Source organism: Haematobia irritans, chromosome 3, assembly GCF_050003625.1.
Source record: "Haematobia irritans isolate KBUSLIRL chromosome 3, ASM5000362v1, whole genome shotgun sequence".
NCBI classification, from domain to species: domain Eukaryota; kingdom Metazoa; phylum Arthropoda; class Insecta; order Diptera; family Muscidae; genus Haematobia; species Haematobia irritans.
The window spans coordinates 223,936,642-224,008,730 of NC_134399.1; the positions used below are offsets into that span (position 1 = coordinate 223,936,642).

Consider the following 72,089-nt stretch of genomic DNA (forward strand, 5'->3'; position numbering starts at 1 on the left):
CTAGTAGCAGTTTTTCATCCACGGTTGCCACTCGTGCCAAAAATAATCTACCAAAATTAAAAAAAAAAAAATTACCACAATCTACCAAATCCACAATCTCCACCATGGATTGCATAGAAACTTGTACTAAAGACTGTTATCCACAATCGAATTACTTGGGTTGCGGTAACACTTGCCCATAGCAAGGTATCTTAAAACTTCTTAACACCGACTTCTCAATTGTAAGTTAGTCCATACGGTGTATATATTAAACAAAACAAGTATATACGGCCGTCAGTTCGCCCAGGCCGAATCTTATGTACCCTCCACCATGGATTGCGTAGAAACTTCTACGAAAGACTGTCATCGAAAATCGAATTACTTGGGTTGTGGTATCTTAAAACTTCTTAACATCGTTTTGTAAATTGTGAGTTAGTCCATACGTGGTATGTATTGGACATAGTTAGGCATGGTTGTTAACGGCTATATACTAACACAATGTACCAAATTTCAACTGACTCCTATGAAATTTGCTTCTCCAAGAGGCTCCAAAACCAAATCTCGGGATCGGTTTATATGGGGGCTATATATGATTATGGACTGATATGGACCACTTTTGGCATAGGTTTTAAATATCATATACTACCACCATGTACCAAATTTCAACCAGATCGGATGAATTTTGCTTCTCCAAGAGGCACCGGAGGTCAAATCTAGGGATCGGTTTATATGGGGGCTATATATAATTATGGACTGATATGAACCAATTCCTGCATTGTTGTTGGATGCCATATACTAACTTCAGGTACCATACTTCAACCGAGTCGGGTGAATTTTGCTCTTCCAAGAGGCTCCGGAGGTCAAATGTGGGGATCGGTTTATATGGGGGCTATATATAATTATGGACCGATGTGGACCAATTTTTGTATGGTCATTAGAGACCATATATTAACACCATGTACCAAATTTCAGCCGGATCGGATGAAATTTGCTTCACTTTGAGTCTCCGCAAGCCAATTCTGGGGATCGGCTTATATGGGGGCTATATATAATTATGAACCGATGTGGACCAATTTTTGCATGGTTGTTAGATATCATATACCAACACCATGTATCAAATTTCAGCCGGATCGGATGAAATATGCTTCTGTTAGAGGCTCCGCAAGCCAAATCTGAGGGTCCGTTTATATGGGGGCTATACGTAAAAGTAGACCAATATGGTCCATTTGCAATACCATCCGACCTACATCAATAACAACTACTTGTGCAAAGTTTCAAGTCGATAGCTTGTTTCGTTCGGAAGTTAGCGTGATTTCAACAGACGGACGGACGGACATGCTCAGATCGACTCAGAATTTCAACACGACCCAGAATATATATACGTTATGGGGTCTTAGAGCAATAATTCGATGTATTACAAACGGAATGACAAAGTTAATATACCCCCCATCCTATGGTGGAGGGTATAAAAAGGCCGATTAAATACGTAAATAAATCAGTGTGACAAAATTATGCATAGAAATAAAATTTTGACAAAATTTTCTATAGAAATAAAATTTATTATAAAAATAAAACGTTGACAAAATTTTCTATAGAAATAAAATTTTGGTAGATTATTTTTGAGGATCGGCTATATATAACTTTAAACCGATATGGACCAATTTTCGCATGGTGTGGTTAGGTTAGGTGACAGCCCGATGTGTCAGGCTCACTTAGACTATTCAGTCCATTGTGATACCACATTGGTGAACTTCTCTCTTATCACTGAGAGCTGCCCGATTCCATGTTAAGCTCAATGAGAAGGGACCTCCTTTTTATAGCCGAGTCCGAACGGCGTTCCACATTGCAGTAAAATCACTTCGAGAAGCTTTGAAACCCTCAGAAATGTGACCAGCATTACTGAGGTGGGATAATCCACCGCTGAAAAATTTTTGGTGTTCGGTCGAAGCAGGAATCAAACCCACGACCTTGTATATGCACGGCGGGCATGCTAACCATTGCACCACGGTGGCTCCCCATGGTTGGCATGGTTGTTAGCGGCCATATACTAGCGCAATGTACCAAATTTTACCACATACCAAATTTCAACCGGATCGGAAGTAATTTGCTCCTCCAAGAGCTCCGGAGGTCTAATGTGGGGATCGGGTTAAATGGGGGTTACATATAATTAAGACCGGTATAGCCCAATTTTTGCATGGTTGTTAGATACCATATATTAACACCACGTACAAAATTTCATCCGGATCGTGTGAACCTTGCTCTTCCAAGGGGCTCCGGAAGTCAAATCTGGGGATCGGTTTATATGGGGGCTACATATAATTATGGACCGATATAGACCAATACCTGCATGGTTGTTAGAGATCATATACTAACACCATGTACAAAATTTCAACCGAATCGGATGAAATTTGCTCCTCTTAGAGGTTCCGCAAGCCAAATCTGGAGATCGGTTTATATGGAGGCTATAGATAATTATTGACCGATATGGACCAATTTTTTCATGGTTATTAGATACCATAACTAACACCACGAACCAAATTTCAGCAGGATCGGATGAAATTTGTTTCTCTTAGAAGCTCCGGAATCTAAATCTGGGGATCGATTTATGTAGGGGCTATATATAATTATGGACCGACGTGGACCAATTTTTGCATGGTTTTTAGAGACCATGTACTAACACCATATACCAAATTTCAACCGGATCGGATGAATTTTGCTCTTTCTAGAGGCTCCGCAAGCCAAATCTGAGCGTCGGTTTATATGGGGGCTATACGTAAAAGTGGTCCGATATAGCCCATTTGCAATACCACCCGACCTACATCAATAACAACTACTTGTGACAAGTTTGAAGTCGATAGCTTATTTAGTTCGGAAGTTACCGTGATTTCAACAGACAGACGGACGGACATGCTTAGATCGACTCAGGATTTTACCACGACCCAGAATATATATGCTTTATGGGGTCTTAGAGCAATATTTCGTTGTGTTACAAACGGATTCACAAAGTTAATATACCCCCCATCCTATTGTGGAGGGTATAACAATGTCAACATTTTATTTCTATAGAAAAAATTGTCAACATTTCATTTGTATAGAAAATTTTTTAAATTTTTATTTTTATAGAAAATTTGTGAAGTAACTGAAAAATTCTACCAATCTAAAAAATCTACCTATATTGGTAAACCCCACCAACTGTGGAAACAGTGGTTGCATCGCGTCCAAATAGTGGTCGAAAACAACCCCATAAATGATCCAAATGATCCCATAAATGATCCAAAAATGAAGGCCATATTATATGGAAATCAACGTCGAAGTGGTAGAAAACGCTGAACATATCTCGAGAACGGATGCAACCCATATGGAGCCACTGTGGTGCAATGGTTAGCATACCCGCCTTGCATACACAAGGTCGTTGGTTCGATCCCTACTTCGACCGTTCACCAATGTGGTATCACAATAGACTGAATAGTCTAAGTGAGCCTGATACATCGGGCTACCACCTAACCTAACCTAACCTACTTCGACCGAACACCAAAACATTTTTCAGTGGTGGTGACATTTCTGAGTGTTTCAAAGCTTCTCTAAGTGGTTTCACTATAATGTGGAACGCCGTTCGGACTCGGCTGTAAAAAGGAGGTCCCTTATCATTGAGCTTCACATGGTATCGGGCAGCACTCAGTAATAAGAGAGAAGCTCACCACTGTGGTATCACAATAGACTGAATAGTCTAAGTGAGCCTGATACATCGGGCTGCCACCTAATCTAACCCATATGGGAAAAATGGGCTTGGACTAAAGTAGTTGAAGCAATGAGCAAGATCTCACCTTAGCCTGGAAAGATACAAGGATTTGCTTCGCTTGCACAAAAGGGGTTTGGTTTTCTCCAATAAAAAAAGTAAAGACCCCTTTTAAAAAGGGGTCAGTTTAAAATGTATACCATTGATTGGACACCAGAATTCAAGTGCCGCCGTAACATCCGATGGTCGCTCGTCGTTTATCGATTGTGATGTCGACAATGCGAATTTTATCGGAAAAATATCCTAAAGATGTTATTGAAGCCTTGGACATATAAACATTTCGGCTGCAGATTATGGTCAAGCCAACAGGACTCAGCACCAACGCACTCAGTACGTGTCTAGCAAGAATCTCTTAAAAAGGAGGTTCCTCCCTTTATTTCTTCCGGCCACCAATGGCCGTCAAAATGTCCGGATCTCAATCCGTTGGACTTTTGCGCCTGGGACATTGTAGGGAGTATGGTCTGCAATAAAAAAGACTAAAGAGGCGATCATCTCCACACGGGTATGGACCGCAGATCCACTTTTGTGCAGCATGTGATAACTTTATCAGCTATCTGAAGACCATAAACTGCTATAAAAACTTCATTATATTAACCCTTTAACAACCGATGCCAACTTAGGAGGACATTCGAAAACAACACCAATCACCTCACCCAGCCAGATCTTACTAGAGACTATGGAAATGTGGATTAGCCAACACTGAAACATATGTATAGTCAGGCTTGTAAGATGGGTATCTGGCATTTTCTTTTCAATAGCATAATAATACCAATTCCTTAATCTCCATGTCCAGTTACCTCGCATTTAAAATTGTAATTAATGTAACACTAAACTCTTTGTTATTTCCCCACATAGTTTCGATTTATTTCTCGATGTTATTTTAAAGTATAGACATTAATCTTCCATATTGGTAAGCACTAATATGCATTTTTATAAACTTCTTTAACAATAAATGAAAAATATGAAATTTTGAGATCATTTTTCTAGTGTATGTCTCTAATAAATGGAACAATAATTATAGGTATATTTTTTCGGATTCCTTTTTGTATTTTTTCTTACACTTTGATATATATTATAGGCCAAAAAGCGCTTATTTTCGTAAGGTCATTTGGTCACTGTTTATACAGAAAACCTACATTCTACAATCAAGTTTTAATTTCCCCCAAAACACATAGAAATTCCCAAACACCAAATATTTGTCAAACGGATTTCGATTCATTGTTATCGATACCGCCCTTTATCGAATTATGTCATTATTACGACTTCCGCAAATAGTGACTCGTGTTGTGTCTCTTTCGCTATCATCCGTCGTACTGGTAAGACTCCAACTCTATCCAACGAAATAAATTCAGAGTTATTCAAACAATCCTAATTTGTTTGTTTTCCTTATCTGGATTTTCTTTACATTTCTCTCTATGGAATAAATCTCCATACGTTCTTTCGGAGAGTAAGAGTAAATCGACATTCTTGGATTTATATTGAGACGACCCCCTTTACACCTCCATTTTCATCGTTTACCTCACTAAGCTCCAGTCAGAGATTAGGGTGACTTGGATTCCTATCCACATCAACATTTGGTCCAATTCGAACCAGATTCGACCGCTTACAATTTGGGAGAGCCGCTCTCGAAGATTTCCATTCCGCTGTTCCATCTACGCCTGGCGACAACAAAACAGGTTGGTTGAAATTATTTCTAAGCATTCCTAGTCAGTCGTAGTTTAAGTGCTATCGAATGAGTTTGGTGTCAAATTGAATTGCGGAAGATTTTGCGAACAGAAGCATAATTTGCACGTGTACAGTGTACGTAAAGCGCATACAATTTCTAAAACCCTAGATATATTTGTTTCATTGGGAAAAAATATATCCGTCTATCAAACAATTTCCGTGAAATCATCAGTGGGATGTACCTTGGATGTAATTGTGACGAATTCCCGACATATACATAATTAATTCCTTGCGCACGAGTACCCGTCAAATTGGTTTACAAAGGCAATTTAAATTGGTGAGTCTTTTGAGATGAGAATCGTGATTACTTTGAATATGGTAAAAATTACCCTTGCCTAGTGGTATCATGCATCGTGTATGGTAAAGTCTTCAGCTGAATGAAATATTCCATTCTGTAGTTTACAGTGTAATGCTATGTGACAGAAGCCTCTGTTTTAAATGTTTAACAGTGAGCTCTGTGATGCTATGTTATGATAATTGCATACCTTTAATTTCAGCCCGTTCCTACTAACATTATGTTTCTCCTATGCTAGTTTCATTTCCATAGTAAAATAACTCTTTCCCCTTTACGATATTCGCCGCCCTTGCCTGCAGTCCCAATTAATCCAATTGTTTACACATTTCTCACCAATACCACTAACTCCTAGTTTGGTGAGGCTCAGTTATTTTTTATTCTCCCAGGTGATTTGTCACTCAAGAGTAGGCCTATATTGTAATTCGCCTTCATCATCCCAGTGTTGAAACTTGTAATGCCACTGTACAATTCTGGGTACAAATAATTTTTATAATATAGGACAATTTTCCATATTCCTATTTACTTTTATTATATTTTATTTACCAATTTAATGTCATATATTCTGTTTTCCCCATCCGATAGACGGGGCCCAGATTCGAGAATTAGTTTCTTGTTATAGTTTTTATTCCAACTAAAGTGCAGTTTTTTTTTCCTCTGACAGCTCCTCATTTCTATTAAGGCCGGCATTAAGTTTTGTTATTTTGTTGATCACAGTAACATCATTTAAGATTACTGCTGGAAAGATTAGTACATTTGGGAGGTGTTGTAGTACCCCCATTTTAAGTTCCATCACTGATTATTCTCAATTGAAACGCTGTGATCTAGTCTCTTTTTCTCTGGAGTGATCTTCACCCACACATGTACACTCGCAGCGACCGCTCTGCCCGCATACTGTTTTGAAACTAGGTCAATGAACTTTAGTAGACATTTTTGAGGAACAGCTGATTTGTGACGTCACTGTCTGTAAGTCGAAGTGAAAGATTTTGTATCTTTCACATAGGTTCTTTTTATACTTTTGCACAGTGGGGTACAATAGTAACATAATTTCTGTATTTATAGAAATACAAATTTTCGAATGTACTTTAGAAATTTTCCGATTTGCTGATTCCTTCGATAATTATATTGAAATTATATCCAAATAATTTTGTACAGCTGGCAGATTTTCTCTGTCCTTGCTGAATACAATTTTTCCATTACGATCTTTTTGATATTCAAGGGGCCATTTCAATTTTTTGTGATATATTCAGTTTTTCGCTATTTTAATACGTTTTATTTGGCTATTTTTTGGATATTGGTATTTTCATATTTTCTATGATTCCCCTGTACTGAGGTCCTCGACTATCTGTAATTATTTCGTTATGTCTTTGGATAACTTCATTCGCCTAACCAATAGGTTGGTTGACTTTGAGGCCAATCTTACGGACAAGAAGAAACCCATAACTTCAAAATTTGTGGTTGATACGAACAAGGAGGAAGTAAGGGATATTTGGGGACGTCTAAGAGCTGCCTACGAGGAATGTCTCTTAGACATAGAACAGGATGATCCTGAGGGAGAAGGTGACAAAGAGGATGACGATAAGGCGACGGTAATAGCGACGGTTAAATCGAAATTTAATAGTTCTTTCGCGACATATTGCCGCTGTAATCAGCATCTGGGCGAGGTACTCCAGGATTTATCCCCGCAAGTCCAAGTTTCTAACCCAAATCCTCCTAATGGTTTTAAGCTCCCGGCTTGTGAAATTCCACTTTTCAATGGTGATTTTCGTGCATGGCCGACCTTCAGGGACATTTTTTCAGCCATATGTATTAATAATTCTCGCCTTAGTTCCGTAGAGAAGTTATTTCATTTAAGTCAGAGGACAAAGGGTGAAGCCAATGATATCGTGGGTAGATTTGCTCTTACAGGCGAAAACTTTTCCTTAGCTTGGAAGAGCCTCTGTTCGAGATACGAGAACAAAAGGGTGTTAATTAATCATCAATTAAAGTCCCTATTCAACCTTTCGACTATTCATACTGAATCAAGTCAATCCCTGAAAACGCTACAAAGGGATATGAACGCTTGCATCGCAATGATAAAGCTTTATGAAATCGACGTGGAAAGTTGGGACCCCATTTTCATTTTTATTTGCTGCAACTGTTTGCCAAACATTACCCTCACATTATGGGAACAGACACTAGAAGACAAATCAGTGATTCCCAAATGGTCTGCTTTGGACAATTTTCTGACGAATCGCCACCGAACTTTAGAGTCTGTTTCGGAGATTCGGAGTAGTGATCCGTCATTTTCAGTCTCAAAATCCAACACTTCAGAGAAATCCTATACTAAATCCAAATTAAAGCATGTGAAAACGTTCCAGAACAAAGTATCAGAGCCTAAATGTCGGTTATGCACAAATGAAGCTCATGTTCTCCGAAAATGTCCAAAATTTGAACAGATGAGCTGCAATCAAAGATTGTCGGAAGTCAAAAAGGCCAATTTATGTCTCAATTGTTTTTCAAGGTTGCATTCGTCAAAAAATTGCACAAGTAAATTTTCATGTTTCAAGTGCAACAAGCGACACAACACTTTGCTTCATCGGGAGAATGTCCAAGGTCCCCAATCTCTGGTCCCGAACTTGACTGCCATTTCGAAGCCCGTTTCAGCCCCTGCATCTTTTCCTTCAACTTCTATACAGTCCACGAAATCGGGAGATGGGGTTATACAGTCTTGTTTTGCTGCCCATTCCAAGGGTGTTCTATTGGGGACAGCCATGGTGAAACTATGTAATAGTGGTTTAACGTATGTTGCACGGGCGTTGGTGGATTCTGGGTCCGAGGGGACATTCATATCCGAAAAACTATTTAACAATCTCAGACCCCCATATAGGCGGACAAGCGCCAACATTTCGGGCTTAAATAATTCCATTTCTGCTTCGGCTCAAAAGGAGTGTTCATTCCTTTTGGCTTCGAATATTGACGATCATTTCCAAATTTCCGTTTCGGCCCTTGTAGTCCCACATTTATCTGGGGAGCTTCCATCTCGCTCTATCGATTCGAAATGTTTATCCGAAATTCCCAATATTCCATTGGCAGATCCTCGTTTCTATGAGGGATCAAAAATCGACCTACTTATAGGGGCAGACTTGTTCCCTCACATTATGAAATCGGGTATTCAGCGACAAGTCTGTGGATCCTTACTGGCGCAGGAAACTGTGTTCGGTTGGATCCTTACGGGCCCAATTGGCATCGACGAAAAACCCAGTGCACCACAAATTGTGTCTTACTTTTGTGAGGTGTCCCTTGATACGAGCATTTCTCGCTTTTGGGAGGTGGAGGACCTTCCCAGGAAGACGTTTATGTCACCATCCGATAAATTTTGCGAAGACTTATACTGCTCCACTACAACTAGGAATGAATATGGTAGATATGTAGTGTCACTTCCATTTAAGGAGGAATTTCTTCGGAATATGGATATTGGTCAGTCCAGAAGTGGTGCCTTGGCCCAGTTTCTAAGAAACGAATCTCGTCTGCTTAGAACTCCTCATTTTAAGACACAGTATGATGATGTTCTAGCTGAGTATGAATCCTTGAATCATATGTCCAAAGTTTCACCCCCAATTGGTCCAGGGGTTCCCAAACATTATTATTTACCACATCATGCTGTCGTGAAACCCGACAGTACAACCACAAGGGTTAGGGTGGTATTTAATGCGTCCTCTCGGACAACTAATGGGCTAAGCCTGAATGATGTTTTGCATCCAGGTCCTGTACTTCAACAAGATCTTGTTGTTCTTGTCCTAAGGTGGAGATTCTTCCGTTATGTCTTCAATGGAGACATAACTAAAATGTACAGACAAATCCTGGTAAATCCTGAGCATAGGACCTTCCAACGTGTCCTCTTTCGTATGAATCCCAATGAACCAGTTCAAGATTACCAACTTGACACTGTTACTTTCGGAGTAAATTGTGCTCCTTTCCTCGCTATCCGGACACTTTTACAATTGGCCGATGATATCCGAGAAACTTTTCCTTTAGCATCTAACATACTTCGAAATGCGATGTATGTGGATGATGCTCTCGTTGGAGCACATTCCATTCCTGAGGCTATAGAATCAAAAAAACAGCTGGTTAGCGCCCTGAATTCTGCCGGCTTTTCAATGAGAAAATGGACATCAAATTCTAAACAAATTCTCTCTGATGTCCCTGAAGATCAGTTGCTTTTCAAGGATTTTTTAGAATTTGATGATCGAAGTTCTACCAAGACACTGGGAATCCGCTGGAATGCGACATCCGATTCCTTTTTCTTTAAAACTACTCATTTCTCAGAGGATTGTCGATATACGAAAAGGGAAGTTTTGTCCCAAATTGCAAAACTATTTGATCCCGTTGGATGGCTAGCGCCCTGTGTAGTTATTGCCAAGATAATTATGCAGAGAATCTGGACTGAAGGTACCGAATGGGACGATCAGATTTCATCGCAATCGTTAGCCGATTGGAAATATTTTCAATCCTGTTATCCGTCTATAGATTCCATTAAAGTTCCGAGGTGGTTCAATTATACACCAAAATGTGATGTCCAATTTCACGGGTTTTCCGATGCGTCGGAAAAGGCGTATGCAGCTGCACTTTACGTCCGGATAAGGGAGGAAGAGTCCGTTTCAGTACACCTGGTCTCCTGCAAAACGAAAGTAGCACCGCTTAAGACATTGTCCATACCGCGACTAGAGCTGTGTGGGGCAACTTTGCTAGCAGAAATGATAGATCGCCTTGTTCCCCAGCTAGAAATTCGGAACTTTTCTATTTTCTGTTGGACTGATTCTACTATTGTCCTTTCGTGGTTGGCCAAGCCTCCCTGCTATTGGTCAACTTTTGTGGCGAACAGGGTTTCTAAAATAATCCAAGCTATAGATCCACCTCGTTGGCATCACGTGAAGTCTGAGGAAAATCCAGCAGATCTAGCTAGTCGTGGTGTCTATCCACAAGATCTATTAGGTAACGACTTATGGTGGCATGGACCTACATGGTTAAGGGACTGTTATGAAAATTGGCCTAGATTCGAATACTCGCCACAAGATCTGACGGAAACTGAAAGAAAAAGTGTAAGAGTTAATTTTTCTTTCTTTACCGATCACGAAGACATCCTCGAAAGATTTTCTTCTCTCTCAAGAGCGCTTCGGGTAATAGCTTACATATATAGATTCTTCTACGCCACTCATCCAAGATTTAAATCCAATTTCCAAAGGACCACATTTAATATTTCTACTTCAGAAATAATAATGGTTCAAGATCGTCTAGTGTCCATGACGCAAAGAGCACATTTTCCCAACGAATACCTAGCATTATCTTCCAAGAAACAGGTAGCCTCTGCTAGTCCGATCTTAAACTTAAATCCCTTTCTTGACTCTGAAGGCATTATGAGAGTATGTGGCCGACTTGTATCCTCTCCAGGGTTATCTTATAATGAGAGACATCCTATTATTCTGCCTTACAATTGCCAGCTTTCCCGATTGTTAGTCCAGTTTATTCATACTATTTCGATCCATGGAGGTAACCAACTAGTTTTAAGATTAATCCGGACACAATTCTGGATTATAAGGGTCAAGAATTTAATTAAGACCACTATAAACCGTTGCAAAACATGCATTTTGTACAAACATAGGTGTCAAAAGCAACTAATGTCGTCGCTTCCCCCTGAAAGATCAGAATATTCAAGACCATTTACTCACACAGGACTAGATTTCGCTGGTCCTTTTGATATTAAAAGCTTTTCCGGTCGGGCATGCCGAATAACCAAGGGATATTCGTGTGTCTTTGTCTGCTTCGCAACTAAGGCGATCCACCTTGAAGCCGTGTCTGATTTATCCACAAATAAATTCCTAGCCGCTTTTAGCCGATTCGTCTCACGGAGAGGATGTCCATTACACCTTTATTCCGATAATGGCACCAACTTTGTGGGCGCCTCCAAAATCCTTGCTAAGGATTTCCTCCAGTCTAGCAAACAGTATGTTGAATCCAACTATGCCCTTCAACGATTGACATGGCACTTTAATCCTCCTGGTGCTCCCCATATGGGTGGGCTCTGGGAGGCAGGAGTAAAAAGCTTCAAAACTCATTTTCGTAAGGCAGCTGGTAACTGCAAACATACTTTTGAAGAATTCCAGACTTTACTCTCTAGAATAGAAGCTTGCTTAAATTCTCGTCCATTATGTTCCGCATCCACAGAAGCGTCTGACCTTTCCGCGCTAACCCCGGGTCATTTCTTGATTGGTAGCCCAATCCTAACTCCTCTTGATCCAAAAATTTCCGAATCTCCGAAATCATTGGTCAACCGTTGGCAACGACTAAAGGTGATGCACCAACATTTTTGCCTTCGTTGGAAGGAAGAATATTTGAAAGAACTCCATAAACGGCATAAATGGAAAACATCTTCGGAAAATGTCAAAGAAAGTGATTTGGTTGTCATCAAAGAAGAAAACTTGCCACCAAACTGTTGGCGCCTGGGTAGAATATCCAAAGTACATCCTGGGTCTGATGGTAAAGTACGTGTTGTCGATATTGTAACAGAGAAGGGTAATATCACGCGACCGATTACAAAAATCGTTATACTTCCCAGTGATTCCACGAATTAGTTCACATTTTGAGTATCTGAGACTCTTTCAATATATAAAAAAAAACTAAAATGATATCATTCGTAGCAAAACATGCGTGGCTCTAAGAATCAACCCAAATGGCGAAATAATTCATACATCTGCCGGCTTTGTCGATGGACCCATCCACTACGTAAATGTAAGAAATTCCTTGAGATGACCGTTGCGAAAAGAACACAGGTGGTGAAAACGTACGGATACTGTAGGAATTGCTTGGCACATTCCCATTCGCAAAATACATGCTTCACTACCACTGGCTGTCGTTATTGCAGCTTACATCACCATAGCCTGCTCCACGTATCTGATCGAGGTCAACCCGGCAATATCAAACGTCCATCAAAAAGCACAACTAGATCTCGAAACAAAACACCAGAGGCAAAATTTCAACCAAGTACTTATCCACGTTCTATGCAGGACTCTAGCATGACCAAATCCACAGCTAGATCCTCTTCCAATTCAACCACAAAATCAACTGCGCCTACTCTATCAGCTATTTTGAAACAAAATATTACAACCCTACTTCCTACCGTTGTAGTCGAAATAAAAGGCAACACCAAGGTCCGATGCCTTTTAGACTCTGGGTCTAAACATAGCTGCATTTCGTCCAAATTAGTAAGGCGCTTGCGACCCACTACTTATACCTTAAATGAAGAGACTATCTGTCCCATAACTTTAACGTCAGTTTACGACTCCAAAATCAAAATTGAATCAACATTGAGAGTAAACAACCGCATGTCTATCCATACACCATCAGAATCCTTACCAAAGGACTATGCGACAAGATTCGACAATATGCTACTAGCTGACGCTGGTTTCTTCAAATCGGACTCTGTGGATATAATCTTGGGTGCCGATATATACTCTCGAGTAATAAAGGAGGGCATATTGAGCCAATTTGGGCTGCCTACGGCCCAAAATACCATCTTTGGCTGGACAATTTATGGAAATTGTCCGGTTTAGTAGCATATCATTATCCTCCGAATAATTAACTCCCATTTATGAAGAACATTCATATACTTACATTTTACTGCTATAACTGAATTATGAATATCAATTTGATAGCACGAACTAGGATACTTAGAAAGATTTGAACCACACCAACTAACATTAAATTTATTACATAAGTAACTCTATTATTATCAATACAGAAATATGAATTATTTCCTTAATTTGAAATTTTATTCCTGAATTCTCTAAAAAAAAAAAAATTGTATTCATGTTTATATACTTTTGATTTTGATTTATATATTTTTTTCATTAACTTTAAGCTGGAACCGGAAGTAATAATAATGACATAAATGTGCGCGTTCATTGCAGTAATACAGCAAGGGGGCCGGAAATGTTTATACAGAAAACCTACATTCTACAATCAAGTTTTAATTTCCCCCAAAACACATAGAAATTCCCAAACACCAAATATTTGTCAAACGGATTTCGATTCATTGTTATCGATACCGCCCTTTATCGAATTATGTCATTATTACGACTTCCGCAAATAGTGACTCGTGTTGTGTCTCTTTCGCTATCATCCGTCGTACTGGTAAGACTCCAACTCTATCCAACGAAATAAATTCAGAGTTATTCAAACAATCCTAATTTGTTTGTTTTCCTTATCTGGATTTTCTTTACATTTCTCTCTATGGAATAAATCTCCATACGTTCTTTCGGAGAGTAAGAGTAAATCGACATTCTTGGATTTATATTGGCTTTGAGACGACCCCCTTTACACCTCCATTTTCATCGTTTACCTCACTAAGCTCCAGTCAGAGATTAGGGTGACTTGGATTCCTATCCACATCAACAGTCACAATTCAAGAATCAAATTAAACACCTGTTTTCCAAAATGTTTTTTTTTTTTTTTAACTTTGTAGCCTAAGTATTTATGAAACTACCCTCGTATGTTTAGTCATTTCCAAAAGCCTTTATGGTTATTATTATTTACAGGGAAATCACTTGTCCGACGGAAATAATCGAGGGCAGAATAAAATGGACGCAATGTAAAAACTACTCCCAAAACTAACAAAATGGAGTAAAATCCATTTGTGTTTATTTGCGAATGTGTGTGTGAAGAATATATGACTATGAGTTTATGTGCCGACTGAGGTATATGCAAGTACATTTGGAGATATGTTTGTGTGCGGATATTTTGTATTAACTTCCGGTATTTGGGTGTTGTGCTCTTATGAAGTAGTTTTAGTTTTGCTCCTGCTATTTCTCACCACTTGGCATTACTCGCATATTATTTGTATACAGTTGGGTAATGATTGGATTCACCGCTATCGGATCCCTTGACTGTTGCTGTTGTCTGGACTCGTGCTGCTCCTTTAGTGGTGGTTTGTATGTTTCTTCTTTCCACTCGTATTATGATTATTGTCTTTCAAGTGCAATTTCCTGTTGTTTTGGTTTTATTACCATTTTCGGTTGTTGATATTATTATTACTGTTTTTGTTGTTGTTTTGGGTGGTGATGATGATGGTGGTGGTAGTGGCAGTTGAGGTCCTTTTTATTTATTTTTGTTGTGTTTCCTTCGACTCTTGTACTCATATACTTTCTTGGGTAATGATGACGAGAGACTTTGTTGCTTTGCTTAGAAAAATGAAGTGGGAAACAGAGTTCCTGGAAGAAATCCTCATTTATGCATATTCATTTTGGTAATACGAGCAATCCTCATATTATTACAATATTTTTCAAACTCTACCACTTACTCACCCTCCCCCTCTTTCTCTCACTATCTTTCGTCTACTTGAGTTTGGGGTGTCAATGACTGGAACACTTTCGAAAAATTTCCCACTTCATTCATTCGCATCATAAAATGGTGAACACTTATTTTGTTTCATTAAAAACTTTTGACTTTGTTTTCTTCAACTTTTTGCTCTTCCACATGAAATGGGCTTTTTAATAAGATCCATTTAAAACCGCAAAAGAAACCATAGAATTTTTGCCATATCTCGGGGTTTTATTTTGACTAAATGGTTATTGTATGTTGAACATTTCTTTGGTCAAGTTGATTTGGGTTTGATATGTTTCGCGCAAAGTTGAGCACCTTAGAGTGTGCCGAAATTAATTTGCTATAGGATGGTGGTGTGGAAAGAGCATGAGATTTTTATACCCTCCACCATAGGATGGGGGTATATTAACTTTGTCATTCCATTTGTAACCCATCGAAATATTGCTCTAAGACCCCATGAAGTATATATATTCTGGGTCGTGGTGAAATTCTGAGTCGATCTGAGCATGTCCGTCAATCCGTCTGTTGAAATCACGCTAACTTCCGAACGAAACAAGCTATCGACTTGAAACTTGACACAAATAGTTGTTATTGATGTAGGTCGGATGGTATTGCAAATGGGCCACATCGGTCCACTTTTACGTATAGCCACCATATAAACGGACCCCCAAATTTGGCTTGCGATTGCTCTAAGAGAAGCAAATTTCATCCGATCCGGCTGAAATTTGAAACATGGTGTTAGTATATGGTCTCTAACAAATTGGTCCACATCGGTCCAAAATTATATATAGCCCTCATAAAAACCGATCCCCAGATTTGGCTTGCGGAGCCTCTAAGAGAAGAAAATTCCATCCGATCCGGCTGAAATTTGGTACGTGGTGTTAGTATATGGTCTTTAACAATCATGCCAAAATAGGTCCATATCGGTCCATAATTATATATAGCCCCCATATAAACCGATCCCCAGATTTGACCTCCCGAGCCTCTTGCAGGAGCAAAATTTGTCAGATCCGGTTGAAATTTGATACGTGGTGTTAGTATATGGTCTCTAACAACCATGCAAGAATTGGTCCATATCGGTCCATAATTATATATAGCCCCCATAGAAACCGTTCTCCAGAGTTGATCTCCGGAGTCTCTTGGAGAAGTAAAATTCATCCGATCCGGTTGAAATTTGCAACGTGGTGTTAATATGTCGCCGCTAATATCCATGCCAAATTTGGTCCATATCGGTCTATAGTTATATATAGCCGATACCCAATCACACAAAAATTGGTCCATATCGGTTCATAATCATGGTTGCCATGGTTTTATTTCTATAGAAAATTTTTTCAAAATGTTATTCTTATAGAAAATTTTGTCAAACTTTATTTCTATAGAAAATTTTGACAAAATTTCATTTCTAAACCAGTAAGGAAAGACTAAAGTCGGGCGGGGCCGACTATATTATACCCTGCACCACTTTGTAGATCTACATTTTCGATACCATATCACATCCGTCAAATGTGTTGGGGGCTATATATAAAGGTTTGTCCCAAATACATACATTTAAATATCACTCGATCTGGAAGAATTTGATAGACTTCTACAAAATCTATAGACTCAAAATTTAAGTCATCTAATGCACTAGGGTGGAACACAATTTTAGTAAAAAACAAGTAAGGAAAGTCTAAAGTCGGCCGGGGCCGACTATATCATACCCTGCACCACTTTGTAGATCTAAATTTTCGATACCATATCACATCCGTCAAATGTGTTGGGGGCTAGGTTAGGTTAGGTTAGGTTATGTGGCAGCCCGATGTATCAGGCTCACTTAGACTATTCAGTCCATTGTGATACCACAGTGGTGAACTTCTCTCTTATCACTGAGTGCTGCCCGATTCCATGTTAAGCTCAATGACAAGGGACCTCCTTTTTATAGCCGAGTCCGAACGGCGTTCCACATTGCAGTGAAACCACTTAGAGAAGCTTTGTAACCCTCAGAAATGTCACCAGCATTACTGAGGTGGGATAATCCACCGCTGAAAAACTTTTTGGTGTTCGGTCGTAGCAGGAATCGAACCCACGACCTTGTGTATGCAAGGCGGGCATGCTAACCATTGCACCACGGTGGCTCCCGTGGTGCAATGGTTTGGGACAATGGTTTGGGACAAACCTTTATATATATGGGGGCTATATATAAAGGTTTGTCCCAAATACATACATTTAAGTATCACTCGATCTGGAAGAATTTGATAGACTTCTACAAAATCTATAGACTCAATATTTAAGTCGGCTAATGCACTAGGGTGGAACACAATGTTAGTAAAAAAATATGGGAAACATTTAAATCTGAAGCAATTTTAAGGAAACTTCGCAAAAGTTTATTTATGATTTATCGCCCGATATATATGTATTAGAAGTTTAGGAAAATTAGAGTCATTTTTACAACTTTTCGACTAAGCAGTGGCGATTTTACAAGGAAAATGTTGGTATTTTGACCATTTTTGTCGAAATCAGAAAAACATATATATGGGATCTATATCTAAATCTGAACCGATTTCAACCAAATTTGGCACGCATAGTTACAATGCTAATTCTACTCCCTGTGAAAAATTTCAAATAAATCGGAGTTAAAAATTGGCCTCTGTGGTCATATGAGTGTAAATCGGGCGAAAGCTATATATGGGAGATATATCCAAATCCGAACCGATTTCAACCAAATTTGGCACCCATAGTTACAATGCTAATTCTACTCCCTGTGCAAAATTTCAACTAAATCGGAGTTAAAAATTGGCCTCTGTGGGCAAATGAGTCTAAATCGGACGAAAGCTATATATGGGATCTATATCTAAATCTGAACCGATTTCAACCAAATTTGGCACGCATAGCTACAATGCTAATTTTACTCCCTGTGCAAAATTTCAACTAAATCGGAGTTAAAAATTGGCCTCTGTGGTCATATGAGTGTAAATCGGGCGAAAGCTATATATGGGAGATATATCCAAATCTGAACCGATTTCACCCAAATTTGGCACGCATAGTTACAATGCTAATTCTACTCTCTGTGCAAAATTTCAACGAAATCGGAGTTAAAAATTTGCCTCTGTGGTCATATGAGTGTAAATCGGGCGAAAGCTATATATGGGAGATATATCCAAATCTGAACCGATTTCAACCAAATTTGGCACGCATAGCAACAATGCTAATTCTACTCCCTGTGAAAAATTTAAACTAAATCGGAGTTAAAAATTGGCCTCTGTGGTCATATGAGTGTAAATCGGGCGAAAGCTATATATGGGAGATATATCCAAATCTGAACCGATTTCAACCAAATTTGGCACCCATAGTTACAATGCTAATTCTACTCCCTGTGCAAAATTTCAACTAAATCGGAGTTAAAAATTGGCCACTGTGGGCAAATGAGTCTAAATCGGACGAAAGCTATATATGGGAGCTATATCTAAATCTGAACCGATTTGGCTGATATTTTGCAAGTTTTTCGAGACCCATAAAATATTCGGATGTACTGAATTTGAGGAAGATATAAATATAAACCGACCTCCCGATTTGGGGTCTTGGGCTTATAGAAATCGTAGTTTTTATCCAATTTGCTTGAAATTAGAAATGTAGAGGTATTTTATGACCATAAAGGGGTGTGCCAAAAATGGTGAGTATCGGTCCATGTTTTGGTATAGCCCCCATATAGACCGATCTCCCGATTTTACTTCTTGGGCTTATAGAAACCGCAGTTTTTATTCAATTTACCTGAAATTGGAAATCTAGAGGTATTGTAAGACCACAAATACGTGTGCCAAAAATTGTGAGTATCGGTCCATGTTTTGGTATGGTCCCCATATAAAAGGACCTCCCGATTTGGGGTCTTGGGCTTATAGAAACCGTAGTTTTTATCCAATTTGTCTGAAATTGGAAATCTAGTGGTATTTTAGGATCATAAAGAGGTGTGCCGAAAATGGTAAGTATCGGTCCATATTTGGTATAGCCCCCATATAGACCGATTTCCCGATTTTAATTCTTGGGCTTCTAGAATCCGAAGTTTTTATCCTATTTGCCTGAAATTGGAAATCTAGTGGTATTTTAGGACCATAAAGAAGTGTGCCGAAAATGGTGAGTATCGGTCCATATTTTGGTATAGCCCCCATATAGACCGATCTCCCGATTTTACTTCTTGGGCTTATAGAAACCGCAGTTTTTATTCAATTTACCTGAAATTGGAAATCTAGAGGTATTGTAGGACCACAAATACGTGTGCCAAAAATTGTGAGTATCGGTCCATGTTTTGGTGTGGTCCCTATATAAAACGACCTCCCGATTTGGGGTCTTGGGCTTATAGAATCCGTAGTTTAAATACAATTTGTCTGAAATTGGAAATTTATAGGTATTTGAGGACCATAAAGGAGTGTGCCAAAAATGGTGAGTATCGGTCCATGTTTTGGTGTAGCCCCCATATAGACCGATATCCCGATTTTACTTCTTGGGTTTCTAGAATCCGTAGTTTTTATGCGATTTGCCTGAAATTGTAAATATTATTTTAGGCTCCCAAAAACGTGTATCGGATTAAGTTTTTATCGGTCCTTTTGGTAATGCCTCCATATAGACCGACTTCATTTCATGAGGGTATAGAAGGCGCACTGATCATGAAAATTGCTTGAAACTCAATGTAAAATTTTCAGATTTCAGATACTTCTCGGGTGAAAATCAAAGCAAGACGTTATTTTATAATTTTCGTGCACACTTACAAGAGATGTTAATGATTCCTCTAAAACTCAAACAAAAATGGTTCTTATAAATCCACAATCTGATATAGTCATCATAGGTGAAATCTTTAAATTTATCTTCGGGAAGTGTCCTCAAGTCCTCAATCCCTCCTGAAATTTCAAAGGAAACCCTAATATTTGGTTCATGGTGGTGGGTATTTAAGATTCGGCCCGGCCGAACTTAGTGCTGTATATACTTGTTTAGTTTAATATATACTACGTATGGACTACCTTGCGATTTAGAAGACGGTGTTAGGAAGTTTTAAGATACCTTGCCATGGGCAAGTGTTACCTCAACCCAAGTAATTCGATTGTGGATGACAGTTTTCAGTAGAAGTTTATACGCAATCCATGGTGGAGGGTACATAAGCTTCGGCCTGGCCGAACTTACGGCCGTATATACTTGTTTTTATTATACCCTTTACCACTACTGTGGTACAGGGTATAATAAGTTTGTGCATTTGTATGTAACGCCAAGAAGGAGTAATCATAGACCAACCTTTTAGTATACGGATCGGCTTAGATTTAAATTCTGAGTCGATTTAGCGATGTCCGTCTGTATGTCTGTCTGTCTGTCCGTTTGTCTGTCTGTTGATGTATTTTTGTGTGCAAAGTAGAGCTCGCAGTTTTAGTCCGATTGTTTCGGCTCAATGACGATCTCCATTGATTTTGGAAAAAATCGGTTCAGATTTAGATATAGCTGCCATATATATATTTCACCGATCTGGTCATAATTGGCGTGTGTATCTACCGATCTTCCTCAAATTCCGTACATCCGAATATTTTATGGGTCTCAAAAAACTTGCAAAATATCAGCCAAATCGGTTCAGATTTAGATATATCTCCCATATATAGCTTTCGCCCGATTTACACTCATTTGCCCATAGAGGCCAATTTTTAACTCCGATTTAGTTGAAATTTTGCACAGGGAGTAGAATTAGCATTGTAACTATGCGTGCCAAATTTGGTTGAAATCGGTTCAGATTTGGATATATCTCCCATATATAGCTTTCGCCCGATTTACACTCATATGACCACAGAGGCCAATTTTTAAATCCGATTTAGTTGAAATTTTGCACAGAGAGTAGAATTAGCATTGTAAATATGCGTGCCAAATTTGGTTGAAATCGGTTCAGATTTGGATATATCTCCCATATATAGCTTTCGCCCGATTTACACTCATATGACCACAGAGGCCAATTTTTAACTCCGATTTAGTTGAAATTTTACACAGGGAATAAAATTAGCATTGTAACTATGCGTGCCAAATTTGGTTGAAATCGGTTCAGATTTGGATATATTTCCCATATATAGCTTTCGCCCGATTTACACTCATATGACCACAGAGGCCAATTTTTAACTCCGATTTAGTTGAAATTTTGCACAGAGAGTAGAATTGGCATTGTTGCTATGCGTGCCAAATTTGGTTGAAATCGGTTCAGATTTAGATATAGCTCCCATATATATGTTTTTCTGATTTCGACAAAAATGGTCAAAATGCCAACATTATCCTTGTAAAATCGCCACTGCTTAGTCCAAAAGTTGTAAAAATTACTCTAAGTTTCCTAAACTTCTAATACATATATATCGAGCGATAAATCATAAATAAACTTTTGGGAAGTTTCCTTAAAATTGCTTCAGATTTAAATGTTTCACATATTTTTTTACTAATATTGTGTTCCACCCTAGTACATTAGCCGACTTAAATTTTGAGTCTATAGATTTGTAGAAGTCTATCAAATTCTGTCCAGATCGAGTGATATTTAAATGTATGTATTTGGGACAAACCTTTATATATAGCCCCCAACACATTTGACGGATGTGATATGGTATCGAAAATTTAGATCTACAAAGTGGTGCAGGGTATAATATAGTCGGCCCCGCCCGACTTTAGATTTTCCTTACTTGTTTTATATATGTTTTAAGCCACTGTATGCACAAAAAAAAAATTAAAAAAAAAATGTTTATGATTAAAAGATATATTTGCTGCGATAGGGAGGAATAATGTTTGTTCGTAATTTTTATAGAAAATTTACCAGATCTAGAGTATTTAAAGGCTATGGAAATTTGCCTTACCCAGCAACGAAACATATGTCTAGTTAGGTTTATGGAGATTTTTATCTGACATTTTCTTTTCAATAGCTTAGTTATACTAATTCTTTAATCTTCATGTCGAAAAAGCTAGTATTAAAATTATAATAATATATAAACAAAATTAAATTTAATTTTTTTTTTGAGATTTCCATAATGCGTTTATTAAAATTTAATTAGGTGTACCGATTTTTATCTACGATTTAAGAAATTTTCCCCTAATTTCACCCTACGGAAAATTGGTGCAAATTGTCACTAACGGACCTACCACAGGTTTAGTGCCAATACTCCCGTTTGTCTCAATTTTTACATAGGGTTCAACATATTCCAAAAGTTTTCCCATTCCGGTATATAGAATAAAACAAGTTCTTTACAGTTTGTCCCATACCTGTCTATGGGGTAGTTATACTAAGTTCTCCCGCCACATGTCCTTTGAAGTGGGTCCAAGTCGTGTTTTGTTCTGGATTGAGAATTCGCAAAACGTAAAATATTCACTAATCTTTACTTTCCGAACCACAAGAATATATAAAATGAAATTTGTATGGATAAGGAATTTAATAAGAAGAATTGGAATGGTTTGCGAGTTGTTGACAATTCAACATTTTACTTTTTGCTGATTCGGACACCAGAACATGGGGAAAGTGACCGGTTCCTTCCATACCTATTGACCAGAACTTGGAAAGGTCCATTCACACAAGGGGCAAGTTCTGTACCGGTCCTAGGTTAACGGTTGGCTGATAAGTCCCCGGTCTAACAAAGAAAAACAAATTTTTTTTGTCAAAATTCGTTTTTATTATACAACATAGTTCCCTTCAAGAGCGATACAACGATTATAACGACCTTCCAATTTTTTGATACCATTTTGGTAGTACTCCTTCGGTTTTGCCTTTTGGTCTGAGAACAAGAAAAAGACGCTGGGGGCCAGATCTGGAGAATACGGTGGGTGGGGAAGCAATTCGAAGCCCAATTCATGAATTTTTGCCATCGTTCTCAATGACTTGTGGCACGGTGCGTTGTCTTGGTGGAACAACACTTTTCACTTCTTCATATGAGGCCGTTTTGCCGCGATTTCGACTAAACGCTCCAATAACGCCATATAATAGTCACTGTTGATGATTTTTCCCTTCTCAAGATAATCGATAAAAATTATTCCACGCGCATCCCAAAAAACAGAGGCCATTACTTTGCCAGCGGACTTTTGAGTCTTTCCACGCTTCGTAGACGGTTCACCGGCGCTTTCCACTCAGCCGACTGTTGATTTGACTCAGGAGTATAGTGATGGAGCCATGTTTCATCCATTGTCACATATCGACGGAAAAACTCGGGTGTATTACGAGTTAACAGCTGCAAACACCGCTCACAATCATCAACACGTTGTTGTTTTTGGTCAAATGTGAGCTCGCGCGGCACCCATTTTGCACAGAGCTTCCTCATATCCAAATATTGATGAATGATATGACCAACACGTTCCTTTGATATCTTTAAGACCTCTGCTATCTCGATCAACTTCATTTTGTGGTTTTTTTTTATGTTTTCGTCGGTAATCACCTTTTTCAGGCGTCCACTGCGGTCACCGTCCTCCGTGCTCATTTCACCACGCTTGAATTTTACATACCAATCAATTATTGTTGATTTCCCTGGGGCAGAGTCCGAAAACTCATTATCAAGCCAAGTTTTTGTTTCCACCGTGTTTTTCCCTTCAGAAAACATTATTTTATCAAAACACGAAATTCCTTTTTTTCATTTTTTCACAATAACAAACGTTGCTTCACAAAAGACCCTCTATCTCACAAACTAATTTACTTACAGACGTCAAATTTTAACACGAACCATTTAAAGGTTGGTACTATATAAAAATAATATGCATTTAATACTAGCGACGCCATCTATGTGTCAGACCGGGGACTTATCAGCCAACCTGTTGTGTTATATATAGTGGCAGCCCGTTGTTTCATGCTCACTTAGGCTATTCAGTCCATTGAGACAACAGTGATGAACTTCTCTTCTCAATAACAAGGGTCCTCCTTTCTATAGCCCAGTGCGAACGGCGTTCCACATTTCAGTGAAATCACTTAGAGAAGATTTGAAACACTCAGAAAAGTCACCAGCATTACTGAGGAGGGATAATTCACCGTTAGAAAACTTTATGGCGTTTTGTCGAAACAGGGTTTGAACCCACTACCCTGTGTGTGCCAGACGGGCAAGCTAATCATTGGACCACGGTGGCTGCCGGTCCTTGGATAGATTCATTTCCCGCAGGGAAGTAGCTAAAATCGATTTTTGACCCTTCCGATTTTTTTCAAAGATTCGAAGAGTGGCCTTTTCGAGTTTTCGACGTGCTTATAACTTGAAAAAAAAAAACGAGCTTGTGACCTTTAGAGTTTTTCAAAATATGGAAAAGTCGATGTTTGTGCCGCGGTTAACCAGATACCGGACATATGTTATTTGCATAACATTCCCCTTATAATACAACTTATACCCATGTTTAGTTGATAAAATTTTTGGGAGATAAATAGAATAAAGAAAATTTCATTGAACTGAAGTAAATTTCTTAAAAAAAAATCAAAATGAATTAAAAAAAAGAAGTTCAATAAAGATAAGTTCTTCTTTATCATCAGTTTAACAGTTGACTTTTTCTGAGTGATCAGGGACCACCCTACATGTCCACGAATCGCTATTTAAAGATGGGAATTAAAGCGAAGTTGAACGAGGCCAATTCATGGTAATCAGAACAACAACTAGATTTTTTAACCTTCTTATTTTTCAAAGATGGGAAGAGTGGATGCTTCAGTTTTCAGATCTGCGGTTAAACCCCATTCCGGACACATATCTCTGATTTAGGTTAGGAAACGTGGGAGCACATTATTTCAGGCTCACTTAAATTATTCTAATGTGACACCACAGTTGTGAACTTTTATCACTGAGCGCTGCCATTACCATTGCACCCCTGTGGCTCCCTACCATCACATTTACCACATAAATTGGAGAAAAAAGAGTTGTGATATGAAATACATCGAATTTAGATTTATTTGCACCACTATACATATTTTTATATAAAATCAAATGAAATATAATATTTAATTGGGAAGGAATTGGATTTAAATTGGTCATGATAATACTCATGGGCAAGGTTGGACAACACAACCGAATGATGAAGGTAGCTACAACCGATGTCGTCGGATGGCAATAACTTCGGTTGTCACAACCAATCTGTATCGTCTGTGCTCTTTTTGAAATATACTGCCTTGTTTCTGATGTGAGAAACTTTGGCTTATTCGCAGCATTTGCGTTAAGAGCAGCCCACTGTTTCGATTATTCATTAGGCTGGGTACCAGTGGAAAGGAGAGTCGCAAACCCTCCATTTCCCTTGCAATTAATTTCGGTTCACACTAATGTCCCCAAATTGTGTGCAATGTATGTGTTTATGTTTGTGCTATTGCAGCTACATTCTCTTATTTCTATGTGTTTGTTATTTGTGTAGCCTATTCCCTCTGTCATTGCCGTTTCTGTTTGTGCAAGTCTTTTCAATGTTCATTTCCGTTTCCGTTTATTTACTGGCTAACCGCAAACATTCGGATTCTTATAATCATTTGCAAATAAAATTTTATTCATTCACACATTCACAGAAAAGCAGAGAAAACCAACCTCATTTGTTGGAGAGGCAAGGAACACAAGGAAATTGCATGTAGAGAGGCTACATTCTGTAGTGCATCAAATTGAAAGCTCTATGGCATACAAAGAACATACACTGGCGGTTTTTCAGAATATTAAAGGTAAAATAATTGAAACGTTAATTAGAAAGGAATGAAGTTAGTTATTTTGTAATAAACTGGATTGTGGGTATGTTAACATATTTGATAAAAAAAATTAGAAGAGATCCTGGCAAACTCTAGGAGAAATGCGACTACAACAAAGGGACAGCCTTAAGAGGGAGTGTGGTACCACGTGTACTTTCGTTACTTATATCAGATGAGATTGTAACTATTCTGCGCCTTTAGGCCTATGCAGATAAAATTGTTATAATGATGCGAGGCCAATTTATGGACACGATATCTGATAATGAGTGAGGGTGGAACCATCGGTTATAGGATTCAGAATTTACAGGTATAAAATTTCCCTTCTCAAAAACGAATCGGTATTTGTGAGGTGTCTTAGTAACGCCACCACGAAGAAAACTTTTGGTTCATTTTAGACAATTTCGAAATATTTAACTAAACAGTATTACAAATGCTGGCATTACGCCGATATCATAAAATAAGTAAATATTTTTCGACATTTTCATGAACATTTAATAGACGTAATTAATTTTTTTCACTTTTTAAAGACAAAATGGCACGAATGTCTTTAGTGTCATACGAAATTAATGATGGACGCTTTTGTAGTAAAATTTTCAAATTTATAGAAATAATGAACTATTTTGTGAGAATAACGAATTTAGTAAATCTTTATGCTTTCTGTGTGTAATTTTAGTGTGTATGTTATTAGAGTAAGGGAAACTTTCTCCAAACATAATAATTCCATGAACTAAAATAAAGTTAAAGTGGCTTTAGTGAAATAGAGAGTTCACTTTTTTTAGTGCAAATATATAGGTTTCGTTTTTCTGAAGTTCTACATTACGTTGTTAAAATAACAAGAATTTACTGAGATTTTTGAAACTTTAACTACCACTTTCGAAATTCTTCCTTCCCATTAAAGCAAAAATGAACTAAAAGTGAAGAAACAAATCATTGCCGCCAAATCATTTCCATATTAACTTCACTATAGTTCCCCAACGGAAAATGAATATAGCCCAGGACCGATACTTACTAGAACAAATTTGACTTAAAAATTGCAAATATGAGCAACTCACCCACACAAAAATGCCACTCGGCCACACAAAAATACATTTGGGTCAGTGGCTCAAATTTTCATGATTTGACATCGGGTTTGTTTACTTAATTGCTTATAACTTTGTTATTTTCGGTCGTTTTTCCTTCTATTTGGCCATATTACTTACGTTAAAGTATCATTTATACGACCATGAAGAGAAATTTATTTTCAATGGTTTGTACTTTTCCGATGGAAAAAGGTCACTGTTAGTGGTTCAAATTTTTTTTGAAAATTTGAACCACTTAACTTATCGCACGTCCAATTGTACATATCATTTGTCATCTCAATATTTTTCATTTAAGTACCAACTATATATATAATCGGACATTTCTAACTCGAGATATAATTTGTTTAGTGAAAACTAGCGAAAATCTAAAAATAACGGGATATCTCAAAAACTGTCCCATAAAAAGTTTTTTAACATTTTTTTCGAATTCAGCAGATCAAAATATATAAGAAACCATTTGGTACGTGATGTCAGTATAATGCTTTGTAATAACCGCTGGGTTTATAATTATATATAACCCCAATAAAAGCCAACACGCAGATTTGACTTCTTGAGATCATGGGGGAACAAATTTCATCCGGACCTCTTGAAATTTGGCGCTCTAATTATTGGTTCATATCGGTTCATATAATTTAAAATTCGTTGACATAGTCAACTGTTACCAAAACTCAAGTAATTCGACTGTGGAGAAATGTACGTAATATAACATTCAAGGCAATGCTTGATATAGGGTACATAAGATTCGGCCTGGCCAATCTTTTAGCCATATGCATTTGTTTTCCTTACTTTTAGTGCTTTTTTTTGCTGTTCTGAAAAAGGTAGAATTTCTAAATGATAGTTAATGTGAGTAAATTTTCGTTGTTTTAACAATGCAAAAATAAAAAAGTCTCAAACAATTGAACATTAAATAACCAAGTTTACTTTTTTTCTGCGTGTACGGTAGCAAAAGCAAATATTCATCACTTTGTTTAACAGCAACTGCGGTTATGTTTTCGTTTTTTTTATCTCTCTACGTTTTTCCCATTTTTTCCTGAACCTTAATGTGAGTGTGTATCAGCTAATGCCTTGTATCAGGATATTACCCTTTACTTTGGTGCATATAGTCTTTGTTTTTTTGTTTTTGTTTTACAAAATACACTCCTCTTTTTTCTATCTCTCACTTGTGTATCCATTATTTGCATTTCCTTTTTCCTTTACAAATGTGAAGCTGTTGCACTTTCTTTGAGAGCTCAGATGTTGACGATGATCTCTCTGCCTCTCTATGATTATGGGTGTATGTGTGTGTGGGGATATGTAACTACGGTATGCAATCCTTTCTTTTCGCTAGTGTTTAGCCATCCTTGTCATAGAAGGTTGCCGACTTTGCTTTTGGCTTTGGCTTTCAGACCAAAGTAGGTCTTTCATTTTTTCTTAACTTAAAACCACACAACCATCAACATCGGCTTCTTGTGCATGGAGATTTGCAAGCATTTCTTTCTGCTGATTTGCAAATACCATAGTTTTCGCAAAGAGTTCAGTATGCTAATTATGATGAGGTACTATTTATGTAAGGAAGTTTCCAAAAAAAAAAATTTTAATGAAAAATTTTCAAAAATTTTGTGATTAAAAATGAAATGAAAAATAGCATATTTATTTTTTTTTCTTAACGGAATTGAAGGGAGCCACCGTGGTGCAATGGTTAGCATGCCCGCCTTGCATACACAAGGTCGTGGGTTCGATTCCTGCTTCGACCGAACACCAAAAGTTTTTCAGCGGTGGATTATCCTACCTCAGTAATGCTGGTGACATTTCTGAGGGTTACAAAGCTTCTCTAAGTGGTTTCACTGCAATGTGGAACGCCGTTCGGACTTGGCTGTAAAAAGGAGGTCCCTTGTCATTGAGCTTAACATGGAATCGGGCAGCACTCAGTGATAAGAGAGAAGTTCACCAATGAGGTATCACAAAGGACTGAATAGTCTAAGTGAGCCTGATACATCGGGCTGCCACCTAACCTAACGGAATTGAATTGCATTTCAACCCGAATACTATGTTTATTAAAATAGGCTAAAGTCTACAAATATGTTTTGCTATGTCCTATAAATTTCTGTCTAAACTTAAACAATTTTCCCTACCTCAATTGGCATCCATCAAGTACTTAAGGCTTATGACATGTGTGAAAATTGAAAAGAGGTAATATTTTGTTGTTAATGACTTTTGCTACTGTTTTTTTTATACCTACCACCATAACATAGTATAGGGGGTATTTTAACCTTGTCATTCCGTTTGTAACACATTGAAATATTGCTGTAAGTCCCCATAAAGTATATATATTCTGGGTCGTGGTGAAATTCTGAGTCGATCTGAGTATGTCCGTCCGTCCGTCTGTGGAAATCACGCTAACTTTGAACAAAACAAGCTATCGACTTGAAACTTGGCACAAGTAGTTATTATTGATGTAGGTCGGTTGGTATTGCAAATGGGCCTTATCGGTCCACTTTTACGTATAGCCCCCATATAAACCGACGCTCAGATTTGGCTTACGGAGCCTCTTGGAGGAGCAAAATTCATCCGATCCAGCTGAAATTTGATACATGGTGTTAGTATATGGTCTCTAACAACCATGCAAAAATTGGTCCATATCGGTCCATAATTATATATATAGCCCCCATATAAACCGATCCCCCGATTTGGCTTGCAGAGACTCTAAGAGAAGCAAATTTCATCCGATCCGGCTGAAATTTGGTTCATGGTGTAAGTATATGGTCTCTAATGACCATGCATAAATTGGTCCACATCGGTCCATAATTATACAAACCGATCACCCATACAAACCGATCACCAGATTTGACCTCCGGAGCCTCTTGGAAGACCAAAATTCATCCTATTCAGTTGAAATTTGGTACGTGGTGTTAAATACCCAAATACCCATGCAAAAATTGATCGAAATGGGTCCATAATTATATATAGCCCCCATATAAACCGATCCCCAGATTTGACCTCCGGAGCCCCTTGGAACAGCAAAATTCACCCGATCCGGTTGAAATTTGGTACGTGGTGTTAGTATATGGTCCCTTACAAACATGCAAAAATTGGTCCATACCGGTCTTAATTATATATAACCCCCATTTAAACCGATCCCTAGATTTGATTTCCGGAGTAGAGGTGTGCACGTGACACGAAATTGTCGTGAATCACGAAAATTTTTGCGACTCACGCGTGAGTTACGCTCATTTCAACGGCGCGAGTGTGCGTGAGCGTGATTAACAAACCAAAATGTCTTGCGTGAGCGTGAGTCACGAAAACAATATCTTCGTGAGTGTGCGTGAGTAACGAATTACGCTCACGAAAATAACCCCACTCTCCAACATAAAACGCTTAAGAGTTAAATTCATTTGGAATTTTAGTGACACCTAGGATGTTAAGAGTTTAATAACGCCCTCGATTTTAATCGTGCTCATGATTTCAGACACGTCCCTCAGGTAAACTACTCATAAAATTATTCGTGAGTCAAGACATATTTCGTGAGTCACGATATTTTTTGTGAGTCACGGTATTTTTCGTGAGTCACAACATTTTCGTGCGTGAGGGTGTGTGATCGTGAGACCTACCAAACAATAACATATCGTGCGTGAGTGTGAGTGAGTAAGATATTTCCGTCGTGAGTGTGCGGGAGCATGAGTAAAATATTTCTCACGTGCACACCTCTACTCCGGAGCTATTGGAGAAAAATTGTTAAATTTAGTACGTGGTGAAATTTGGTACATTGCGCTAGTGTGTGGCCGCTAACAATCGATCCCCAAAAATAATCTACCAAAATGTTATTTCTATAGAAAATTTTGTCAAAATTTTATTTCTATAGAAAATTTTATTAAAATTTTATTTCTATAGAAAATTTTGTCAAAATTTTAATACTATACAAAATTTTGTCAAAATTTTATTTCTATACAAAATTTTGTCAAAATTTTATTGCTATAGAAAATTTTGTGAAAATTTTATTTCTATAGAAAATTTTGTAAAAATTTTATTTCTATGGAAAATTTTTTAAAAATTTTATTTCTATAGAAAATTTTGTCACAGTTTTATTTCTATAAAATTTTTTTTCAAAATTTTATTTCTATAGAAAATTTTATCAAAATTTTATTTCTATAGAAAATTTTGTCAAAATTTTATTACTATACACAATTTTGTCAAAATTTTATTGCTATAGAAAATTTTGTCAAGATTTTATTTCTATAGAAAATTTTGTCAAAATTTTATTTCTATAGAAAATTTTGTGAAAATTTTATTTCTGTAGAAAATTTTGTAAATATTTAATTCTATAGAAAATTTTGTAAAAATTTTATTTCTATAGAAAATTTTGTGAAAATTTTATTTCTATAGAAAATTTTGTAAAAATTTAATTCTATAGAAAATTTTGTCAAAATTTTATTACTATACAAAATTTTGTCAAAATTTTATTGCTATAGAAAATTTTGTCAAAATTTTATTTCTATAGAAAATTTTGTCAAAATTTTATTACTATGCAAAATTTTGTCAAGATTTTATTGCTATAGAAAAATTTGTAAAAATTTTATTTATATAGAAAATTTTGTCAAAATTTTATTTCTGTAGAAAATTTTGTCAAAATTATATTTCTGTAGAAAATTTTGTAAACATTTTATTTCTATAGAAAATTTTGTCAAAATTTTATTTCTATAGAAAATTTTATCAAAATTTTATTTCTATAGAAAATTTTATCAAAATTTTATTTCTATAGAAAATTTTGTCAACATTTTATTACTATACACAATTTTGTCAAAATTTTATTGCTATAGAAAATTTTGTCAAGATTTTATTTCTATAGAAAATTTTGTCAAAATTTTATTTCTGTAGAAAATTTTGTCAAAATTATATTTCTGTAGAAAATTTTGTAAACGTTTTATTTCTATAGAAACTTTTGTAAAAATTTTATTTCTATAGAAAATTTTGTCAAACTGAATTATTTATGTATTTAGTCGTTTTTTTTTTTGTTTAATATGTACCCCTATAGACTAACTTAAAATTGAGAAGACGGTGGATTGTCAAAATTTTATTTCTATAGAAAATTTTGTAAAAATTTAATTCTATAGAAAATTTTGTAAAAATTTAATTCTATAGAAAATTTTGTAAAAATTTTATTTCTATAGAAAATTTTGTCAAAATTTTATTACTATACAAAATTTTGTCAAAATTTTATTGCTATAGAAAATTTTGTCAAAATTATATTTCTATAGAAAATTTTGTCAAAAATTTATTTCTATAGAAAATTTTGTCAAAATTGTATTTCTATAGAAAATTTTGTCAAAATTTTATTACTATACAAACTGTTGTCAAGATTTTATTGCTATAGAAAATTTTGTAAAAATTTTATTTCTATTGAAAATTTTGTAAAAATTTTATTTCTATGGAAAATTTTGTAAAAATTTTATTTCTATGGAAAATTTTGTCAAATTTTTTTTTCTATAGAAAATTTTGTCAAATTTTTTTTTCTATAGAAAATTTTATTAAAATTTTATTTCTATAGAAATTTTTGTCAAAATTTTATTTCTATAGAAAATTTTGTCAAGATTTTATTGCTATAGAAAATTTTGTCAAGATTTTATTGCTATAGAAAATTTTGTCAAGATTTTATATCATATAAAATTTTGTCAAAATTTTATTTCTATAGAAAATTTTGTCAAAATTATATTTCTGTAGAAAATTTTGTAAACATTTTATTCCTATAGAAACTTTTGTAAACATTTTATTTTTATAGCAAATTTTGTCAAACTGAATTATTTATGTATTTAGTCGTTTTTTTTTTTTTGTTTAATATATACCCCGTATGGACTAACTTAAAATTGAGAAGACGGTGGTTTAAGATACCTTGCCATCGGCAAGTGTTACCGCAACCCTAGTAATTTGTTTGTGGAAGACAGTCTTTAAGTTAGGTTAGGCAGCCCGATGTATCAGGCTCACTTACACTATTCAGTCCATTGTGATACCACATTGGTGAACTTCTCTCTTATCACTGAGTGCTGCCCGATTACATGTTAAGCTCAATGACAAGGGACCTCCTTTTTATAACCGAGCCCGAACGGCGTTCCACATTGCAGTGAAACCACTTAGAGAAGCTTTGAAACCCTCAGAAATGTCACCAACATTACTGAGGTGGGATAATCCACCGCTGAAAATTTTGTAAAAATGTAATTCTATAGAAAATTTTGTAAAAATGTTATTTCTATAGAAAATTTTGTCAAAATTTTATTTCTATACAAAATTTTGTCAAAATTTTATTGCTATAGAAAATTTTGTCAAAATTTTATTTCTATAGAAAATTTTGTAAAAATTTTATTTCTATGGAAAATTTTGTAAAAATTTTATTTCTATAGAAAATTTTGTAAAAATTTTATTTCTATGGAAAATTTTGTAAAAATTTTATTTCTATAGAAAATTTTGTCAAAGTTTTATTTCTATAAAAATTTTTTCAAAATTTTATTTCTATAGAAAATTTTATCAAAATTTTATTTCTATAGAAAATTTTGTCAAAATTTTATTACTATACACAATTTTGTCAAAATTTTATTGCTATAGAAAATTTTGTCAAGATTTTATTTCTATAGAAAATTTTGTGAAAATTTAATTTCTATAGAAAATTTTGTAAATATTTAATTCTATAGAAAATTTTGTAAACATTTTATTTCTATAGAAAATTTTGTGAAAATTTTATTTCTATAGAAAATTTTGTAAAAATTTAATTCTATAGAAAATTTTGTCAAAATTTTATTACTATACAAAATTTTGTCAAAATTTTATTACTATAGAAAAATTTGTAAAAATTTTATTTCTATAGAAAATTTTGTCAAAATTTTATTACTATACAAAATTTTGTCAAGATTTTATTGCTATAGAAAAATTTGTAAAAATTTTATTTCTATAGAAAATTTTGTAAAAATTTTATTTCTGTAGAAAATTTTGTCAAAATTATATTTCTGTAGAAAATTTTGTAAACATTTTATTTCTATAGAAAATTTTGTCAAAATTTTATTTCTATAGAAAATTTTATCAAAATTTTATTTCTATAGAAAATTTTGTCAACATTTTATTACTATACACAATTTTGTCAAAATTTTATTGCTATAGAAAATTTTGTCAAGATTTTATTTCTATAGAAAATTTTGTCAAAATTTTATTTCCGTAGAAAATTTTGTCAAAATTATATTTCTGTAGAAAATTTTGTAATCGTTTTATTTCTATAGAAACTTTTGTAAAAATTTTATTTCTAGAGAAAATTTTGTCAAACTGAATTATTTATGTATTTAGTCGTTTTTTTTTTGTTTAATATATACCCCTATAGACTAACTTAAAATTGACAAGACGGTGGATTGTCAAAATTTTATTTCTATAGAAAATTTTGTAAAAATTTAATTCTATAGAAAATTTTGTAAAAATTTTATTTCTATAGAAAATTTTGTCAAGATTTTATTACTATACAAAATTTTGTCAAAATTTTATTGCTTTAGAAAATTTTGTCAAAATTATATTTCTATAGAAAATTTTGTCAAAAATTTATTTCTATAGAAAATTTTGTCAAAAATTTATTTCTATAGAAAATTTTGTCAAAAATTTATTTCTATAGAAAATTTTGTCAAAATTGTATTTCTATAGAAAATTTTGTCAAAATTTTATTACTATACAAACTGTTGTCAAGATTTTATTGCTATAGAAAATTTTGTAAAAATTTTATTTCTATTGAAAATTTTGTAAAAATTTTATTTCTATGGAAAATTTTGTCAAAATTTTATTTCTATGGAAAATTTTGTCAAAATTTTATTTCTATGGAAAATTTTGTCAAAATTTTATTTCTATAGAAAATTTTATTAAAATTTTATTTCTATAGAAATTTTTGTCAAAATTTTATTTCTATAGAAAATTTTGTCAAGATTTTATTGCTATAGAAAATTTTGTCAAGATTTTATATCATATAAAATTTTGTCAAAATTTTATTTCTATAGAAAATTTTGTCAAAATTATATTTCTGTAGAAAATTTTGTAAACATTTTATTCCTATAGAAACTTTTGTAAACATTTTATTTTTATAGCAAATTTTGTCAAACTGAATTATTTTTGTATTTAGTCGTTTTTTTTTTTGTTTAATATATACCCCGTATGGACTAACTTAAAATTGAGAAGGCGGTGGTTTAAGATACCTTGCCATCGGCAAGTGTTACCGCAACCCTAGTAATTTGTTTGTGGAAGACAGTCTTTAAGTTAGGTTAGGCAGCCCGATGTATCAGGCTCACTTACACTATTCAGTCCATTGTGATACCACATTGGTGAACTTCTCTCTTATCACTGAGTGCTGCCCGATTACATGTTAAGCTCAATGACAAGGGACCTCCTTTTTATAACCGAGCCCGAACGGCGTTCCACATTGCAGTGAAACCACTTAGAGAAGCTTTGAAACCCTCAGAAATGTCACCAACATTACTGAGGTGGGATAATCCACCGCTGAACAACTTTTTGGTGTTCGGTCGAAGCAGGAATCGAACCCATGACCTTGAGTATGCAAGGCGGGTATGCTAACCATTGAATCACGGTAACAGTCTTTAGTACAAGTTTCTATGCAAAACATGGTGGTGGAAAAATATTCGGCCTGGCCAACTTACTGCCGTATATACTTGTTTTTCTATTGATAAAATAAAAATTTTTTAACAAACGAAATTTTTTAGTGATAAAACTTTAACGTTTTCAAAGAAATTAAAAAGTCAAACAAAAGAAAAACGTTTTCGGTACACGTTTTCCAATTTTTTTTTTCTTTACGGGTATAACATTTAGGTTTATTTCCCAAATTTATTATATTTAGGTGCAGTTCTTCCATATATGATATAGTCGACCCGTCCGACTTTATACTTTACCCACTTGCTTTTTAGTTAATAGCGATACAAAGTAATTATTATAATTCCTAACCCATAAATTTACGATTCGATTCGAGCAACAGCTATGAAAAATTCGGCCACTATAAAAAATTCTATCAAAAATACAAATTGTAAGCAGGCAATTTCGTTAAACAAAAAATTTTAATTATTCTCCTTCTACTGTCATTTTCTTGTGCTATTTCCAAAAACAATAGAATTACTCTGGTGGCATACAATTATTGCATTTTCCACTAGAATGATTATTATCAAATGAAACAAATTCGATTGTCATCTGATAAATGTATTATTTAATTGAAAATTTCAATTGATTTTTTATTCTCTTTTGTTCTCTACTCTGTTAGTAATCGCATTGTTCTCCCTTATATTACTTGGCTTGGGGGCAAATGCATAATCAGCAAAAACCGTTGGCTAGCTCATTCAAAGGAAACGGAAGCATATGTTGCATTTGACTCATACCAGACAAAAAAGAAAAACTCAAACAAAAAAAAAAAAAAAACAAAAACGGAAAAATGTTAAAACAATTAAACCACATCCTTGCGCAAATTTTGCTGTGGCTATGGATTTTATCCAAAAACCCGAAGCAACTGTTACAGTGTGAGAAATTGCAACTCAAAGGTTGTCTATTGTCATTGGAGTGTGAAAGAGGGAGGCAGAGAACTTTATCGCTCTCACCAGTTTCTTTAATATAAATTATGGCTGGGGTTTTTGAAAAAGAACTATTAAATAGATTATAATGAAGATATGAACAATTGTAACGAAACAGATGTTGCAGTATTTAAAAGTCAAATTTTTGTGACAATAATAAACTTTGCTATGTCTTTGTTATAATGCAAAGCAAAGTATTTAGTTTTCTATTATAAGGATGTGAGAAAATGTTTTTGTTTTGAAGAAAGATGCTAGTTTTTGTAGAACTGGGCAATAGGACATTATCCATGGACAATGTACTCATCTGCGGCATTGTCAAAAATAAACAATGGAGTTTCAGATATTAAAAAAAAAAACATGTAATAAGTCGACATACGAGATTTCGACTTTTCGACATCCTTCAAATTTTCTTAAAAGCAAAATAGCGGCTCTTCAACATTTTTAAAATTAAGCTTTGGACACAGCAACTTAAGATTTTTAGATTAGTTATCAGCATAAAAAGATCAAGATCACGTTCCGTTTTCAATTCAAATTCGATATTTTGATTGTTCTTCGAGCACTAGATTTTGAATTTCAGGCAAATCGGAAAAAATTCGAATATCTTGAATTCAAATCGGGAAATCGGGAAACGTGGACCTATATGCACCCTATTTGGCGTAGTTATGTGTGAACCCAAAATACATCCAGATTTTTAATTTCAGGCAATCTGATAAAAATTGTGGTGTCTGGAAGCCCAAGAAATCATAACAGGAGATCGGGCTAAATGCGGACTGTATCAAAATGTGAACTAAATCACACCATATTTTGCGCATTTATTTATGTACCGAAAATACAGCTAGATTTTAAAATTCAGACAAATAGGAAAACTTTGGGATGTCTAGCACGGTTGCCACAGTGGGTACAATTCTACCATAAATTGTAGATATTTTACTGTTTGGTAGATTGATAGAATTTTTAATCTACCAACTGTGGAAACCGTGCTAGATATCCCAAAGTTTTCCGATTTGTCTGAATTTTAAAATCTAGGGGTATTTTCGGTACATAAATAAGTGTGCAAAATATGGTGTGATCTTTCAAAATATTCCTCTCCAACTAAGAAGTACATGATAAATTTTCTATTGGAATACAATTTTGACAAAATTTCCTATAGAAATAAAATTTTGACAATATTTTTATGGAAATAATAATATTTTGACAAAAATTTCTATAGAAATAAAATTTCGACAAAATTTTCATAAGAAATAAAATTTTGACAACATTTTCTATAGAAATACAATTTTGACAAAAATTTCAACAGAAATGAAATATTGATAAGATTTTCAATAGAAATGAAATTTTGACAAAATTTCCAATAGTAACAACATTTTGACAAAATTTTCTATAGAAATAAAATTTTGAAAATAAAGGGTGGTTCAATTGTAAGGGCCGATGTTGAATGGGAACCACACCTAAACGCCAAGTTTTTTCCAAATTTTATTTGACATTTCTCTATTTCAGACTTATTCAATTTGAACCATGGACGTCGTGAATGGGCAGAATGGTTCCAAGAAATGGCAACAGTGGATGATCAATTTTCGAAGAAAATCAACTTCAGTGATGAGGCACATTTTCACCTCAGTGGATTCATCAATAAACAGAATTGCCGCATTTGGCCGAATGAGAATCAAAGAGTGATTGTCGAAAAACCAATGCACCCACAAAGAGTGACTGTTTGGTGCGGTTTATGGGCTGGCGGCATCATCGGGCCGTGTTTTTTCCAAAATGAGGCAGGTCAGGCAGTTACTGTGTATGGTGTTCGCTATCGTGAGATGATAACGAACTTTTTATGGCCCGAATTGGAAGATATGGATATGGACGATATGTGGTTTCAGTAGGACAGTGCCACTTGCCACACAGCTAACGAAACAATGGATCTTTTGCGCAACAAATTCAATGGCCGTGTTATCTCACGTAATGGCGATGTCAATTGGCCGCCAAGATCATGTGATTTGACACCGTTGGACATTTTTCTTTGGGGTTTCTTTTGGGTAAGCCAGCAACAATTCGAGAGCTAAAGGATGAGATAATTCGGCACATTAACGGCATAGAACCTCCATTATGCCTCAGCGTCATCGAAAATTTGGACCATCGGATGAAGGTGTCAAAATTACGGTAAGTACGGATTTTCTAAATCGAAGAAGAAAATTCTTTATTTAATCCCGAAAATATTAAGTACAGATGCAGATTGCACTTCTTTTAAGTACGGAAAGTGTTTGATTGAAGCTAGTGAAACTCCATTTAATCCTAATTTGTACTTGATTCAATTTAAGCTTACATTAAACCAATCGGATGAAGGTGTGCCACCGAGGTCGCGGCGACATTTGGCCGATATTTTGTTCCATACATAATTGAGTAATACCAATATATCATAATAAAATAAAATTACAATAATTTCCTAAATAGTTTGTGTTTTACTCAAAATCAACATCGGCCCTTGAAATTTTAACCACCCTTTATTTTCTATAGAAATAAAATGTTGACAAAATTTCTATAGAAACAACATTTTGAGAAAATTTTCTCTAGAAATAAAATTTTGAGAAAATTTTCTATAGAAATAAAATTTTGAGAAATTTTTCTATGTAAATAAAGGTTTGCAAAATAAGATTTTCTTGTTTAGTAGTTTTGTGGTAAAAATTTCTCAAAATTTTTGTAGATTATTTTTGGTTCGAGTGGCAACCGTGATATCTTGGCGCTTAAGACCCCACATCGGGAGGTCGATATAGCTCATCTTCGAACTAGACCTGCCTGCAGACAAAATATAAGTTCATGCAAAATTTCAGGACGATAGCTTCATTATCGAAGACTGTAGCGTGATTACAACAGATAGACGGACAAGGATATATCATCTTAGAGTTTCTCCCTGACCTAGAATATGTATAATTTATACAGTCGGAAATCAATATTTCGATGTGTTACAAACAGAGTGACAAACTTTTGGTGATGGGGGTATAAAAGACTATTATTCGAATTTAAAGATCACAAAAAATCGTATTTGACATTTCGAACTCTTCTTGACAAAAAGTCGATTACTCTAAAAGTCGATTTTTTCAGATTTGAATTTTGCGAGATTCTGTCTCTGAGGTCATCTGTACGAACCCAGCGAGCAATTATGTCCGACGTGTCGGACGTCCGAAAACGTCTGCTAAATCTCTGGTATTATATCAGACATTTAGCGGAAATTCTGTTATTTCTTCCGAGATTTATCCGACTTTGTCTGCACATTCTCGGATCTTTTTTCAGACGATGTCTGCACAATCTCTGAAGTTTCGTACGAGAACTAACCGACGTAGTCGGCAGAATCTCTGAAGGGAATTTTGTCAACCGAGATTTGACCGAAAACCTCTGCAAAAGTTCGGAAGGAATTTTTGTTTTTGCATTTTGTTATTATTTTTGCATTCCATTGTCAGTTTCTATTGTGATATCGCGCGGAACAGATCGTACAAATAAAACGGTGAGTGAATAAACAAAATAGTGGCAAAATGAAGTGTTAAAATAGTAAATAACAATATCATAACGGTGTTCTAAAAAAAAATAAAAAAAAACTTATATTTAAAGACGACAACATTGCTTCAAAATTTTCTTGGTCAAATACGAACAATAACATACCTGTCAAGGATATTTTATAAAGTTGCTTAAAGGTATTTACAACAGCGCTATTGTTATTATTATCTTAATGATTATAAATTTATTTTTTAGATGTCACATTTGAAAGAATTCCTCAAACGTCGAATTCTACGATTGAATTAAATATGAAGGCTTTTTTCAATTCAGCAAAAGATCGGCTGAATAAAAGAAATAAGAGAAAGATTGCCGAAGTATAATGTACATATTTTTTAACAATATTAGGTTACTTTATATTTAACATATTGAATTGAATTTAAAAAATTAATTGTTATACGTTTAAAAACAAACATTGAATTAATAAACTAGGTTACTTTATATTTTATTTTACCGCTGAATTGTTATACGTTTAAAAACAAACATTGAATTAATAAACTACCATTAAATTTAACAAATTAATATGATCTCTTAGAATAACATAGATTTTAAATAACTTTGAAATAAAATTTTAGTTTTAAATCTTTTTAAATAACTTTGAAGCACATTTTTAATTGTCCGACAAAAGTCCGAGCTTCTCGGTAGAAAGTCGGACAAAGTGTCCGACAATGGTCCAAATTTCTCCGAACAAAATCTGATATAATGTCCGAGAAAGGTCCGATATTCTCTGCTAAATGTCGGGAAAAATGTCCGAGAGTTGTCCGAGATGCTCTGCTAAAATGTCCGAGAATTGTCCGAGATGCTCTGCTAAATGTCGGTCAAACTGTCAGATTTCCCTCAGAATTGCCCATCCGAATTCGGACAGAATTCTATCGGAATGTCGGGACAATCTTCCGATTTCCCTCAGACATTTCGGTCCGAATTCTTGTCAACCGCTCATTATACTTTCCGAACGAATTCGGACCGAATTCGGAATCAGACTCGGATGATTTAGCAGACGTTCTGTCAGAATTCGGTCCGAATTCGGAAGTAATTGTTCGCTGGGAAGCCACAAAAAATGACCTACACTGAAAAATATTGTCGCGAGCCAAATATCTCATGTCCTTAAAATGCGAATGCCAAGTTTTCTTAGAATAGAAGACGCATTTCTCTGATATAAAGTTTTTCCTTGTCCAAAAGTCGATAAACCTTTCAAAAAAGTCATTTTGTCCTCATAGTTAAGTGATTCCACATAAAATTGGGTATCCAAAAATGAAACAAAATTTTGTTTGACTACGGCCAACCTGGCTTTAATAATTATAAAAAAAATCTTCAAAATTAATGAAATAGTCTTTTGGAAATTTGGACCACATACACCCAAATTTAAAGAGAAAAGTTTACTTGATTCAAGCCGTAGCGGTGTCAAAATTACGGTAAGTACGGATTTTCTAAATCGAAGAAGAAAATTCTTTATTTAATCCCGAAAATATTAAGTACAGATGCAGATTGCACTTCTTTTAAGTACGGAAAGTGTTTGATTGAAGCTAGTGAAACTCCATTTAATCCTAATTTGTACTTGATTCAATCCGCATTTAAGCTTACATTAAACCAAATAGCGCTTAACTTGAGCCAAAATGAACTTGTTTTAAGCGGATTCAATGTTTGGATTAATCTTTTTTATTCTTGAATATAATCCTAATATTCTTGATTCAGGAACGATCTGTACTTGATTTAATCCCGAACCGTATTCGATGTTATTTTATTTTAGTATTTTAATGTGTAATTCCCATAAAGTAAAAAATTTTTCATATATTTTTAAAATATTTTTATCAATCTTTTTTTTTATATCGATACATTTGTAATGAAACTGCATTATACAAATAATATACCAAGGTGAAGAAGTAGTTACATAGATTTATAATATAGGTAATTGATTCAAGTACAAAATACATGTTATTAATAAAAATAAATATATACAAAATAATATAAAATATAAAAATATATATTTATTTATTTTTATTTTCCAAATCAGCAGTTCTTGCATGGAGAAAACTTGGGCCAGGAAGCAAGAAACTCAGAGGAATTCAACTTTTGTAGGCCTTGTCGTTTTAAATTGTAAGTTTTCCTCCACTTATCACATATGTCTGCCAAATCCATTGGCGCTCTGTTCAAGCACTCCTTTGACGCTGATGTTTCGTTTGTTGAACTTTTGGAGAGCCGCGTCGTCCTATTTTCACAAATTTCCGCATGGATTTCCATTTCCACACCTTGGTATTAAGTAGAGAATAAGAAATAATAGAGAATAAGAAGTATTATTCCCTATTTAAAATATATTTCAAAACATAAAATAATTATAACAATTATTTCTATAAAACGATGCGACGACGACGATGAGTCGGCAGTACTTAAATCAAGCCGACAATATTCTTGGTATACCAATGACAAATTTTTTTTGTTAGTATATAGACGCTACGTTTGTTAATAGATATATGCAGAATCAATGAAAATATGATGAAATACATATTTATTGGCAAGTAGCCATTTTAAACTAATAAACTTTATTTTTACTTACCTTTTAAATATTTGTATGCTGTCTCAACTTTTCTTATTCATAATTTCTAAAGCTACTTCACTGTCACTTAGGGTCTAAGCACACAATAATACCAAAATAATTTGGCAAATAAAATGCAAGCGAAGCTATAAACACAAAATCGGAATCAAAACTTACGCACATTTACACCCACAATGTTTCATACATACGAAGAACATTTTTTGGTGGTAAAACATCTGTAAGAGTAACAAGGAGAGCAAAACTTTATTTTGCATTCCAATGTGCTCATAAATGAGTATCAAGTAAAAGTGTTCTTATTTTAAGCCAGATTCGGCTTGAGATAGCAAATCAAATGCAACCAAACACACACGATGCTCTGAACGTGTAAGCCTCAAAATAAGCCATAGTCAACTTAAGATAGCAAACGAAATGGAAGCCACTACCATTACAAGCAAAACAGTTTTTGGGGGTTGAAAATCGATGAGAGCATTAAGGAGAACCAAACTCTATTTTGTGCTCTCATGAGCTAAGTCTCACTGGCATATTAAGTATCAATTTTCTTGTTTTAATCCAAAACAAGCTTAATTCAAACTTTAAGTACTTCAGTTACACAAACAACACTTTCTACTTAATATGAGTATAACTTAGTATTTACGTACTTAAAATTTTAAGTGCAAATTCAGGCTAAAAATAAGAATTTGAAACTTTAGAAGTCCAGCTTTCTTTGGGTGTATAAGCTATGTTTTAAGCTATACACTTATTGGCCACTCTCGTTGATTATTAAACGCTTAATATTTAAAACAAGATCTATACCAATTTAAACGCTTTGGAGTTTACATCACTCTCTCCTTTTCTCTCTCTCTCCTTCTCGCTCTCTTAGCATCTGGATGTTTTCCTCTTACCATTGTCGAGTCTTTTGAATTTTCTACAAATGGAATATAGTATATAAAATTGAACTAAAAATATGGACTAAAAAGGATATTTGGTGTAATCCTTTTAACATTTCCCGTTTTTCTCTTCCGAAATATAATTTTTATTTTTCGTTTAACAGTTTTCCTTGGTATTACATCATTTTGTATACTGATAGAAGAAGCTTCCTTTGGATTGTCTGTATGTCAATCTTCCAATTCAGTGGCTGACAATATTTTCCTTCACTGAGCACTGAGTGTTATGCTCTTACCCATATAGCCCATTTTTTGTGTGTTTTTTCTTTTGGTAAAATCGGAATTATATACGCACTTACCCGCAAATGCACACAAACTCACATTGATGATGGTGTTGTGTATGTTATTTGTATTTGCACATACACTTGGAAATTTTTTATTCTCGAGAGAGATTGGGATTATAGTGACATTTTCATAAACTGTTGTATGGGTACTTTAGTACGAAAGATATATGTGGGAAATTTACATATGGGAACTATAACAGGTTAGCTGATAAGTTCCCGGTCTGACACATAGATGGCGTCGCTAATATTAAATGCATATTATTTTTATATAGTACAAACCTTCAAATGATTCGTGCCAAATTTGACGTCTGTAAGTCAATTAGTTTGTGAGATAGAGCGTATTTTGTGAAGCTACTTTTGTTATTGTGAAAAAAATGGGAAAAAAAGGAATTTTGTGTTTTGATAAAATACTGTTTTCTGAAGGGGAAAACTTGGCTTGATAATGAGTTTCCGGACTCTGCCCCAGGGAAATCAACAATAATTGATTGGTATGCAAAATTCAAGCGTGGTGAAATGAGCACGGAGGACGGTGAACACAGTGGATGTCCGAAAGATGTGGTTACCGAGGAAAACATCAAAAAAATCCACAAAATGATTTTGAATGACCGTAAAATGAAGTTGATCGAGATAGCAGAGGTCTTAAAGATATCAAAGGAACGTGTTGGTCATATCATTCATCAATATTTGGATATGCGGAAGCTCTGTGCAAAATGGGTGCCGCGCGAGCTCACATTTGACCAAAAACAACAACGTGTTGATGATTCTGAGCGGTGTTAACTCGTAATACACCCGAATTTTACCGTCGATATGTGACAATGGATGAAACATGGCTCCATCACTACACTCCTGAGTCCAATCGACAGTCGGCTGAGTGGACAGCGACCGGTGAACCGTCTTCGAATCGTGGAAAGACTCAAAAGTCCGCTGGCAAAGTAATGGCCTCTGTTTTTTGGGATGTGCTTGGAATAATTTTTATCGATTATCTTGAGAAGGGAAAAACCATCAACAGTGACTATTATATGGCGTTATTGGAGCGTTTGAAGGTCGAAATCGCGGCAAAACGGCCCCATATGAAGAAGAAAAAAGACAACGCACCGTGCCACAAGTCATTGAGAACGATGGCAAAAATTCATGAATTGGGCTTCGAATTGCTTCCCCACCCACCGTATTCTCCAGACCTGGCCCCAGAGACTTTTTCTTGTTCTCAGACCTCAAAAGGATGCTCGCAGGGAAAAAATTTGGCTGCAATGAAGATGTGATCGCCGAAACTGAGGCCTATTTTGAGGCAAAACCGAAGTAGTACTACCAAAATGGTATCAAAAAATTGGAAGGTCGTGATAATCGTTGTATCGCTCTTGAAGGGAACTATGCTGAATAATAAAAACGAATTTTGACAAAAAAATGTGTTTTTCTTTGTTAGACTGGGGACTTATCAGCCAACCTGTTACCTAAATCTGAACCGTTTTCAACCAAATTTGATAGGCTTTACGACACTACCAGTTGTACACTTTGTGCGAAACTTAGAGAAAAACAGAGATAAAAATTTGGCTTCTAGAGCCAATTAAGTGCATATCGGGCAAAAGATATGTATGGGAGATATAGGTTAGGTTAGGTTATGTGGCAGCCCGATGTATCAGGCTCACTTAGACTATTCAGTCCATTGTGATACCACAGTGGTGAACTTCTCTCTTATCACTGTGTGCTGCCCGATTCCATGTTAAGCTCAATGACAAGGGACCTCCTTTTTATAGCCGAGTCCGAACGGCGTTCCACATTCCAGTGAAACCACTTAGAGAAGCTTTGAAACCCTCAGAAATGTCACCAGCATTACTGAGGTGGGATAATCCACCGCTGAAAAACTTTTTGGTGTTCGGTCGTAGCAGGAATCGAACCCACGACCTTGTGTATGCAAGGCGGGCATGCTAACCATTGCACCACGGTGGTATGGGAGATATAGCTAAATCTGAACCGATTTATTTCAAAATCAATAGGTTTTTATTCTGAGAAAAAATAGTTACTTGCGCCAGATTCGAAATTGATTGGACCAAAACCTAGACTTTGATAACGAAAAAGTGTTCACAGACAGATCAACGGACGGACGGACGGACATGGCAAAATCGACTCTGGTCATTATTGCTAAAGACACCATGTATCTGTCTCGTCTCCTTCTGTGTCTGGCCACAGTGTGGTTCAAGGTATAAAACAGTCGGTGCCACGTCGTCCACTCTTAAAATTTAGATATTTTTCCTCATAGGAGATTGTAAAGGGTGATTTGTTAAGAGCTTGATAACTTTTTTTAAAAGAAAAAACGCATAAAATTTGCAAAATCTCATCGGTTCTTTATTTGAAACGTTAGATTGGTCCATGACATTTACTTTTTGAAGATAATTTCATTTAAATGTTGACCGCGGCTGCGTCTTAGGTGGTCCATTCGGAAAGTCCAATTTTGGGCAACTTTTTCGAGCATTTCGGCCGGAATAGCCCGAATTTCTTCGGAAATGTTGTCTTCCAAAGCTGGAATAGTTGCTGGCTTATTTCTGTAGACTTTAGACTTGACGTAGCCCCACAAAAAATAGTCTAAAGGCGTCAAATCGCATGATCTTGGTGGCCAACTTACCGGTCCATTTCTTGAGATGAATTGTTCTCCGAAGTTTTCCCTCAAAATGGCCATAGAATCGCGAGCTGTGTGGCATGTAGCGCCATCTTGTTGAAACCACATGTCAACCAAGTTCAGTTCTTCCATTTTTGGCAACAAAAAGTTTGTTAGCATCGAACGATAGCGATCGCCATTCACCGTAACGTTGCGTCCAACAGCATCTTTGAAAAAATACGGTCCAATGATTCCACCAGCGTACAAACCACACCAAACAGTGCATTTTTCGGGATGCATGGGCAGTTCTTGAACGGCTTCTGGTTGCTCTTCACTCCAAATGCGGCAATTTTGCTTATTTACGTCGCCATTCAACCAGAAATGAGCCTCATCGCTGAACAAAATTTGTCGATAAAAAAGCGGATTTTCTGCCACTGATTTTGGTAATAAAATTCAATGATTTGCAAGCGTTGCTCGTTAGTAAGTCTATTCATGATGAAATGTCAAAGCATACTGAGCATCTTTCTCTTTGACACCATGTCTGAAATCCCACGTGATCTGTCAAATACTAATGCATGAAAATCCTAACCTCAAAAGAATCACCCTTTATATGTACGAATATATATTTATTCCTTTATAATCATATGAGGAGCATAGGACCTCATAGAAAATATCCCAAAGAAATTTTTGTTTTAAAATGTTCTTCTTAAAATTTCGTTTTTGAAAAAAAGAAAATAAATTGCATGCAGAATTTATTTTCTTTTTTTTTCAAAGACGCATTTCACACCAATTACATTTTTTCTCTGCCTGTACATGAGAATCGTCGAAGTAGTAATGTATAGGTTTTCCAGGATTATTTGTGCGAGTAGCATGAAAATATTGAGCTCTTCGTAAAGAAAAACTGTATCCGGACGACTGAATGGTTGTACAGATGGGAGGATGATGATGGCTGTCTGGCTGGCTGTTTGTTGCTTGCTTGGTTTATGGTGGTTGCTTATGATGGTTTGGTTACTGACAGCAAATAGTGTCGATCAAATAGTTCAAAATTCGTTTCGGAAATTCAAAAGAGAACAAGCATTTCTTTCTGGGAAATTTATGTTTTTCCTTTTCGTTTTTTCTTCACCCTTCACCTTTTGGCTCGTCTTCTTCCACAATTGCTTCTCTGTGAGCTTGAGCTTATTTGCACTTGAAGTACTTGCAAAGATTCGAACACGAATTCAAAAATACACACATATCTGTGTGGGTGAGTATGGGTGTGTGAGTGTGCGTGTGCATGGCCAATATCCCTGTTAGTGTTTATATGTTTGAATGCATCTCCATATGGATTGGTGGTGTTTACTCATAACCACCATAATTCGTTTGTGAGATGTTTTATTATTAAATATTTATTGAGATGTTGCTACTGCTGTTGTTGTTATTGTTGTATATTTATTTCCAGGTCAATGATAAAAAGAAATTCTTCTTATAAATTTCCATTGAACAAATATGTGGCATGTTTCCGCTATGTGTGCGTATGCATATATAAATGTTTTATTTATTTAAGAGTTTGTATATGGGCTTTTTGGTATTTTTACTTAAATTCATATTAAATGAAAATCATAATTGTATCGCATTAATTCGTTTAATATTATAAGGGTATTGGGTTATTAAATTAAAGAAATATTTTAAAGAGAATTTAATGTAAAATTTTTTAAAGGTTTTCCATCTGCCAATTTAGTATTCAAACGGAAAGGAATTTTTATTTCATGATAAAGACCATGGTACCCCACTAATAAAAACAAGTATATACAGTTGTAAGTCGGCCGGGCCGAATCTTAAATACCCACCACCATGAATCAAATATAATAGTTTACTTTGAAAATTTCAGGGGGGTTTTATGACAGATATTTTCCCAAGCAGATCAGTTCAACCAGTACGCTTCCCACAGATAAATGTAAAGATTTCACCTATGAAGACTAGATCAGGTTTTAAATTTATAAGAACCATTTTTTGTTTGAGTTTTAGAGGAATCATAAACATCTCTTGTAAGTGTGCAAGAAAATGATGAAATAACGCCTTGATTTGAAGTCTAAAATATGTAGATTTTCATCCGAATTATTTAAATGATTACGCGAAGTAAAATCTGGAAATTTTGCATTCAGTTTCAAGCAATTTTCATGATCAGTGCGCCTTCTATATCCTCAATAAGTGAAATCGATCTATATGGAGGCCTTACAAAATGGACCGATAAAACTAAATCATATACACTTTGTTATGGGTCTAAAATGCCAGTATATGTTCAATTTGTGGCAAATTGGATAAAAACTAAAATTTCTAGAAACGCTAGGAGTTAAATCGGGAGTTCGGTATAATGGGGGCTATACCAAAACATGAAAACATGGAACGGTACTCACCATTTTCGACACACGCCTTTATGGTCTTAGAATACCTATAGATTTCAAATTTCATGCAAATTGGATAAAAACTACGCATTCTAGAAGCCTAAGAAGTAAAATCGGGAGATTGGTCTATATGGGGCTATATCAAATCATGGACCTATACTCATCATTTTCGCCACACCTCTTTATAGTCCTAGAATACCTCTAGATTTCCGATTTGAGGCAAATTGCGGATTCTAGAAGACCAAGAAGTAAAATCGGGAGATCGGTTTATATGGGGGCTATATCAAAACATGGTCCGATAATCAACATTTTCGGCACATCTCTTTATTTTCTTGGAACACCTCCAGATTTCTAATTTCAGGCAAATTGGGTAAAAACTACGGATTCTAGAAACCCAAGAAGTAAAATCGGGAGATCGGTCTATATGGGGGCTATATCAAAACATGAACCGATACTCATTATTTTCGGCACACCCATTTATGGTCCTAGAATACCTCTATATATCCGATTTGAGGCAAATTGGGTAAAAATTACGGATTCTAGAAGCCCAAGAAGTAAAATCGGGAGACCGGTCCATATGGTGGCTATATCAAAACATGAACCGGTACTCACCATTTTCGGCAAAAGTCTTTAAGGTCCTATAGTACCTCTAGATTTTAAATTTCAGGTAAATTTGATTAAAACTACGGATTATAGAAGCCCAAGAAGTAAAATCGGGAGATCGGTCAATATGGGGGCTTTATTAAAACATGGACCGATACTCACCATTTTCGGCACACCTATTTATGGTCCAACAATACCTCTAGATTTCCAATTTAAGGCAAATTATATTAAAACTACGGATTCTAGAAGCCCAAGAAGTAAAATCGGGAGATCGGTCTATATGAAGGCTATACCAAAATATTGTCCGATAATCAGCGTTTTCGGCACACCAATTTGTGGTCTTAAAATACCTCTAGATTTTCAATTTCAGGTAAATCGGATAGAAAATATAATTTATAGACGCCCAAGAAGCAAAATCAGGAAGTCGGTCCATATAGGGGCTATACCAAAACATGGACCGATAAGCACCATTTTCGGTACACTTTTTGATGGTCCTAAAATAACTCTAGATATGCAATTTCAGTCAAATTAGATAAAAACTACAAGACCCCAAATCGGGAGGTCGGTTTAAGTGGGGACTATATCAAAACTTGGACCAATATAGCCCACCTTGGCCTGCCTACAAACAAAAAACGAATCTGTGCCAAATTTCAGAACGATAGCGCCATTATTGATGGCTGAAGCGTGATTACAACAGACAGACAGACGGACATGCTTATATCGTCTTAAATTTTCTTCCTGATCAAGAATATATATACTTTATATAGTCGAAAAACGATATTTCGATTTGTTACAAACGGAATGACAAACTTATTATACCCCCGTCACCATTCTATAGTGGTGGGGTTTTTATACCCTAAACCACATAGTGGTTTGATCGGCCAAAAAATGTGCCTACCAGAAATATTGATTTTAGACCCCATAAAATATATACCGTTCGACTCAGAATCATCTCCTGAGTCGATCTAGCGCTTGGTGTCCGTCCGTCCGTCCGTCTGTCCATGTATTTGTTGTTCACAGGATTCCGGTCGCAATTATTAACCGATTTTGATGAAATTTGGTACAGGGAGTTTTTTGGGCACAAGGACGAACACTATTGAATTTGGAAGAAATCGAATTAAATTTAGATATAGCTATGTATCGCCCGATTTCGACAAATGGGGTCACGTTGCGCGTTTTGGCAAACGCATCGTCACCAAATTTAGCAAAAGGTAATCTTTTCCATCGCCCTTCAAGTCTGCAAAATTTCATCCAAATCGGTTCAGATTTAGATATAGCTCCCATATATATGCATCGCCCGATTTTCCCAAATTTGGCCACAAAACCCTTATTTATCAACCGATCTGACCCAAATTTGGCTAAATGTAGTCTTCTATAGCACTTACTATATGTGCAAAAAATCATCGAAATCGGTTCAGATTTAGATATAGCTCCCATATATATGTACCGCCCGATTTTTCTAAATTTGGCCATAAAACCCATATTTATCAACCGATCAAATTTGGCTAAATGTAGTATTTTACAGCACTAACTATATATGCAAAAAATCATAGAAATCGGTTCAGATTTAGATATAGCTCCCATATATATGTATAGCCCGATTTTCCAAATTTGGCCATAGAACCCTTATTTATTAACCGATCTTACTAAAAATTGATTAGATCCAGTCCTCTATAGTACTAACTATATGTGCAAAATTTCATCGAAATCCGTTCAGATGTAGATATAGCTCCCATATATGTATCACCCGATTTTGAAAAATTCGCCCCTAATAACCTTATGTTTGACCATACAGGCCTCATTTCTTAACTAATCTTACTCAAATCTTGCACAAGGTAACCTTTTGTGGTATTAATCAAACCCGCAAAATATTATGCAAATTGGTTCAGATTTAGATATAGCTTCCATATATATGCATCGCTCGATTTTCCCAAATTTAGCCACAGTACTCTTATTTATTAACCAATGTTACTCAAATTTAAAATTTGGATGTACTAGCCGATCGTACTTATACGTACTTGCTGCTCTTACATAAGAATATTACTCGATTTTTACAAATTTGTATTTATTACCCACACTAATTTAACCATTTTCTCTTTTTTAATAATGGGCTCAATATTAGTGACATACTAACTCCGTAGGCGCAATATCAACACAGCCAGTGTTGCTAGAAGTAGGGGAAATTCCCTATATGTAAACTTTATTCCTGTAGAGAATTTTTTCAACATTTTATTTCTATAGAACATTTTGTCAAAATTGTATTTCTATAGAATTTTTTTTTCAAAATATTATTTCTATAAAAAATTTTCTCAAAATTTTATTTCTTTGGAATTTTTTCTCAAAATGTTATTTCTATAGAATTTATTGTCAAAATTTTATTTCTATAGAAAAATTTCTCACAAAAATGTGTTTATAGAAACTTTTTCCAAAATTTTATTTTTATAGAGATTTAACAAAAAAGATTACTAATTTGGGTAGAATTCTACCAACTGTGGAAACCGTGGTGGTAATACAAATTTATATTTTAAGTTATATACGTTGCATATTCATGTTTTAAGATAATAAAGTATTTAGAACTATTTTTGTTTTGAAATTTTTTTTTTTTAATTTAACGAAAAATATAGTAGGGAAAATTGTTTGGGAATGTATGGGAAAGTAGGGAACTTTTTTTGTCCTTGTAGGGTAAACCGAACATTTTCCGTGGCAACATTGACTATGAGCTATAGTCAGATTGACACAAAACACCCATAGACATGTAGCCCTTAATTTTCTTAAATATGCAACTGCGGTTTATCGCCCAGACCTATATGTTACCCCACAAATGCTTATGATTACTAATTCTGTAATGGCCAGTATATGTTCAATTTGTGGCAAATTGGATAAAAACTAAAATTTCTAGAAACGCTAGGAGTTAAATCGGGAGTTCGGTGAAATGGGGGCTATACCAAAACATGGAAGGATACACCCGGAAGGATATACCAAAACATGAAAACATGGAACGGTACTCAACATTTTAGACACACGTCTTTATGGTCCTAGAATACCTCTAGATTTCAAATTTCAGGCAAATTGGGTAAAAATTACGGATTCTAGAAACCCAAGAAGTAAAATCGGGAGATCGGTCAATATGGGGGCTATATCAAAGCATGACCGATACTCACCATTTTCGGCACATCTTTTTATTTTCCTAGAATATCTCTGGATTTGCGATTTGAGGCAAATTGTGTAAAAATTACGGATTCTAGAAACCCAAGAAGTAAAATCGCGAGATCGGTCTATATGGGGGCTTTATCAAAACATGGACCGGTACTCACCCTTTTCGGCATACCAATTTGTGGTCTTAAAATACCTCTTGATTTTCAATTTCAGGTAAATCGGATAGAAAATACATTTTATAGACGCCCCAGAAGCAAAATCGGGAAGTCGGTCCATATGGGGGCTATACCAAAACATGGACCGATAGGCACCATTTGCGGTACACACTTGATGGTCCTAAAATAACTCTAGATTTGCAATTTCAGGCAAATTAGATAAAAACTACGGTTTTTATAAGCCCAAGACCTCAAATCGGGAGGTCGGTTTATGTGGGGACTATATCAAAACTTGGACCGATATAGCCCACCTTGGCCTGCCTACAAACAAAAGACGAATCTGTGCCAAATTTCAGAACGATAGCGCCATTATTGAAGGCTGAAGCGTGATTACAACAGACAGGCAGACGGACATGCTTATATCGTCTTAGATTTTCTTCCTGATCAAGAATATATATACTTTATATAGTCGAAAAATGATATTTCGATTTGTTACAAACGGAATGACAAACTTATTATACCCCCGTCACCATTCTATGGTGGTGGGTATAAAAAATATATACTTTAGATTTTAATTCTTTTCAAAAAAATATATATTTTTTTCTTTTGAATTCCAAGATTTGGAATTTCCCTTCAGCATTTCGGTATTAATTCCGAGCCAGATCCGATTTATCGAATTATTCTTACTATTCATCAACGAAGGGATTACCTTTCAATAAAATTCCAAGTTATATTAGATAATTCGAAGCAACACATAATTTCTTAACCCTTTCGACCCTAAAGTTGCCTGTGGGCAACTTTTTGTGTTTTGAGACTCACTGTCAGCGTTGTTTTTGTTTTTGTTCATAAAACTGTAACGGTATCGAAAGCTACATATGTTTTCTTCAAGATGAATGAAAAATCAGCTAATTTGGTTGTCAATTAGCAAAAAATTTTTCATTAATACGCACGTACCTCAAGAAAAAAATATTTGCGAATTTAAAAAGAGGTTTTTATACATGTGACTTTTTTCAAAAATTACAACTAAAATGTTGAAAATTTTTATTAAATCTATTGTAGTACATGTCAAACAAAATATTTCTGGAAGTCAAATCTTAGAATTGCATAAAAACAACAGATGGCAAATTTTTAAAATTGAAAAGTTGCCTGTGGGCAACTTTGGGCAATTGTGGTAGTAAAATTACATATTTTTGAACATAAGACCTGGAAAAAAAGGTTTGAAAAACAATGATTTGGAAAAAATTTTGAACTTCAATTGGGATGTCCCAGTGACGAGAAATGCGGCGATGATGTGGAAAACATATCTGCAGTGCAGTGGGAATTTGGAAGGAATCGTAAAAAGGGAGGACGCCACTTCTTGGCAGCATACTAGTGGATTAGCGCGAATATTGACGCTTTATAATACTTTGGTTTTTTACACCGCCAGTTAAATTGACATGGGTTAAAAACAAAAAAAAAAAAAAAAAAACATTTTCGTGAGTCACGCGTGATTCACGCGAAGCCGTGAATGAAATTTAAACGAAATCTCGTGAATGAAATTTAAACGAAACCTCGTGAATGTGCGTGAAAGGAAATAAACAAAAATGTGTGGCGAGTGAGCGTGAGTAAAACTCAAATTGTATTCGTGATTGTGAGTGAGTAAAATTTCTCCGAAATCATGCTCCCGATAAGAATTCACTTTCACGATCCATCTCACGCTTACAATCAAACTCACACGCTCAAGATAAAATTCACGTTCACGATAAAATTCAAGTTCACGATAAAATTCACACTCACGGTAAAAGAGAGACGCAAAAAGTCACAATCGCGAACAAATTCACGTTCCCGATTAAATTCACCGATTTTAATCACCTCTACTTATTTAATCACGCTTAAGATTTCAATAGCGGTAGTTACGAGAAATTTCGTGAATTACGAGAATTTTATTGAGTCACGAAAAATGTCGTGTTCCAAAATTATTCGTGAATCACGAGATCTGTCGTGAATTTCGAAAATTGTCGTGAATCGTGCGAAAGCGTGAGGCATAAACGTTCTTCATGTGTGAGCCTGCGCGAGTATGACTTTTCATTTCGTGAATTGGCGTGAGCTGGGTAGGAGCTCACGCCACTTGGAGTGCGTGAGTACAAATATTTATTCGTGAATGTGTTTGAGCGTGAGTGAAATTCCACTCACGTGCGCATCTAAGTATATATTTACTGTAAAATAACAAAAAACTTTAAAAGAAATCCAATAAAACGTAATACGTTTATCATTACAAAACAAACTATTTTGTAGTCACAATTGCCCAAAGTTGCCCACAGGCAACATTCTCTACCGCCTACACGAATGGACGTGGCGACCCCAAATTTTGGCTAGACGCTTCTTAAATGACTTCAACATGATTAAAAGTAAAAAAAAAATTTGCGATACGTATAAAAATTCGGGGTCGAAAGGGTTAATCCAAAGTCCTAGGTTTGAAAATTTTGCTTGTGAACGTAGAAAAAACAAATTCCGATACTAACGCAAATTGAAACGTAGCTTATTTGGGAATGGAGAGATTCTGAATGGTCGCTTGAATGAAACTCCCCTACACTGAAAAAAACATGTCGGGTTCCAAAGATTCTGTCTTTACTTTAACAATTTTGGTATTGATTTCGAGCCAAAGAAGCGGAGAATACATGTAAGGATACTTTTATGACACACTTCTCTTTTAAATTTGGGTTTTGTGTACTTGCTTCCTAGAAGGCAAAATTTAATTGTTTGCTTTCTCAGCTTTTTTTTCTTCATATGCTATCAAAGTACTTTAAAACCGAGTTAACGACAATTTTATTTTCCAAATTAAGACTCGACTTCCAGTAGAAATTATGCTATATTTCAAGTAAAACACGTCTTTAAAATAAAGTTTTGAAAAACATGCCCTATATTTGAACGATTTTTTGTTTTGTAGTCAAGGTGCAAAAAGACAACAAATTTAAATACAATTTCACTAATTTTAAAGAATTTTTCTGGATTATTAAAGTCAAGTTGACCTTAGCCCAAACATTTTTTCTTTCATGTTATGATACCCATTTTTAAGTCAAATCACTTAATTATAAGGACAATACGACTTCATTGAAAAGTTTATCGACTTTTGGATAAGGAAAAAAAACTTTATATCTATGCTAAGCAAAATTTGCATTCGTATTTAAAGACATGAAATCTTTGACCTCACGACAATATTTTTTTCCGTGTAGAATCTTGGACTATCCACGCTTGCGAATATAAGCCAGGTGATGGCCTTACCGAGGCTGTTGATAGTTGGGTGTTCTCTCCGGATATCATTCCTCTTATCTGCCAGCCTTGGTGCCTTCATAGAAAAGTTTATACGGTTGTCGTGTCGTGTAATCAATTAGATTTATCTCAAATATCGAATGTGACTGCAGGGTATAAAATATTCAGCTTATCCGATTACTGATTTTCTATATGTTACTGTGCATTACTTAAAATGTCCCATAATTATCTGACATCGAAATTCATTACAATGGTTTATTGTAAAAGTTCTTCTGGAACATATCAATTTCTCCCATGCTAGCCTAGCCTAATCGCAAATTATCAACATTAATTGTATGCCGAAAATCTATTGTAACTTTGAAATTATTATCCACTTACTCGTATTGTAGAAAATGGTTATCCAAAATGTGTAGACCAGATTAGTCACAATTCAAAATGCTCACATATATAGATTTTATGAGGTGGTGAAACATTTTGCCCCTATAAATTGTGAGTGGGCAAGGGGACATTCTTAAGTTTATACAACACATAGTTATGTGTTATTATTGATCCTAAAGTGGAGTCCAGTAGGTGATTTTATTTCTTGAGAAGGCTGCTTTTGGGTGATAACAATTTCTAATTTATAGCATTATACACTAAAAAAAAATATTGTCGTGAGGTCAAAGATTTTATGTCTTTAAAATATGAATGCAAATTTTTCTTAGCATAGAAGACGCATTTCTCTAATATAAAGTTTTTTTCCTTGTCCAAAAGTCGATAAACTTTTCAATGAAGTCGTATTATCCTTATAATTAAGTGATTTCACTTAAAAAATGGGTATCATAACATGAAAGAAAAAATGTTTGGACTAAGGTCAACTTGACTTTATTAATTCAGAAAAATTATTTAATTTTAATGAAATTGTCTCTCAATTTATTGTCTCTTTGCATTTTGACTAAAAGCAAAAAATCGTTCAAAAATAGGACATGTTTTTCAACACTTTATTTTAAAGACGTTTTTTACTTGAAACATAGCATAATTTCTACTGGAAGTTGAGTTTTAATTTGGAAAATAAAGTTGTCGTTAACTCGTTTTTAAAGGGCTTTGATAGCATATGAAGAAAAAAAGCGAAAAATTAAAATTTGCTTCCTAGAATCAAGTACACAAAACCCAAATTTAAAAGAGAATTGTGTTGTAACATGTATGTACCTTCTTAGTAAAGATGCCGGCGGATCGGTTGTTGACTATTTGGTTCGGCTAAAGTTGTTGATACGGTGTCGGTGATTGTTCGGTGACGATCGGTTGGTGGTTCGGTTGATGGTTCGGGATTGTCGTTGACTATTCGGTTGATGATTCGGTAATGGTGATGGTGGTTTGCTTGTCAGCCGTCGGTGGCTGTCCGGAGTCGATGATTCGGTTGTGTTGGTTTGGTCGGCTGTCGGTGATGCGGCGATAGGTTGATGTTTCGGGTGATGCGGCGATATGTTGATGATTCGGGTGATGTGGCGATTCAGTGTTGATAGTGTATGTTGATAATCCGGGTGATGTGGCGATTCGGTGTTGATTGTTGATTCGTTGTTAGGTTAGTAACAAAACTACAAACTATTTGTCGAAACTACTAGTGGAAGCAAGCTAATAGCCGAAGCTATTAGTGGGGAAGCAAGTTAATTGCCGAAAAAATTAGTGCGGAAACAAGCTAATAGCCAAAGCTACTAGTGCGGAAGCAAGCTAATAGCCGGAGCTATTTGTGCGGAAGCAAGCTAATCGTTGGGAAACGATTAGTGCGGAAGCAAGCTAATTGCCGAAACAATAAGTGCGGAAGCAAGCTAATAGCCGAAGCTATTAGTGCGGAAGCAAGTTAATAGCCGAAGCTACTAGTGCGGAAGCAAGCTAATCGTCGGGAAACAATTAGTGCGGAAGCAAGCTAATAGCAGAAGCTATTAGTGCGGAAGCAAGCTAATAGCCGAAGCTACTAGTGCGGAAGCAAGCTAATCGTCGGGAAACAATTAGTGCGGAAGCAAGCTAATAGCCGAAGCTACTAGTGCATAAGCAAGTTAATAGCCGAAGCTACTAGTGCGGAAGCAAGCTAATCGTCGGGAAACAATTAGTGCGGAAGCAAGCTAATCGTCGGGAAACAATTAGTGCGGAAGCAAGCTAATAGCCAAAGCTACTAGTGCGGAAGCAAGCTAATAGCCGAAGCTATTAGTGCGGAAGCAAGCTATTTGTCGGGAAACGATTAGTGCGGAAGCAAGCTAATAGCCGGAGCTATTAGTGCGGAAGCAAGCTAATCGTCGGGAAACGATTAGTGCGGAAGCAAGCTAATAGCCGAAGCTATTAGTGCGGAAGCAAGCTACTAGCCGAAGCTACTAGTGCGGAAGCAAGCTAATCGTCGGGAAACAATTAGTGCGGAAGCAAGCTAATAGCCGAAGCTACTAGTGCAGAAGCAAGTTAATAGCCGAAGCTACTAGTGCGGAAGCAAGCTAATCGTCGGGAAACAATTAGTGCGGAAGCAAGCTAATAGCCGAAGATACTAGTGCGGAAGCAAGCTAATAGCCGAAGCTATTAGTACGGAAGCAAGCTATTCGTCGGGAAACGATTAGTGCGGAAGCAAGCTAATAACCGAAGCTACTAGTGCGGAAGCAAGCTAATAGCCGGAGCTATTAGTGCAGAAGCAAGCTAATCGTCGGGAAACGATTAGTGCGGAAGCAAGCTAAATACCGAAACAATTATTGCGGAAGCAAGTTAATAACCGAAGATATTAGTGCGGAAGCAAGCTAAATGCCGAAACACTTAGTACGGTGGTAGATTTCTTGTCGTTTAGTGTGAACTGACTGCGGTCGTGTCACTCGTCGTGGTCAATACCCTTCGGCTGTCGGGACTCCTTGCTCACTGCCCAAAAACACCGAGTTTATATTCTCCCACAGCCACAACGTAGATGAGAATTAAAGGGTGATACGGTCAAAATTTGGTCAATATAAACTTGACGTATTTCTTTCAATTTTGCATTTAAAAAACCTGAACACCCATCATTTGGAAGGTGTGTGTGTAGAATGTTGCTCCTATTTTGATTTTGGAATCCACTCTTCAGTTGTCAAAATGCCGTCCAAGCAAGAAGAGCAGCGTATCAAAATTTTGCTCGCGCATCGCGAAAATCCGAGCTACTCGCACGCAAAGCTGGCAAAATCGCTAAAAGTTGCCAAATCAACCGTTACAAATGTAATTAAAGTGATTGGGGAACGTTTGTCGACAGCCAGGAAGTCTGGATCGGGGGGAAATCGAAAACCGGAAGCCGCTGAGACGACAAAGAGAGTTGCCGGTAGTTTCATGCGAAACTCTAACCTCTCTCTCCGAGATACCGCAAATAAGCAGGACTATTGACTTACAAGAAGGTAGTGACTCCAAATCGCGATGATAAACAAAATACGAAGTTTGACTGCATGGTAATGGACGACGAAACCTACGTCAAAGCCGACTACAAGCAGCTTCCGGGACAGGAGTTTTATACAGCAAAAGGAAGGGGAAAGGTAGCAGATATTTTCAAGCACATAAAACCGTCAAAGTTCGCAAAGAAATATCTGGTTTGGCAAGCCATCTATACCTGTGGCTTGAAAAGCAGCATTTTTCATAGCTTCCGGGACTGTCAACCAAGAAATTTACGTGAAAGAGTGTTTGAATAAACGTCTGCTGCCTTTCCTGAAGAAACACGGGAGCCACCGTGGTGCAATGGTTAGCATGCCCGCCTTGCATACACAAGGTCGTGGGTTCGATTCCTGCTACGACCGAACACCAAAAAGTTTTTCAGCGGTGGATTATCCCACCTCAGTTATGCTGGTGACATTTCTGAGGGTTTCAAAGCTTCTCTAAGTGGTTTCACTGGAATGTGGAACGCCGTTCGGACTCGGCTATAAAAAGGAGGTCCCTTGTCATTGAGCTTAACATGGAATCGGGCAGCGCTCAGAGATAAGAGAGAAGTTCACCACTGTGGTATCACAATGGACTGAATAGTCTAAGTGAGCCTGATACATCGGGCTGCCACATAACCTAACCTAACCTAACCTCCGTACTGTTTTGGCCGGATTTGGCATCTTGCCATTACGGTAAAAAGGCCATGGAGTGGTACGCCGCCAACAACGTGCAGGTGGTTCCCAAGGACAAGAACCCTCCCAACATGCCAGAGCTCCGCCCAATTGAGAAATACTGGGCTATTGTCAAGCGGAACCTAAAGAAGACCAAAAAAACTGCTAAGGACGAGCAGCAGTTCAAGGCAAACTGGCTTTCTGCTGCAAAGAAGGTGGACAAGGTGGCTGTACAAAATCTGATGGCAGGTGTCAAGCGTGAGGCCCGGCAATTCGGATTTGGAAAACCGAAAGCCTAACTGAATATTTTTCCTGAATTTTATACTAATTGAACTTGAAAAAGAAATTTAATTTGATTTTTTATATAAACGATTTCACCGAATTACACGCGTTTTCCCTTGACCAAATTTTGACCGTATCACCCTTTATACTCATAGCACGCAAAAATAAATGTTGCCCAAAGTCAGATTGCCTCATAAAGCATTTTTCCCATACCCACCCAGACTGCATTGAATGACAGTGGGTATGTGGAGAGTGGAGCAGTGGAGAGTGAAGCACAATTAAATAAATTCATGTAAGGACGAATACTTTTTGTATCTCGTTCCGTTACAGTGTCTTAATCGTATCCTTACTTGTATTCTCCGCTTCTTTGGCTCGGAATCAATACCAAAATTTTTAAAGGAAAGACAAAATCTTTGGAACCGGGCAAGCTTTTTATTTCAGGGTACTAACTTTGTAGCTCCGTTTAGTTGTTGTTACTGAAGGACGGATGGTATTGTCAATGGCCCATATTGCTTTTAGGTTAAGTTCCCCAGATTTGAGTTTTAAACCCTCCTGAAAGAAAAAGTTCTCCTATTTCTCATATTCCGTTGAAATTTGTTACATGATGCTAGCCTATGTTCTTTAATAATCATGCGAAAGTTAGTCCATATTCATAGTTTTATATAGATCCCATATGAATCGATCCCCAGTTTCGATTACGGTATCAACGTAGATTGTTGTCCGGTAGTCTGTTCCTCTGTCTGTTGAATTTACGCTAATTTGGTCATGAATCAAGATTTCGGCTTGAAACTTGGCATAGATAGCTGGTATTGATATATGTTGGACGGTATTGCAAATAGGCCATATCGGACCAGTTTTAGGTATAGTCCCCATAAAACCGATTTTTTAGCGTTGCCAATTTAGGGGTTTCCCCCCATGAAACCGATTTTTAACGTTGCCAATTTAGCTTTTTTCCGCTATACCTGGCTTTTTTTAATCGTTTACCACTTGCAAGAGAGTTTGAATGTTAACATTGATAGTTTTTCTGGGCAGAATTTCCAGCAAAAACTTATACGAAATACTTCCATTAACAATTTGTCAAAATTATCAAAAATTATTGGCTACGCGAAAGGAGCTAATATAACTTAAATATTGTCATAGATTCACGAAATTTATCAATTTTAATTAAATACATTCTAATCAATAGGCTGTCCCATTTTAATTGGTCAGATATCACGTAATTATATTTATTTGAATATATTTTTAAATCATTTTGATCAAAGAAAAGGGATTTTTCTATTGTAAAATCTGGTCAACGTCCTTTTCAACCGGTAGAGTTTCTACTATACATTCAATGCACTGGAACATGCACTGGTTATAACATTCGCTTTTTTAATTAGACCGATTGATATGGTATCAATTTTATTATAACATTGTATTTTTTATATTTAGTTTGTTTAAAATTAACATATATATGATTCAATTTGATCAAAGGTAAAGGCCCTTTATAAGCCACCCCATCTTCATATATATTATCTGTGTAGACACAAGCCCATTCACAATGCAATACACACACACACAACCACACTCACTCATTTTCTTTCTTAGTTACAAACATATTAATGTTATCAGAGTTTCGCTTCTGTGTACTCAGATGTGGCAAGGAAAGTGTCTATTAATATTATGTACAATCAAATCAAATAAACATTATTTATACAACAAACAATCACAAGAGGACAAACTCACACAAACACACACCCATACATACACACCCATGCTTAATCGAACTTACAAACTGCTCACTTATACAATGAAATGATATTCATTTATTGGTGATGTTAGTGTTGTAGAAGCAATAACAATAGGTGTGCTTCATTTATGTGGGGAGGCATAGTGTCTGTTATCCTTAGCCAAAAACTCATCTAACCATGTTAATGTGTGTGTGTGTGAGAGACACAGAGAGAGAGAGAGGGAGAGCGACTATAGAAATGTATGTCTAGAAAACACATCTCCAAACTCATATGTGCTTGGGTATATGAGTTTCTTTGTGTGCGTATATTTGTGTCTACCATTATGTTACAGTGTTTGCTAGTATTTATTTGATTTGATTCAATTCAGATAAACATATCTGGGATCTGAGGCGTACAATCTTTTGAACTCAAACATACGGTTTTTGGCTTTCCATAGAAATCCCATTTATTGATACTAAATCAGTGACTATCATCGTTTTAGGCATCTTTATGTGGCAAATGAATTCAATTGTTCACTGACCTTTTGTAATTGTTATCCTGCCTCGTGGAATGTTTTTCAACCATTGCTACTAGAGTGGTATTCATTGAAATGAAATGAGACAATGGAGTGCCTAAGGTCATAATCCATTGACCTTGAAATTAATGGCTGATTGATAATGTGGTCATTGTTGGGTTATGCCTTTGTCGAGGGGAAAAAACTAAACTTTAACTTTTATTTAGTGAAATCGATTGATAATCTTTGCAAAATGGTCGACAATGTGTGACCTTGAAACCGATTGACGAAATCATTATCAATTTCTCCAGATAAAAGCCCATGGTCAGATTTGTCATTGTTTAGTATTCATATTGCGCTGTTATATTTTTTTTATGACAAAACTAAGAATTCATTATATTTTTGGAAGGTAAGCTGGGTGAAGTAAAATGTTAGGAAAAATAGTGTGGCAACTAATTTAGTTTTATTTGAAATAATCTAGTAGCCATAGATTTCATTAATAGAAATATTTCGTGTTACGGTGAAAGTTCTACCATTCTGGCGACCAAACCACCGATTATGATTCCGGTAATTGGAGTTCAAGTTCTACACATTAGTTGTTTCAATGGAGAGTAATTTTCTAAACTCCCAAGATGTGACTTTCGGTCTGTCTATCGATACATTTAGAATTTAAAAAAAAAAATAAATAACAAGGAAAGTCTAAAGTCGGGCGGGGCCGACTATATTATACCTTGCACCACCTTGTAGATCTAAATTTTCGATACCATATCACATACGTCAAATGTGTTGGGTGCTATACAACATATAAAGGTTTGTCCCAAATACATACATTTAAATATCACTCGGCCTGGACAGAATTTGATAGACTTCCACAAAATCTATGGACTCAAAATTTAAGTCGGCTAATGCGCTAGGGTGGAACACAATGTTAGTAAAATTTATGGGAACCATTTAAACCTGAAGCAAGTAAACTTCGCAAAAGTTTATTTATAATTTATCGCTCGATATATATGTATTAGAAGTTTAGGAAATTAGAGTCATTTTTACAACTTTTTGACCATTTTTGTCGAAATCAGAAAAACATATATATGGGAGCTATATCTAAATCTGAACCGATTTCAACCAAATTTGGCACGCATAGCTACAATTCTAATTCTACTCCCTGTGCAAAATTTCAATTAAATCGGAGTAAAAGATTGACCACTGTGGTCATATGAGTGGCACACTTGACTACACTACTAATTGTACTCCTAGTGCAAAATTTCAACCAAATTGGGGTAAAACTCTGGCTTCTGGGACCGTATTAGTCCATATCGGGCGAAAGATATATATGGGAGCTATATCTAAATCTGAACCGATTTCTTCCAAAATCAATAGGATTCTATTCTGAGCCTTGTGCCAAATTTGAAGTCGATTGGACTAAAACTACGGCCTAGAGTTTGATTACAAAAATGTGTTCATGGACAGACGGACATGGCTATATCGACTCAGGAGCCCACCCTGAGCATTTTTATCTATCTCGTCTACTTGTGGGTGTTGCAAACATATGCACTAACTTATAATACCCTGTTCCACAGTGTGGCGCAGGGTATAATAATATATTTAATGGTTTACTAATCGAGAGTATGAAGAATGTATATTCACATTGCTCATACGCCCATTGTACTGAGTACATTGTATTAATCATTCGCGCTTAAGGAATTTTAAGAAATTCAAAGATAAAACAAGACTGAACATGGATTGCGTAGAAACTTTCATACAATCGAATTGCATGAGTTGTAGTAACACTTGCCGATGTCGAGGTCTTAAAACTTCTTAAATTGCAAGTTAGTCCATGCGGGGTATATGTTAGACTAAAAAATCGAATCGGACGTGAAATATGGGGGTCGGTTTTTATGGGGGCTATATACAATTATTATAGCACGATTAAATGAAATATGCTTATCCAGGAGGCCCAAAAAGTAATGTCTGGGGATGGTTTATCTGGGGCTATATATAACTACAGTCATATAATATATAACTAGCCAGCAAAAAAAGCGTCGCCAAAAAGTAGTGAAAATGTTATTTTTGAATCCGGAAGTGGTTCAAAATTGGCACAGAAGCGATGAATTTAAAATGGGCTTGTCATAAGACGGATTCCGTGTTTTGGATTTAAATTAAGAATTTTTGTGATATTTTGACAAATAAATAATTTGTAATTTTTTTAAATGATCTTTAATGCATTATAACGCTTGTCTGGAACGTTAGTCATCAAATATTCGCAATTTATCTAGAAAGGATTTGACTTTTTTCGGCTAAATTTAAATAATTTGTACGATTTTATTAATTCTATGTATGTTTTTAACCTATTTGAAACAAATATAAATAAATTTCTTATTAAAAATATTAAAAAAAAGGGTTATAAAAAAATTGACTCAAATGAACTTCCTGTGCAGTTAAAATAAAGAACATCTTTGGGAGGGTACTTTTTGGTAGTTCTTTTAAAGTTGTGCCTTGAGAAGAACTTCCAATTTTTTTTTGCTGGGTATTTGTATATAACGATATTGACCAATTTTGGTTCTTACGGGTACACAGAAAAAAAATTCACGAAAATTTTTCCAATTAAAATATTAATTGAGTTTTAAAAAATATTCAATTAAAAATTTAATTGAATCAACAAATTTTTTAATTGAAATAAAAATCAATCACACAAATTAATAGTATCAATTAATTTTTTAATTGGATCAATTAATTTTTTAATTGACTGTCAATTAATATTTTAATTGATACTATCATTTCTGTGATTGAAGACATTTCAATTAAAAAATTAATTGGATCAATTAATTTCGTGATTGAATCAGAAAAAAATATTTTTGTGTGTATCGACAACACAACGTACCAAATTTCACCCGAATCGGATGAAATTTGCTCCTGCAAGATGCTCCGGGGGTCAAATATGGGGATCGGTTTATATGGGTGCTATATATAATTATGGACCGATATGGATTAATTTTTGCATGGATGTTAGAGGGCATATACTAATATAACGTACCAAATTTCCAGTGGTCATATCTGGAGATTGAGTTTATATGGGGGTTATATAATTATGGACCTATATACACCAATTTTTTGCACGGTTGTTAGTGGCTATATATATATATTAACAGCACGTACCCAATTTCATCTGCATAGGATGAAATTTGCTCCTCCGAGAGGATCGGCAAGCAAAATCTGGAGATCGGTTTATATGGGGGGATAAAAACCAATTTTTGCAAGGCTGTTGGATATCATATACTAACATAACGTACCAACTTTCAAAAGGATCGCATGAAATTTGCTTCTCTAAGAGGCTCTGCTAGCAAAATCTGGGTATCGGTTTATATGGGGGCTATGTATAATTATGGACCGATCCGGCTGAAATTTGGTACATGATGTTAGTCTATGGTCTCTAATGACCATATAAACCAATCCCCCGATTGGGCTTTCGGAGCCTCTAAGAGAAGCAAATTTCATCCGATACGGCTGAACTTTGGTACCTTGTGTTAGTATATGGTTTTTAACAACCATGCAAAAATTGGTCCACATCGGTCTATAATTATATATAGCCCCCATATAAACCGATCCCCAGATTTGGCTTGCGGATCCTCTAAGAGAAGAAAATTTCATCCGGTCCGGCTGAAATTTGGTACATGGTGTTAGTATATGGTTTTTAACAACTATGCAAAAATTGGTCTACATCGGTCAATATTTATATAGCCCCCATACAAACCGATAACCAGATTTGACCTCCGGAGCCTCTTGGGAGACCAAAATGCATCTGATTCAGTTGAAATTTGGCACGTGGTGTTAATATATGGCCTCAAACACCCGTGCACAAATTGGTCGAAATCGGTCCATAATTATATATAGCCCCCATATAAACCGATCCCCAGGTTTGACCTCCGGAGCCCCTTGGAAGAGCAATATTCATCCGATTCGGTTGAAACTTGGTACGTTATGTTAGTATATAGTATCCAACAACCATGCACGAATTGGTTCATATCAGTCCATAATTATATATAGCCCCCATATAAACGGATCCCCAGATTTGACCTCCGGTGCCTTTTGGAGAAGCAAAATTCATCCGATCTGGTTGAAATTTGGTACGTGGGGTAGTATGTTATATGATATTTAACAACCATGCTAAAAGTGATCCATATGAGTCCATAATCATATATAGGCCCCATATAAACCGATCCCGATATTTGGTTTTGTAGCCACTTGGAGGAGCAAATTTCATCCCAGTCAGCCGTTAACAACCATGCCTAACTAAGTCCATATCGGTCTATAGTTATATATAGCCCTCAGATAAATCGATCCCCAATCACAAAAAATTGGTCCATATCAAGTTCATAATTGTATATATCCCCCTTATAAGCGACCCCATATTTCAATTCTGGCTGTATACGTACCGTGCAAAAGTCCATATCGATTCGTAATTATTTGTAGACTTACCTATACATACCTTTTTTGTCTAATATATACCACGTATGGACCAACTCACAATTTAGAAAACGATGCTAAGAAGTTTTAAGATACCAAAACCCAAGTAATTCGATTGTGGATGACAGTCGTATTTACTTGTTTTTTTAATTTTACTACTTAAAATTTAAAAATTCATAAAAATAAAATTATTACTTAAAATTTAATTTTTGCGTCCCTTTGGTATTTTTGTGATATAAGGCTAATTTTCTTTAAAGTATTGAAAAACATTTCTAATTTAAAGAAATTATTTGTAAAACTTTGGCTTAGAGATAAAGAAAGATTCAAATATAGTCTAAGATTCGTTTTGATGGTTAGTCTAACCATTGCACCACGGTGGCTCCCTACAACCTCTCAAGATCTGTTTCATTTTGAGCATGGAAACCGTCACTAAAAATGTACTTCAGGAAATATGCAGTTCCAATAAAATTTTAATATCAAGAGAGTATAGAATTTAACGATATATATCAAAATTTACAAATTACTGCAAAAACTAATGCTAAAATTGTTCTGTTGGTGCTCCTCAGTGGAAATTTGTACCAATTCTGATTGTTTGTTTTTTTATAAGAATTTTAAATTTATTTTTCATGGTTGGTTCTCTTAGTTAATGCCACTTTGTTTATTTGAGCTATTTTTTGTTTTACAAAATCACGAAAAGGTCTTATCACAATTTTCTATTAGCTTTAATTCATATTCTCTTGATCTGACATCAAATGAAAATAGAAGAAAATTACATGCCACAAACATTTATGATACACCATTATACAATCTTGCCTAGATTACAAAGCGGCTGATCTGAATCATAAGTAATGCCAAATTGTTAGCTTGTCCACTTTTCAGTTTGTACGTGTCCACCTCAAAAGGCTGAACATCACACACGCGCGCACACACACACACACAGAAAAATGTCTGCAACAGGAGACCAGATTGTGATTGCGAGAATTCCAAAATAGAAACACACGCAACCTCTAAGGCGAACATTTTCTATGACTTGAACAGAGCACACAGCCAACAACACCGTCCCGAACAAGAAGATTAAAATCAATGATAATTATTTTGAGATTTGTTGACAACTTCTGTTGTCCGCAATGGCCAACTGAGTGCGGTCATTGTCACAAATTAAAGTAATTTCTTTCTATGGCCAGCATGGCCATTGTCATTATAAGGATAACATAATGGCCAACATGGCCACAGTCAGTAACAATAACTCATGTCACAAGGATACCTAAACAAATACACGTACCCACATAGAAATCATACTCATACATAGTAAAAATATTCGGAACCCCATGGGAATACCAGGCGAGAGTGTATCCATGTCACACTACTTGCCAGGCAACTAGAACCTCCGACACACACTCACACACACACACAGATATCTACAAATAAAAATCAGAGATTTATAAAAATTTACTCACGCATACACATGGCCTAAGACAATCTCATGATATGTCGCTAAGAATACAAATAAATGTCTTACAATCCCATTGAGTAGTTTTTATTGATCGAGTTGTCAGAAACATACGTCACATATGTCTAAGTCTAAGTGTTGCAACGAATAATACTAATTAAGGAATATACGAATAAAAGTAATAGAGATAGATATTCTTACGTTAAGTTGATGATTTGTACACTGAAAGAACAAAACTAAAATATGAAACATTCTACCATACTTCCCTTACTCTGGCGTACATATATATGGCAGCTATATGTCAATATAAACCGATTTTGACCAAATTTGACATGCAAAGTTAAAATAATAATCCTGCTATCTCAGCAAAAAACATAAATGAGAGAATAATTTTGCCTCCGTGGTCATATGGGTGTAAATGGCCGAAAGATATATATGGGAGCTATTCAACCAAAATTAGCACGCTTAACGATACTACTCATACGTACTCCTTGTGCAAAATTTGAAGCATATCATGTCAAACCTCTTGCTTTTGAGGCCATATGAGTCTAAATCGGGCGAAAGATATATATGGGAGCTATATCCATAAGCGTAGGAAGGCCTCTGGGGAGGGGGCTTAGACCCCCCAAGAAAAATTTTAGCCCCCCCCAGAATTTGAAAACCTATTTACGATTTTACATTTTTATAAAAATTAAACAAGTATATATTCGTACAACGCACAAAGTTCCACTAAAGACTTTCATGCACAATCGAATTACTTGGGTTGTGGTAGAAGTCTGATATTTATGAAATAAAGCTGTGGTTGAACTTATGATTTAGTTAAATAAAAAATAGTAATTGATATTAAAACTATTCTTTCATAAATTAATATCTTAATAATGCTGCAAAAAAGCGTCGCCAAAAAAGAAGTGAAAATGTTCTTTATGGGTCTGGAAGTGGTACAAAATTGGCGGAGAAGCGATGAATGTAATATGAACTTGTCATAGAACGAATATCCACAGTTTCAACAGGCGTTGCAATGAATTTGCATCACTTCTTAAGGTGTGATCCGAATTCAGTGTTTTGAATGTGAATTAAAAATTGTGTGCTATTTTCCCAAATAAATAATTTTTATACTTTTTTATGTTTTTTAATGCATTCTAACGCTTGTTTGAAACGTTTTCCCTCGAATATTTTCAAATATCGATTTTTCTATAATGGATTTAGCATTTTTGTGGCAAAATTTGAAAAATTTGTACCATTTTATTTATTCTTACTCTTTTTTTAAACTATTTGAAAAAAGAAAACAAAAAATGACGCATTAAAATATAAAAAAATGAAGTAAAAAAACTTCCCGTGTAGTTAAAATAGTTAACTTCTTTGTGAAGACATTTTTGGAAGTGCTTTTAAAGTTGTGCCTTTAGAACAACTCCCAATTTTTTGCTGGGAAAGGTGTGGAACTACCCTACAGGAAATGGATCAACCACAGAACTGGTACAGGACTAGTCCCTGGTGTGTATGGACCAGTCCCAGTTCTGATGGAAGGGACCGTCCACTTTAACATGGGTTTGTCATTGACGGAGTAAACTTACATTTTAGGACGCGTCTTGGACTCATCCCAAAGGACACGTCCTGGGACAATTTAGCAGGAGCAACCCATAAACAGGTCCTCAGGAACCAGTCTCGGACAAACTCTTAGAAATCTCTTTCAATTTGGGCTCCTAATCGAACCCGAAATGAAAAAAAAAAAACTTTTGAAATATGTCGAACAAAAGGTTATTCTGATAATTTTATTTCACTAAATGTGAAAATTGCAACTAACTGGAGCACAGGTACCAGTTCTGTGCTAGGTCCGTCTGTGGCAATTTGCACCAATTTCCCGTAGGGTACTTTTAGTTGTTTTATTATAAATTGATTGTCGAGTTATTTTGATGTCTATTTTTTTATTCAATTTTATGAAATAAAACATTAGTTGAACCTATAAGTTCAGTCTATAAAGTTTTAGCTAGGGGGGCTATAGCCCCCCCTAGGAAAATTGTCTAGCTACGCTAATGGCTATATCTAAATCTGAACTGATTTTAACCAAATTTAGCACACTGAATTATACTCTTAAACGTACTCCTTGTGCAAAATTTTAAGCAAATCAGGGCAAACATCTGGCTTTTGAGGCCATATTAGTCGAAATCGGACGAAAGGTATATATAGGAGCTATATCTAAATCTGTACCGATTTCAACCAAATTTAGCACAATTAACAATACTATTAAACAAAAAATTTGAAAATGCAAAATTGGAAGCAAATCAGTACAAAACTCTAGCTTTTGAGGCCATGTAAGTGAAAATAGGACATAAAATATATATGGGAGCTATATCTAAATCTGAACCGATTTCAACGAAATTTGGTACACTTAATGATACTATTAAATGTACTCCTTGTTCAAAATTTGAAGCGAATCAGGGCAAAACTCTGGCTTTTGAGGCCATATAAGATGAAATCGGACGAAAGATATATATGGGAGATATATCTAAATCTGAACCGATTTGACTGATATTTTGCACATCTTACGAAAGCCCCAAAATATGTGGCTGGCCGAAATTTTGAGAAAATACGTTGATAAATACGTCAATTATGACCAGATCGGTGATAAATATATATGGCAGATATATCTAAATCTTAACCGATTTTTTCCAAAGCCAATAGCGGTTGTCTTTGAGCCAATGTAAAATTCTGTGCCAAATTTGAGGACGATCGGACTTAAACTGCGAGCTGTTAGGTTAGGTTAGGTTATGTGGCAGCCCAATGTATCAGGCTCACTTAGACTATTCAGTCCATTGTGATACCACAGTGGTGAACTTCTCTCTTATCACTGAGTGCTGCCCGATTCCATGTTAAGCTCAATGGCAAGGGACCTCCTTTTTATAGCCGAGTCCGAACGGCGCTCCACATTGCAGTGAAACCACTTAGAGAAGCTTTGAAACCCTCAGAAATGTCACCAGCATTACTGAGGTGGGATAATCCACCGCTGAAAAACTTTTTGGTGTTCGGTCGTAGCAGGAATCGAACCCACGACCTTGTGTATGCAAGGCGGGCATGCTAACCATTGCACCACGGTGGCTCCCGTGTGAGCTGTACTTTGCACACAAAATTACATATACAAACAAACGGACGGACAGACTGACGGACATCGCTAAATCGACTCAGAATTCAATTCTAAGACGATCGGTACGAAACGATGGGTCCCTGACTTTTCCTTCTTGACGTTACATACAAATGCACAAACTTATTATACCCTGTACCCAGGGTTGGCCTGTCGCAAAAGTCGTAAAACTAATGTAAAAAACCTAGTTTTGAATTAAAGAAATTGTGAATATTTTTTTAAATTTAATTTAGTTGGACTCCCCGATAAAGGGATGAAAAATGTTTAATGTTGTATGTATTTATTCAAAACTTTACTAGTTCTACATCTCTCATTCGCAACTTCAAACTACTCTTGGTTTGCGTGGTCCATAATGTCCACCTAAGCCTTAGTTGCATCAGCGAATGACTACACCCTCAAAAAATCGCTTCTGTAACATATACTCCCAAACATATTTTGCTTCAAGCATATACATTTTTGGGTATTGCCCAAACATTTATATGTTTGATCTCTACCAATATATAATATGTTTGAAAGCATATTGGCCTAAACAATATATGTTTGGGTAGTCTAAGTTCCAAACATTTTGTATTTTTGCATCCAAATTCAATAATGTTGTCTTCCAAAAAACAATATCTTAT

General features: G+C 35.6%; 1 protein-coding gene across 1 annotated transcript; it reads left to right on the forward strand.

Moving 5' to 3' along the window:
- The first annotated feature begins 7,153 nt into the window (after positions 1–7,153).
- LOC142231459 (uncharacterized) lies at positions 7,154–12,403 on the forward strand. The gene has a single exon (XM_075302066.1). It carries the CDS (start codon positions 7,154–7,156, stop codon positions 12,401–12,403), a length of 5,250 nt encoding a protein of 1,749 aa, XP_075158181.1.
- Positions 12,404–72,089: the final 59,686 nt, after the last annotated feature.

Bases quoted from the DNA above. Each gene is read 5' to 3' on its own strand.
- LOC142231459 (XM_075302066.1), top strand. From the start codon at position 7,154: ATGTCTTTGGATAACTTCATTCGCCTAACCAATAGGTTGGTTGACTTT.